The following is a 69,884-nucleotide window of genomic DNA, read 5'->3' as shown; positions in this document are numbered from 1 at the left end:
GTGTGAGTGTGTGTGTGAGTGTGTGTGTGAGTGTGTGTGTGTGAGAGTGTGTGTGAGTGTGTGTGAGAGTGTGTGTGTGTGAGTGTGTGTGTGAGTGTGTGTGTGTGAGAGTGTGAGAGTGTGTGTGTGTGTGTATTCACACACTCATGCCAAGGCACTCTTGTGAAGGTCAGAGGACAGAAGATGGTTCTCTCCTTCCACCCTGGAGGTCCAGGGATCAGGCTCAGGTCACCAGGAAGCAAGATCACCTGCTGAATCATCTCAGTGGCCCCTATCTGCTTGTGTATCTATCATCAGCATAAAAAGTATTAAGTTTCATTATAATATTTCTCAAATAAATGTTTTTGTTGGTTTCTACTCCCTGCCGGTGTCTTCCCCATCCCCTTCTGCGTGCCCTCCCCCTTCCCCTTCCGCGCGTCCTCCTCCCCCTCCCCTTCAGCGTGCCCTCCCCGGTCTGCTCCTTTTCCAGGCTCATGGCGTATGTGTCCTTTTGCTCACGTTCTCCTCAGATCTTCTCGTTCTCCTCTCAGGAGCTCCTGACTGGACTTCCGATCTGTATCTACTCTCACACAGACACTGAAAGTGAGAGTCTGAACATGACCAGAGAACGTGTGATTTTTGTCGTTCTAAGCTTGGATCGCCTCATTTACTACAATACTTTCCAGACCCATCCCTTTCCCTGAATTTTCATAATTTTAGCTTTTCTTACTACTGAGTATAACTCTGCTGTGTGTATACACATCCTCATCTGTTGATGGTCACCGAGACTGGCTTCACTCCCTTGCACTCTGAATATGCAGTTAGAAACATGGATTGGTGGCTGGCTTGCTTATTATTATTATTATTATTATTATTATTATTATTACTGTGATAAGACACCACAACTAAAGCAACTTATAGAAGAGTTTATATGGGGCTTACAGTTCAAAGGGTTAGAGTTCATGGCCATTATGAGGAAGAGCATGGTGGCAGTCAGGTCGGCATGGTGCTGGCAGTAGCTCAGAGCTCAGATATTGAGACAGGACCACAAGACAGAGAGAACGCTAACTCAGAATAGCATGGGTATTTGAAACCTCAAAGCCTGCTGCCAGAGACACACGTTTTCCACCTAGTCCTCCCCAAACATTTTTACCAATTGGAGACCAAGCATTCAAATCTATGAACCTATGGGGGGGGGGGGCGTTCTCAGCCAAACACCACAGTGGCTTCCCCCCAAGGATGATGTGTTTGCCCCATGGGGTTCTTTGGTGACTTTATCTTTGCTTCCCAAATAGTAACTATGTTAGTTACTTTTTTTATTGCGCCCCAGTACCTGAGGAAGGCAACTTAAGGGAGAAAGGGTTTATTCTGGTTCACAGTTCCAAGGTACAGTCTGTCATGGTGGAAAAGCAGGAGCAGGAGCTTGAAGTTTGTCACATTGCACACAGCCAGGAAGCAGACAGTGATGAATACTGATGCTTCACTGACTTGCTCCTCTCTGGACATTGGACATGACCCCAGATTATGGGCTGGTACTGCTCACGTTCAGTGAGTCTGGGCTTTCGAAACGCCAAGTAAGGCATAGACTTTTGAAACTTTATAAAAGAGGCCTTCTCCTACAAAGACACACCTCCTCATCCTTCTAAAACTGTTCCACCAAATGGAGACCAAGCTCTCAAATATTTGAGCCCATAGGAACCTTTCTCATCCAATAAGCAAATATCTCTGCAGTAGGATGTCCTTTTGGCATAGGCTCAGGAGTGGTATTGTAATCATAGGATAGTTCTCTTTTTAATTTTGCTTGGAGAGAACTGTCTATTAACCATTACCATGATGATCATACTAGAATCTACTCCCACCAGCAGAAGGTAAAGTCTCCTTTTCCCCACATCCTTGCTGGCATTTGTTGTCATTTGTTTTTTTAACGGTACTCATTCTCACTGATCTTCATTTGCATTTCCCTGGTGGCTAAGGTTGTTGAGCACTTTTAAAAATTCTTTATTGGCTATGTCTGTTCTTATTTTGAATGAAGCCCATTAATTATTATCTCCTTTCTTGATTGGCAGTTTTGTTTGTCTAGTGTTTAGTTTTCCATTTTTTTACATATCCAACCTCCTATCTGAAGTATAGCTGACAGAGTTTTGTCCATTCTATAGTCTGTTTGTGCTGTTGATAATTTCCTTTGCTGTAGAGAAAGTTTTTCATTTCATGTAATCCCATTTGCTAACTCTTTTTGCCCTTTCAAGTACTTTAATAAAATTTTAATTTATCCTTTGAGAATTACATACATGCACACATATATTTCTATTACATTCACTTCTGGCTTCTGGCTTTCATTTCCAGCTCCTCAAATCCAAACTCCCAACCCCCTTCCCAACTTCATATTCCTTTTTATTTTTTTTTAAAACATGGTTTCTCTGTGTCTCCCTAGCTGTCCTGGAACTTGTTCTATTAACCAGGCTGATCTAGAACTCAGAGATCAACTTACCTCTGCCTCTCAAGAGCTGGGATTGAAGACATGCACCATCACTGCCCCACCCAATCCTTTAAAAAAATAGCATACTAAATCCAGTTAGTTCTGCCCATATTTGCTTGATGTGGGGACATCAACAGGAACATGGGCAGTCCACCAGGGATGACATCCCTAAGAAAACTGATTCTTCTTTCACTAGCAGCCACCACCACTAGTTAATTCTTCAGACTGCTGTGCAATTGGAGTCCCGTTCAGAATATTATTGTCTGTTACTGTAGTTAACATTTTCAGCATTTCAGGTTTCAAAATAATGCCCTTGATCCATTCTGAACTTGCTCTTCTGCAGTATGCAGGATGTGGATCTATTTTTATTCTTTCTGTAGAGGGAGATTCCATTTCACCAGCAATGTTATTGACAAGACTGTTTTCCCTCTCCCCAGAGGGTTTTTGTTTGTTTGAGGCATGGTCTTTCTACGTAGTCTTGGCTGTCTTGGAACTTACTCTGTAAACCAGGCTAGCCTTGAACTCATGGACATCCTTCTGCCTCTGCCTCCAGAGTACTGGGATTTAAAGATGTGTGCCTCCACGATATGTTTTTGATATATTTCTCAAAATCAGATGAGTGTGACGCTGCAGCTTCATTTCTGGATCCTCTGTTCTGTTCCACTGGTCTACAGGTCTGTCTGGTGCCAACACCATGCTGCCTTTGCCACTAGAGCACAGAAGTATAATTGAGGCTAGATCTTGTGAAGTTCCAACACTGTTCTGTTTATGATGCATAATATTTGTGATTATTGGATATTTTCCTAGATCTAAGAATAGATCACAAGAATTCTAGTGTCACTAGAATTTTGATGCAGACTGAATTGAATCTGTAAATTATTTCTGACAGTATATCCATCTTCCAATATTAATTGTATTGAATCCAGAAGTCTGGAAAGTCTTTCCAGGGTCTGGTATTCAATGGCCTATTTTCAGTGTCTTGGCATTTTCATTGTATAGGTTTATCACTTCCTTGTTTAGGTTTATTCATAGATACTTTATGTGGGGTGGAGTATTGTGAATGGAATATTTTTTATAATTCATTTCATATGAAAGTTAATTATTGGTATTTATGGAAGATACTGACTCTTGTATGTTGATTTTAGATCCTACAACTTTACTGAAAAATTTTCACTAGGTCTAAGAATTTTTGGGTAGATTCTGTAGAATCATATCATATATACATTGTTGAGGCCTGACCCTCACCCCCAGCATAATTATAGTCATTTTTCCGTGCCTGCCAGCTCTTTCATATTGCTACTGTAATATGCCTGCCAGTCATTGACACAGAAGAATAACTTGTCTCAGAAAAATAACGTGTGGGGCCATGCACCACAAATCCTGTTATGTTGAATATGTTCTGAGGTTTGTTAATCTAAGAAATTCGACAACCATAAGCTCTATTTAGGACCAGTCAGAAGAAAGGTGAGTTAGAACTGTTTTGTGTAACTAGCCAAACTAGCTTGAACCAGAGCCAACCACCAGGAAGCACTTCCTGCACCTGCACAAAAACTCAGTGTGATTTTTCTTTTATAAAAGAAGAACGTCCAGGGCCAAATTCTGAGCCACGGCCCTGACCAATCAGTCTTAGGGTTTGTGTTCAATAAAACACCCCTGTATGACTGAGATTGGTGAATGTCTTCTTTTTCCTCATTTGGCATAATGTTATCTATAGGTTCAATGGTCTTCATTTTGATGGGGAAGTATGATTGGTTATTCTTGATTTCTCCAAGATTTTTATTAGGAAGTCATGATAAACTTTATCAAATGTCTTTCCTACATGTATGGAGATGATCTTGTGATTTCTTCTCATAAGTTTATTTATTTGTTGAATTATGTTTATTGGCTTGCGTGTGTTGAACCAATGTTGCCTTCTCAGATGATACCCAGAAGATCATGGTATATGATCTTCTTAATGTGTTCATGAATCCGATTTGCCATCATCTTATTGAGAATTTTTTACATCCGCACAGGAAAATTGGTCTGTCGCTTTTGGGCTGTTCAGAATATTATTGCCCATGGTTGTGTTTTTATCTTGGTTTTGGTATCAAGATAATACTGGCTTCATCAACTAAATTCAGTAGTGTTCCTTTCTCTTCTATTTTGAAAAGGGTTTGTATTGTGTTTTCATAAAGTTTGATATAATTCAGAACTGACTCCATCTGATCCTGGGCATTTTTATGGCCAGTTTTAAGAACTGTGTTTATTTTTAATTTAAGTGTATGTGTGAATGCAGTATGCATATATGTGCACCACAAGTCTCTCTGGTGCCAACAACAACAACAACAACAACAAAAAAAAAACCAGAAGAAGGAGTTAAATCCTCTGGAATTATATTTACTGATGATTGTGAGCTGCACGTGGATCTGGGAACCGACTTTGGATCCTCTGCAAGAGCATCTAGTACTTGCGACCATCTCTGAGCCACCTCTGCAGACCCTAGAAGGAGGCTTAATTACTGCTTCACCCTCATTGTTTATTACTGGTCTTTTAAATTGTCTTTATCTTCTAGCTTTTTGTTAGGTACATTATATATATTTAGAACTTTACCATCTTCTCTGATTTTTCCACATATTTGCAATGTAAGTTTTCAAAGTATCCTCTAATGATCTGGCTTTCACTGGAGCTTGTTTGATGAGATGTAGATTTAGAACATGGAAGGAAGCACTGATCTTCATCTTGAGGACACAGATAAGGCTGTGCCACACCCAAGGATGGCATTAAAGATTGATCCTTTCCTGTGCACTGTTTCTCTTTTGTGTCATGAGAAGGGCATGGTGAGGCTTCACTCTGAAAGCACTTTAAGGAAACAGTGCACTAGATGTAAGGAGGAGAATTCTAAGCCCAAGCTTTACAGATATAACCAGTATGCCACATGACAAGTGGCTAACTTCCTAGTGATGGGTGATCTGAAGTTGGAGGTGTGTGTGTGTGTGTGTGTGTGTGTGTGTGTGTGTGTGTGTGTGTGTGATGAAATCACAAGTCTGCACAGAGACATCTCAGGATAGAGACCAGAAAACAGATGCCCTCTTTTGTATCCATTTCCCAATGCACAGAAATCACTGTGTGTTTGTGAAATGAATAAGTGTGTTTTAGCAAGTAAATAGATGCAGACACATAGTCCCCAAAGCATCTTGTATCCTGCAGGGCTCATCACCTGCTGAATCTAGAGGAAGCTTTAGTTCTGTGAGGCTGTGTGAGATGAGAGACCACCGCCCACTTTAAATAAAATCTTTCTAGAATGGGAAGAACTTATATTCACCTTATGCCTAGGGAAAAGAGAACACGTTCTTAGCCCTCTTTTGCTCCTTTGTGCTTGAGTCTCTCGGGTCTCCTTAATGTTTGAATACTGGTTTTCCATCTGCTCTTTACAGACAGGAAGACACAGGCCACCTGTCGTCTCTGGTTCCTCTTTTGTGAATGGTATCTGTTGATTCTCTACAGCTTTCCCCATTCCTGCTGAGATTTGCCTGTTTTTACCCACCATTTGTTTACCCATGGGAGTCCAGCCTCTCCCACTGGGGTGCTGCTGCCCCAGCTGCACCCTGCTTTGGGTATGTGAATAGGCATCTAAGAACCACCTTCCTCTCCCTACTAGGTCTGTGGTTACATATACAATATTTAAGCTGGCATTGCAGAAGTCAGTGACAGTGCCCGGGAGTGTGTGCATCCTTATGCCCTCCCTGTACAATCTTCTTTCCCTTCTGATCCCACAGTATTTGTCTGTCTCTAACTATTGATCCCATGCGGAGCCCTATACAAATCATGATTCTCTGTTGGCCCACAGACAACACATATAGACCAGTAGAGGATAAAACTTGTGGTTGATTCTTTGAGCTCTGTGGAATTACAGTTGGATTCTGGACAACAGAGATGCTCAAAGAGAGCCAAGAGCAGTTCTTATTTATTTTGGATAGAGAAAGGACATATAAGAAGAAACTACTTTGAATATCACATGTCTCTATTGGTGGCAGGTAAGATTCTGACCTAGCAGCAGCCACCGCTAAAAGTCATTGGTACCATAGGACAGCACTGGTATTGGATCCTGTGCTGGGTGTAGTTGAGGTTGGATCATCAGGGCTCATGGGAAGAACTGGATCGAAGTCTGAACTTTTCCCAAAAGTGTACCTTTAACTCCATGTAATCTTTTGTGTTCCCTTCTTCTCACCATCCCTCACCCATAACCCCTGCATTGACATCCCACAAACCCTGGAGCCTGGACTTGTCAGCAACCTGACTTGGGTTTGTGCCCTGGACCTGTAAACATAAGACAACTCCCATCCTAAACCTGGATGTCAGCTGCCCTCATCTTCCTGCATCCCAGACCCAACCTGTCCTCAATGCTGACATTCAGACCTCAGCTCCAAGACCCTGTCACAAATTTCACCTCTGAAGTGAACTTTCCTGGAATAGGTAGGTGTGTCTGTGGAGAAAGGCCATCTAGCCCCAAATTTCCTGTGGGCCTCAAGTTAGACCTATCATTGGTTGGCCACTCCCACAAGGTCTGAGCCACCATTGTCCCAGCACAACTTGCAAGCAGGACAGATTATAAGTTAAAGATTTTGTGGCTGGGTTGGTGTGCCAGTGCCACCACTGGATGCTGCCTTAGGGTTTCATTTCTGTAAAGAGAAGCCATGACTATGGCAACTCTTATAAATGAAAACATTTCATCGGGGCTGGCTTACAGTTTCAGAGACTTTGTCCATTATCTCCATGATGAGAAGCAGTATTCATGAAGACATGGTGCTGAAGTATCTGAGAGTTCTATATATTGATCTGCAGGCCACAGAAGGAGACTGTGTCACTGGACATAGTCAGAACAAAGGAGACATCAATGGCACACTTCCTCCAACAAGGCTATACCTCCAAATAGTGCTACTTCCTATGCCCAATCGTTTAAACACATGAGTCTATGAAGGCCATACCTATTCAAACCACCACAGATGGCTTCCCTGGTGAAGGAAGATGGCTAGTTCAGGTTCTGTATCCAATTACTAGGGTCCTCACTAGAGTCACCCTCAGAGATTTCAAGAGGTCTCCACTGAACTAAGTTTCTACATTGTCCCCCAAATGGACCCCAGTTCCTCTTGTCTCTTCCAGTACTCTCTCCATCTGTCCCTCCCTCCCCAACCTGATTCCTCCTATTCCCATTTTCACCTGTCCCCAGTCCATCCATATAATCTATTCTACTTCCTTTCCCAGGGAGATCCACGTGTCCCCACTTGATCCCTCCTTGTTCTTTAGCCTCTTGGGATATACAGATTGTAGCCTGATTATCATTTACTTAAAAGCTAACATCCACTTATGAGTACATATCATGTTTGTCTTTCTTGGTCTGGGTTACCTCACTCAGAATGAGATTTTTTTAAAAGACATATTTATTATTATATGTAAGTACACGGTAACTGACTTCAGACATACCAGAAGAGGATGTCAGATCTCACTACAGGTGGTTGTAAGTCACAATGTATTTGCTGGGATTTGAACCTAGGACCTTCAGAAGAGCAGTCAGTGCTCTTATCCGCTGAGCCATCTTGCCAGTCCCCAAGATTTTTAGTCCCATCCATTTACCTGCAAATTTCATGATGTCAATTTTTCCTCAAACCTAACTGTAACCAGCTTTATTAAAGATACTTTTCATAAACAACCATGGTATTTCAGGCAGGACATGGGCAGACAATCAACACTATACAAGAACTTCCAAATTCCCTTCTTGTATAGACTACCCAAATCAGAAAGCCACTATAAAACCCAATGAAATCTTCATTCAATGCTTCAAAAACGGAAAGTAGCTTAGAGTGAGGGTTGACATTTCACATTAAGGATGTTGTTTAACAACTTTTCACAAGCTGACCCTGACTGTCAGGAAATGAACATGGCAGAATTATCAATCTGAAGCTCCACAATCTTTTATAAGAAGAACCAGTGTTCTTCTGAGAACACTTGAAAGTTCTGCAAAGTCCACATCACCCAACAGACTGGAAAACCAATTTGGGGGATCAGGTTCCAACAAGTCTCGGGTTTTAAGGGAATTAAGTCTATGTCGATGGTACAGGGGGAAGAGGATATAAAAATGAATTTAGAGTTTTCCCAGACCACAAGGCATTTTGTGCCTTGATGGCCACCTATGTCAAGACCAGGATGTCTCTCCTGGAAGCCAACAGGAATCTTCCAAAATTATCAGGGAAAGATGTTTTCATCATCAATCCAGCTTGGAACATATTTTGTTAGTGACACATGATCTCCCCCCAGCCCCACCCCAACAATGAAGTGTTCTGTGTGCAAAAATATAGCTTTAAAAAAAAGGTAAAACAAAATTCTGCATTTTAATAAAACTTGATAAAAATGGTATTTCAAACTATATAGTCACCAGAAGTACACAGCTATCAAAAATGCACACGTCACTTGGCAAAATTGCACACCTTCAGCTTTCTATGCCTGGTCTGTTTTGAAGTCTCCATTTTCTGCAGGATTATTCGCATCCTTACTAGCATCGGCTTTCCCCTTGGGTACCTTCTCTCCCTTCTTTGCGGGGACCGTTTTAGGCTTGGGCTCTGGCTTTAGAGAAGTAGGTTTAGCAGAGAGCCTTGCAGATCTTCTCTGTGGCTCCTTCTTCACCTTGGCTTTGTCTCCTTTAGCATCCCCTTCAGCCTCTTTTAGGCATGGCAGTGGCAGGGGACATCAGCACTGAAAACAGGTACACAGCGGCTTGGTTGGTCAAGGGGTCATCTGTGCTGCTTCTTCACACTGCTCCATGATGTCAATTTTTTAATTTCTGAGTAATACTCCATTGAATAAATGTACCACATTTTCTTTATTCATTCTTCTGTTGAGGGACACCTAGGTCATTTCCATATTCTAGCTATTATGGATAAAGCGGCTATGAACATAGTTGACCAAGTGTCTTTGTGGTAGATGGAGTATCTTTTGAGTATATACCCAAGAGTGGTATAGCTGGGTCCTGAGGTGGATCAATTCCCAATTTCCTGAAAAATCATCATATTGATTTCCATAGTGGCTGAACAAGTTTGCACTCCCACTAGCAATAGAGGAGTGTTCCTCTTGATCCACATCCTTGCCAAGATGAGCTGTCACTTAGCCATTATGACAGGTATAAGGATTTCAAAGTAGTTTTGATTTGCATTTCCCTGGTGGATAAAGATGCTTAACATTTCTTTACATGTTTCTCAGCCATTTAAGATTCCACTTGAGAATGTAAGCTCCTAGTAGCCACGCCTCTTCTCTGAGGACCTCCAACTACCAGGTTCCACTCAGAATACTCTCCCCTAAGATCTGGACCCAGTTCTCTCTCTGCAGAATAACAATAATAATAAACAACCCAAACTCAAGGTTTGAAAGCCCACCAGTCCCTAAGCTCACCCCAAGCTCTGGACTTAAAATTCCACTAATCCTTACCATGAAAATCTCTAGTCTGGAAAGCTTTGCCCCCCAGGAATGCTATATGAGCCCTGTCTTCTGTTCAGTTCTCTGTTGCTGGAGCAGAGACAGCTACCCTCCTAGATTTTGCTTTCCCCCCAAAAATCTCCTGTGTGGGGTTTGTTGTGAGGTGTGACTTTGTGGTATTCCCTGGCTCCCAACAGACAGGATTTCTTTCCCTTCTGAGCTGCAACACTTGTAGCGGGGGAGAAACCTTCCCCAACCCTAGAGCAGAGCTATAACATTTCTAGTGGAGAAGCCTTTTCCCTCAGAGCTGTAATATGTACAGAGGATTCTCTGTTTTGATCTATATCCCATTGAAAAAGTGGATTATTTGCTTTGTTGGTATCTAGTTTCTTGACTTCTTTAAATATGTTGGATATTAGCCCTCTATGTTGAGTTCAGGTTGGTGAAAATCATTTCCCATTCTGTAGGCTGCCATTTTATTCTATTGACAGCATCCTTTGCCTGCTTTTGGTTTCATGAGGTCCCACTTATTAACTGTTGATCTTAGTGCCTGTGCCATTGGTGTTCTGTTTAGGAACTTGACTCTTTGCCAGTGTGCTCAAAGCTGTGATTCCACTTCCTCTCCTATTGGCTTCAGTATATCTGGTTTTATGTTGATGCCTTTGATCTGCTTGGACTTAGGGTTTGTGCAGGATAATAAACATGGATCTATTTTCATTCTTCTACACAGAGACATTATTAGATAAGCACCATTTATTGAAGATGCCTCTCCCTCAATTGTGTGTTTCTGGCTACTTTATAAAGAAAAAAAATCAGGTGTCCAGAGGTGTATGGATTTATGTCTGGGTCTTTGATTCAATTCCATTGATCAGCGTGTCTGTTTATATGCCAATACAATCCTGCCTTTATTACTATAGCTCTGTAGTACAGCTTGGAATCAGGGATGTTGATACCTCCAAAGTCCTCTTATTGTATACAGGATTGTTTTAGGTAACTGGGTTTCTGTTTTCCCATTTGAAACTGAATATTCTCCTTTCAAAGTCTGTAAAAAAAAAAAATCGTGTTGGAATTTTGATGGGGGTTGCATTGAGTCTGTAGAATGTTTCTGATAGGATGGCCATTTTAACTATGTTAATCCTACTGATCCATGAGCATGGGAGATTGTTGTCTTCTGATACCTTGTTCAATTTCTTTCTTCAAAGACTTGAAGTTCTTCTCATATAGGACTTTTTGGTTTGAGTTACCCCAAGATATTTTATAATTTTCTGTGGCTATTGTGAAGAGTGTTGTTATTTCTGTGTTTTCTCTCCCTCCCTCTCTCCCTCCCTCCCTCCCTCTCTTCTTTCCTTCCTTCCTTTCTTTCTTTTTTTCTGTTTATTTTTTTGTTTTTTGTTTTTTACATAGAGTTTCTCTGTGTAACCTTGGCTGTCCTGGATCCCCCTTCATAGACCAGGCTTGGCTAGAACTCAGAGATCCACCTGCCTCTGCCTCCCAAGTGCTAGGACTAAAGGTGTGTGCCACCACCATCACACCTGTGATTTCTTTCTCAGCCCATTTACTGTTTGTATAAAGGAAAGCTGCTGAATATTTTCAGTCTTTCTTGAATCTAGCCAGCTTGCTGAAGGTATTTACCTGCTGTAGGGGTTCGCTGGTAACATTTTTGGGATGGCTTATGTGTACTACTGTGCTTTGTGCAAAGGATGATACTTTGACTTCTTCCTTTCCAATTTGTACCCCTTTGATTTCCTTTAGTTGTCTTACTGCTCTAGCTAAAATTTCAATTACTATATTGAGTACACATGGAGAAAGTGGACAGCTTTAGTTTCTCCTCATTTAATTTGGCATTGGCTATTGGCTTGATGTAATTTGTCTTTATTATGTTTAGGTAAGTCTCTTGTATTCAAGACATTTATAATAAAGGAGTGTTGGATTTTTTTCAGAGGCTTTTTTTCTGCATCCAATGAGATGATCACATGGTTTTCTTTCTTTCATTTTATTTAAATGATGAATTACATTGACATATTTTCATATGTTGAACCATTCCTGCATCTCTAGGGTCAACCCTACTTGATCATGGTGGACGATCTTCTTGATATGTTCTTGGATTCAGTTTGAAATTACTTTATTGAGTATTTTTTAAACTATGTTCATAAAGGAAATTGGTTTTTAATTCTCTTTCTTCTTTGAGGCTTTTTATGTCATCTTTAGATACATAGTAATTTCAATATCAGAATTGGAAATGAGATAATTTCTTTAAAAATATAAACAAATGGGCTGGAGAGATGACTCAGCGGTTAAGAGCACTAGCTGCTTGCTCTTCCAGAGGTCCAGAGTCCAATTCCCAGCAACCACATGGTGGCTCACAACCATCTGTAATGGGATCTGATACCCTCTTACAGGGTTTCTCTGTGTAGCCCTTGCTTTCTAAAAAATAAAAAATAAACAAATAAAAATAATTTCAGTGTTTTTTTTTTAAAGCAACCACTTAATACAGGAACAGCACCACTTAAAAACAGTTCAGGGACATAGATAGATATTTGCCCAAGATACACATATGGGCAATTACATACATGTCAAAGAGCTCCAAGTTAGTGGTAATTAGAAATACAAGCCAGAGGGATAAAGAGATGGTGCAACAATTAAGAGTATGTATGCCCTGCCATCAAACCCCAGCACCCATATCTGCCAGCTCACAACCTCCTATAGTTCCAGCTCCAGGGGATCTGAAACCTCCCTCTACACTTTGCAGGCACCTGAACATATATGACCTACACATAGGTAACATACACACACACACACACACACACACACACACAAGCACAAAGTAGGTAAGTAAATATATTTAACATATATCAAGTCAGAAAATATAAAATGGAAGCTGAGAATATGGCTCAGTTGGCAGAGTGCTGGCCTACCATGAACAGAACCCTGAATTCTATCTCCAGACTCACATATAACATATGTGGTGGCACACACTTGTAATCTTAGCACTTGGTAAGTGAAGACAGACAAATCAGGAGTTTGGGATCAACCTTGGCTATATAGAGCATTCAAGGCCAACCTGGGGTATGTGAAACCTTGTCCAAAACAAACAAACAAACAAACAAACAAACAAACAAACAGTAGTCCATGAGATGGCTCATGGAGTAAAAGCCTTTCCCATGCAAGTGTGAAGACATGAGCTTAAGCTAAATTCCTCAGTTATGGTGGAAGGAGAAAACCAACTCGACTTGGCCTCTGACTTCAACATGCTTCATGGAACATGCACATTCACACACACAGATAAAACTTTTTGAAAATTAAAAGTTAAGTCATAATAAAAAATATTATCTTCATTGTAATGCAAACAATAAAAGCATGGTGGATTTTTGGAGGGGAGGGAGCATCATCCTGTTAGGTGAAATAAGCCAGACTGAGAACTACAGGTCTTGAAAAACATTGTCTGTTTTGTGCACAATCTAGAAAAAGCACAATGTTATGGAAGTAGAAGAGAGAGCAGTAGAGATGTTGAGGGGAGAGAAAGAAGAGAGAGCAATCGAGGGCCAAATGAGATCAAATCAAATCACTCACACATGACAACATGTCAATAAGAACTTAAAACCGAAATGAGACGTCGGTTCACACTCACTTAAAGCATAATTGTTAAAAGTAGGAAGTGGCAAGTTCTGAAGTGAGCAGAGGAACTGAAACTCCAGGGTATCACTGCTGAGAATGTGATACGGCACAGCTGCTGCAGAGAGCTTGATGGTAAAAACTCCAACAGACACAAACCCAGTGACTCTATGACTCTAGGTTCATAAGATAACTTGCATGATCCATGGATAGGAGACCTAAGCATGAGGGTTTCTTCTTGTGTGCACCTCGCCAGTGTTTAGAGATCAGTGTATGTTTGATTAATGGATGATTGAATCAATGTAGGCTTCAGTTACCCAACAACCCTCCTCCTGCCAAGACACTCACCACAACTCTGTAGCATCCTGCATCCTTCAGTACCCACCACCTGTTGAGTGGAGAGTGGGGTTGGGCCACTGTGAAGCCAGGCATGAGGCCCCCAGCTAGAGCACAGAAATTGAGTGTTGGCAGGGAAATGTTGTCTTCAGAACATTTTGTAGTCACCGCAAATAAGATCTCACAGCAGCTATGGTTGCCTGTATGAGGGGGGCCTGCCCATAGTCAATCACAGACTGGAAAGGAACATATGGGGGTCCTATACCTCTCTGTGTTGGTTAGTTTTTTGTCAACTTGACACAAACTAGAGTCACCTGAGTAAGGGAACCTCAACTGAGGAATTTCTTTCTTTCATTTTAAAAAATATTTATTTATTTATTTATTTATTTAATATATGTGAGTACATTGTTGCTGTCTACAGGCATACCGGAAGAGGGCATCAAATGCTACTACAAATGGTTGTGAGCCACCATGTGGTTGCTGGGAATTGAACTCATGACCTTTGGAAGAGCAGTCAGGACTCTTAACCACTGAACCATCTCTCCTGCCTAGGGATGTTTTCTTGTTTGCTGACTGATGGGAGAAGGCCCAGTCCACAGTGGGAGGTATCATCTCTGGCCAGGTGTTCTGACCTGACCAAGGAAGAGAAGACCAGGAAGCAGCATTTTTTCATGGCCTCTGTTTTAGTTCCTGCCTCCAGGTTCCTATCTTGAGTTCTTGTCTTAACAGAGTATGACCTGAAAGTTATAAGATGTAATAAACTCTTTCCTCCCCAACTTGCTGTTAGTCACAGTGTAGCAAACAATTGTAGAACTCTTTTCTCTGATGGATTTTGAGGGAGGACATATGTCTTCAATGTAGTACCCAAGGATGATCCCAGGTCCCAATGGATAGCTCCAAGCCTGTAGACATACAGACAGTCCTGGTTAAAAGTCATGGATCACAAACAAACCAATAAGACATTGATGTAGGGAAACGATTTGTAGGGTGAGGGACGACACAGATGAGAGGGAGATGAGAGGACAAAAGTGAGAGATATATGATGCATTCTATACATGTAAGCCAAGGTACAGCTTAAAACAGAAGGAAACAATGGGACTACAGGTGCAGCAATAGAGATGGAAAGCTAGTTCAAGGCCAGCCTGATCTGCATAAGGATGCCAAGTACAAGCATCGCCAAGGGCCAGTGATGAGTTCACTGACATAGTGTTTATGAAAGGCCCAGTGTTGGATCCACAGCACTGCAAGAAATTAAAAATGGTGACTCAGAGTAGGAGGACCTGATATGTCCCCTGTGTCTGAACAAACTCAGTAATAGGATCTCCTCTCTCCCTCCCTCCACTTCTCTCTCCTCCCTCTCTCTCCTTTAGGTGGCTCTCAAACATCTTTTAAGGGCCTTGGCCTCAGGGTTTTCATCTGCTCCATGCAGAGCTCCAGTCCTCTGTGGTTGCTCTTCTGTGAACTGAAGTTTCTGGCTTCTTTCCAGCTCTGGTGGGTTCTGCAACACTTTCTCTTGCACCTTACCTCCCATCTCCACTCACTCATCGAAGCTCAGGAATCCTTCTCAATACAGCTGTGTTTGCTTACTGCTCGTGGTGTGGGTAGGAGACTGGAAACTCAGAGCCAAGCCTCCTATTGCCACAGAGTGCAAGGATATTAATAAATATAAGCTGGAAGTGTTGGAGTTGGTGACGGTACAGGAGGGTCTCTGTCCTTGTACCATGCACGTTCACCTGTCCCTTCAGGTTTGTAGCTACTCCTTCCACACAGGTGCTAATGCAAGTTTCCAGTGTCTCCAGTGGCCACAAACAAGGCAGAATAGCAAATGCTGAAAGACTCCCAGGGCCAATTCCATCTAATTAGAGACAGGCAGAATAACAGCTGCTCTCTTGATATCTGAGATACACAAAGAGGTGACAATGGTTCCTACTTCTTCCTGGGAGAGAAAGGAAGCTCACAATGGAGTTATTATGAGAAGTGAATGTCTGTGCATGTCACAGATAAGTTGTGGGCTCTAGCTATTCCAGAAGATCACAGGTGCCACAGGTTTGGGATGGGACCCCATTCTGGAAGTGGCTGGGGCTGGAGCATCAGGACTCTGAGAAGAGAGTTACATCAGAACCAGAGCTTTCCTCACAGTTGCACCTCACCCACTTTCTGATCTTACATGGCTCCCCTTTCCTCACCACGTCCCATGTAGACACCCCCACCCCCTCCTGCTGGAGGCCCTGGAGCTTGGCTGTCCCAGAAGCCTGCTCTGTGCCCTGCACCCATGAGAGCAGGGCATCCCTATCTTCTCCTGGATGTCACCTGTCCTCACCTCCCTGGGTCCCAGGATCACCATATCCTCAATGCTGACACTCATGCCCAGGCCCCAGGACCATGACACCCACCTCACCTGCCGGGTGACCTAAATACACCGTAGAGAAGGCCACCCAGCTCAATGTAACCCGTGAGTAAAGGCGGAACATTCTGTCCATGTGGGTATAGAAACAGGAAGGTGGGCTGGACAACGAATGTGGGTGAATCCTGAAGACCCACTGAACTAGAGACACAGAAGGGCACAAACTGTATCCTTCTAGGCTGACTCCTGGTATGGTATCAGAGATTTCTGCCTTACTTCATGCTCACCCCAAGTGAGGAGTGAATCCCACGCTTCAGGCACGTGCTACAGAGAACTCCTAACCCATGCCTCTCAAGATGGGGCCTTGCTGGGGTCTCAGCTAAACCAGCTTTGCTCAGACTTAGTGTAGAAGGTTCAGTATGAATCACTCACCACGCCTCCTCCTCAGTGATCTCTGGTACTTGCAGGAATACTCCTGAAAGACCAGCAACTTCTACCCCATCCCTCTATGCAGATATTTTACCTCCAGTCAGTGGACCTCCTGGAGAAATTCTAAAATTGGTCTTTAGTTTTCAGATTGGCTTACGTTCCGTAGTAGAATTGAGTGGTGAATACCAGGATTTCCTACATACCTGCTGCCCTCACGTGTATTATAGCCTCCTGTGTTACCATAAGATGCTCCATTGTCACAAAGGATGGACATACAGACACTTCACTCTCACCTAGAGACCACAGGTCTCATCAGGGTCCTCTATTGGTTTCACATGACCTTGGGCTTGATATGTGTATGATGGGCTCCTCCACTGTGGAGTCAAACAGAAAGCTACCTCAGCCCTAAAAGTCTCTCGGGGATGCTTTCTTATCATCATTATTGTTACTGTTGTTTTTATTTGTTGCTAGTCCTCATGCTCTTAACCCTGACCTCTGCACAATCATTACCACTCCGTACCCTACTCTAGTCACACTGACGGATGGTCTTAACTGGACAGAGAGCCTATCAGAGCAGGGAGTTTCCCTCAGCAGAACAGATAAGAGATGCTGACATAGGTAGGTAGCTGATTCTGGGTAGTAGGATCCCGGGAGGCACTGCCGCACAGTACCCTAAGGGCTCTCTGGGTCTGATTCAAAGTTCCAACAACCACCCTCCTAACGACTCTCTTCTAGCCTCTTCTGTGGGCACAAATGTCCACGATGATCCTGAGGGATGGGCAGAGGAGACCAGGAGAGGGACTCAACATCTTTGGGAAGAAGAAAAGGGAGAGTCTGTCTATAGCTGAATGCTTTGGAGAGCAGGATTCTGGTCCTGCTGTTGCCAGCACATAGTTGGGGTGATCTTTTTGATCCGCTGAGATAGAAACTATAGTTGGTCAATAAGCTTGTAAACATCTTCATGATTTCCTGATCCCTGATCCCTGGGTGTTTGGCAGCAGTGAGTGTCAACAGCTGGAGCAGAGACAGGTAGAAACCCTGGTGTTCCAGTTCTCCTGCAAGCCACCAGTGTCAAAACCATTGGCCCTATAAGAATTACTATTCTTTTCTAGGCTTAGGATGTTGGAATCTGTCTGCCTTGAAAGCTCTCTGGAGATCTTCTGGGGTCTTGGGTTGTATTGTCTTCTGATTCCTTACAGATTCTTAACTTTCTTCTCAGCTTATTTTCAGCTCTCTACCCTCTCTTGCCATCTCACCCTCTGATGGCCTCTTCTTCCCCCTTTGTGTCCAATTCTCAGAAGGCTGGCTGTCTTGTCCCTTCCACATTGAACGCTGACTGGCCAATAGTTCTTCCACTTTCAGCTGCATATACCCTTTCTAGGCTTTCTTCTGATTCTTTATTCTTGGTACCAGCTCAGCTTATGCAACAGAAAGAAGACCAGAAAGAAAATTCAAGAGAAGCTTTTAATTGAACCTAAGACTATGACACTTATGTTTCCCAGCCACTCTGAAGGAAGCTAGGGCAGCCTCTGTCTATAACATAAGAAGATGTTTGGTCCAATTATAGCCTCACTTCTTCACATGGGTCCCTTTCTTTTTTTGGCCACTGGGGAATATGCTCCCACTCTGGTTCCAGTAAAAAATGGTTTGGAGTTCTTTGGAAATTGTAAAAGCAAAATGTCTCCTACAAACTATTCCAAACACGCCCCTCCTCCAGGAACTAAAACAACCATATGTGAGTCTGGGAAGTGCTGCAGTTGTCTGGTGCTTGCTTAAACATAGACTAGCTAGTTGGCTGCTTAACTGACAGTCCTTTTGCTCAAATGAGCCAGAAGAGCAAGGGACAGTCTAACAGCTACTAATTAGGAAGTCAGATTGGCCCATATCCTAACATCCTTGCTTGCTTACAAGAAAAAAAAAAAAAAAAAAAAAAAACAACTTCAGAAGGAAGTCTTATAACAAGAACATAAAGAATGAAACATTAACCCTCATGGAGACTTTCAGATTCCAACAATGCATCACCAGCGCTCAGCATCTGTCCAGTGCTCTAGGGGAGAATGTCCCTCCCCATTATTTGTCTGTGTTTGACATGAGATTCTGAGTGGAGAGAAATATGGGTCCTGGGAAAGATGGAGTTTAGTGGACAGGAATATGGTCTGAACAAGAGGGCTCAGTTTGGCTCTGTGCTTTAACTGAAATTCTAGATAAAGCTGGGATCCTAAGGTGGAAATAGACTTAGTATCTGGGCCCCATTTCAGAGATGAAGACTGTGGTCTTCAATGATCTGAGCTCATTGAGATCAGAGCTCATTCAAGCTTTTTTATTTTTCCTTCAGCAAGGAACTTAGGAACAAAGGCAGCTTTAGGAGTGGTTCTGTGAGCCACCAGGGGCACCAGTGTCTCAAGCCTGCTCACTATTAGCATCTGCCTCATTTTCTTCATGTGAGCCTGAGCTTTGAGTGAGGGACAGGTGAGTGGAGAAGTGAAGATGAAGGGCCTTAGAGGACCATGAGAAACTGTGGCCAGACCACAGGCTGTGGGGTGTTGAGAATCTAGGTGGCAGCCACCAGCAAGCACAGGTCTGGTCCTTATCTAGAAGTCTAGGAAGTAAGAGTAGTCCTTGTCACAATCATGTCATGAGGAACCCTGGACAAGTGCTCTTGAGACCTGTCATCATATATTCTAAAATCATGACTGTGACCTCCAGTTTGAGGAAGCCAGGCTGTCTTTTGTTTCCCACCAGAGTGAAGGACCACAGAAAGAAAGCAGCCAGGACTGCAGTGGGCATGAGCCACATGCACCCTGCAGTTAGGTTACTTTCCCAGGTAAGTGCTACAGGAATCCTAGTCTCCTGTCAGCCCTTTGGACACTTCCTTATCAGGGGTTGGGGGAGCACATGGTATCATCCCATTGAGGATGCACAGATGTGAGCTTATTGCTTCCTCCTTGCTGTGTCATATATGTATAACCTTTAGGCAAAGAGAGGCCTGACAATTACTAGATCTTTGCTGTGGGAGTAGTGGGGAGAGCATTGAAATCCCTTTCTAGGAAGGATGGCCTTGCTGGGACATGTAAGGTTACATGAGGCAAATGTCAGGTCTGTTCATCAGCAGCATCATTATAGAGAAAAAGATACATCAAGAAAAGCATGCTCAGGCGTGTGCTGACTGTGTCTGTGAGGGAACAACGTAGACAGAAGCATTGACTGTGGAGTTCATGGGAAAGAATGAGTGGAACAGGGTGAGCAGACTTGGCAGGTTAGATTAGCCACTCTGAATATCAAGGCTATTTATTCACCTGGTAAATGAACATGGAATTGTGGGGTAAAAGGACAGAGATTCATTGTGTCAGAGCTCCCTAAAGGATGTGGTTGGGTTAGTATGCATGGGAAAGGTGGACATGCAGCCAAGTCTTTCATTGTCCATAGAAACTCTCTTCCCTAGAGAAGCAGCACCTCTAGGGTCAAGATCCCAGATCAGAATATCACGGACACAGTCATCACATGCCTGAATATGCTTTTCTGATGCATCTTTATCTCTTGTGTTCTTGTGTACTTGTGTTCCCTACCCAATCGGGATCCAGTCCCTGTGACTCCCATATCCTACCAATTCCTTCTCTGCACTACGTCACAAATAACATCAGTGATATATTTGAATATAGCTTGTAGTGCCAATACCTGCAGAGTGAGGTCAGGAATGACAAGTTCCAGGCCTGCCTGGGATACATGAGGAGATTCTGTTTTTAAGAACAAAATAAAACTATAATAAAGGTGTTGACACAGCCCAGGTCCAAATGATGGATCTGGGTGAGATTGCTTCTATATATAGCTGAGGGAAGACTCAATAGGTAAATGAATGTCTTTGTCATTTACCAAAACAGCTTGCTTTCTCCATCTCATATGTGTCATAGCTGTCAGATGACTCATGGGCATTTCTAGATGTCATGGATGACCATAGAGGTCACACATTGCAATTCTGTGGTTGCCACAAGTAATTTAAAGAATTGGGCTGCCAATGACTCACACAGCCAGCCCTGCAGATGGAGAAAACTATGAGAAGCACTCTAGTTCCTACAAGGATGAGGAGCGAACCTCTGATATATAAGATGGAGATGGACAGTAGACATCAGAGCCTGGAGTCAGGGGAAGGGTCCAAATGAAATGGAGTTTGGGGACTCTCCATATCAAGGTTTAATGTGGTTGAAACCACAAATACAAGGAAAGCCCATAGAAAATACACAAAACTCTCCATCATTCAGAGTCAGAGGCATGAAGAAGAAGAAGCAAGACTGCTGTGAGAAGAAGCTACTGAGCAGAACCACCTATCAGGAGAGTCTAGAGATGTGTCGTGTGGTCACAGAAGATGATGAGGTGTCAAGATGGGGACTGAGAGTCAGCCTCAGATGCTGACAGATGCAGGAGACTGGTGTGAGAATAACACTGATATTTAACTGAGAAGATCAAGGTGATCTTGCTGTTCAAAGGTCTAGGAGCTGGGTTAGAAGAACCCCTCTTATTGTCAATAACTGAAAAGAGAAAGGGAGGTATGGAGGTGGGCACTGTGGGGGCTAAGGATGCTTTGAGAAAACTTGCAGTTAAGCGGCTGTGCTCAGTAATCAGCCATTTCTGCCAGTGCCCAGGGCTATGTCTCTGAGATGGGCCCTCCTCCGTTAATCACTAATTGAGAAAATACCTTACAGACAGATCTTATGGAGGCATTTTTCTCAACTGGGGCTCCTTCCTCTCTGATGACTCTAGCTTGTGTCAAGTTGACACATGAAATCAGCTAATACAATATCCTAGAGATCTGACTTACATCTCGTCTCCAGCCAGTAGATTATACAGGGAGAAGGACAGGCTGATAGTGGGAGGAAAAAGGCAGTCAATCATTCAAAACATGAGCCTGTGAGGAACACTTCACATTCAAACCCTTAATATCCCTATTCCAACATGACTAGTGTCCTTGCAATAGATTAGGTCACACAAACACACATACACACACAGGCAAAACCATGTGTCTTAGTTAGGGTTTTACTGATATGAACACACACCTGATCAAGGCAACTCTTATAAGGACAACATTTAATTGGGGCTGGCTTACAGGTTTAGAGGTTCAGTCCATTATCATCAAAGCAGGAACATGGCACTGTCTAGGCAGGCATGATACAGGAGGAGCTGAGAGTTCTACATCTTTATCTGAAGGCTGCTAGAAGATTGGCATCCTCAGACAGCAATGTGGAAGCTCTCTCAGAGCCTACTCCAACAGTGATACTTCTTTCAACAAGGCCACAACTACTCCAATAAGGCCACACCTCCTAATAGTGCCACTCCCTGGGTCAAGCATATTTAAACTACCATACCATGTGAAAACACAGGAGAAGAGTGCTATCTACATGCCAAGAAAAGGCACCCTCAGAGGAAACCAACTCTTGCCACCAACCTCCTTAATCTCAGATGTCCAACTCCAAGGACTGTAAGGAAGTAAATGTTTATGGTCCCAGCCACATGGTCTATAGTTTGTTCATCTCTCTGTATTCATGAGATAGTGGCCCTAGGACCACATAGGAATGTTCAAGTCTCATATAGAATGGGTAGTGATCTAAGGCTGTGATGTAGCTCAGTTGGTAGTTCTTGCCTAACTGGCACAAAGCCCTGTGTTCAATCCACACTTACTCATAGATTGGCTGTGGTAATGCCTACCTGTCATTTCAGAACTTCAGAGGTAGAAGCAGGAGACAAGTTTGTGATCATTCTCAGATATGTATTGAATTTAGGGCTTAGATCTCTAAACAAAGACCCTCCTCTAAGTCTCAAGTATAGCTGCCATTGGCTACTTTGTGTGTTCATCTTTCTTCTACCCTATTCAACCCCTAACACTAGATAAAATAGAAAAATGATAGAGAGGAAAGAAAAGAGATTCCCAAATAAAGTCAGGGATCAGAAAGGAGGTGACATTAATGTTAGACTACTTCCTGTTGATTGGGGGCATCAAGTTCCTTGGGGCATGTTTGATCCATTAGGATATCTAATTTCTTCTTGTTGTTTTTCATTTGTTCATGACTACTTAACAAACCACAACCAACAACAACCAACAAATACCAACAATAACCAACCACCAACAACAACCAACCAACAACCCATACTACCTCTCAATCCCTAGCATTTATAGACCGTCTAAAACGTCCCCAACATCCCAAACATCACACAATCACAGAAACTATCTTCAGCTGGCAAAATCATTCCCCTGCTAGAGCATGAGGCAAATCATAGTCACCTGTGTGGAAAATCTAAAGCAGCCCCACATCCCCACACCTGGGATTAAAACAAAAACACATTCCCATAATATTTCTGTGATTTTCAAAGAAACCAAAACTCCAGAATTTTCACTACACTGAAGGAACATTATGGAAAAAAGTTTAAGAACCCAAACAGTAGAGAAGAGATGCAAAGTACTGTCTTCTGCGTGTGACTCGACCATGATACCTAGGGATTCCCAACAGCTGAGGCTACTTGCACTGGGCTAACTTAACAGTCATGTATGGAAGAGAGACTCATGGAACCCTGCCCCTCCCTGGTGAAGTGTTGGCCATTGTGTCTGTGAGACCTGGTTTCTAAGGACCTGAAAGAATTGGAGGACTTACAGTTTAAAAACAAAATTTCTTCGGTATACTTTTATACACCAATGGAACAGAGAAAGTAACAGTCCAAGGAAGGTTGAGTTCAGAGAAACAGGTAAAGAAATGTCAGGAAGCAAAAAGAAATGTTTACAAAGTAGCCCTTTCCCAGAACTTTCTCAAGACAAACCAATGTAAACACAACTGCCTGGCATGTACTATAGATTGTATTTCATAAAGCACACACACATGTCAGAAGTGTTTGCTCGGATCATGAAAATACCAAAGAGACCACCAGGAACCACAACTCTAATGCAAGCACAAGAGAGTCTTTATTCAAGTTCAAGCTTGGGTCACAAACCTCCCTGATACAGCAGTATATGAGAGTGGCCCAGAGGTCTAGGGAAAGGGGATTTATAAAGGAAAAAGAAACTGCAAGCAGGGGTTTCCAAGACTTGGCGTCACAGGGAGGGTAAAGGAATGCTGATCTTTAAGCTAATTGGTTTACAGCCCCTGGTTTAACCACAAGGAGGGAGCATACATGAAAAAGCAGCACCTTGACCTGGGAACAACTTATGTTTTCTTAGGCCACTCTGCTGTTATCAGCTAGCTGCAGCTGCTGTGTCTATTTTGCAACTGCCAGGGACATTTCATGATTTTTCTCAGACCTCAAGGGTGGGAGCCATGCCTCTCTAAAGGCAAGTTAACTTAAAATGGAGTCTTAAAAACAAAATGGAATTTATTCTGCTATTCTAATCCCTACAAGGCCATATCCAGATTCAGGGTACATTGACCAGATTGGGTTCTATAGCTGTGTTCTGACATCCAACAAAAATAAACATGTCTTATAGATTGAATGTAAATGTTTGCCATGTTTGCCAAATGTTGCTTTCTTTCTCTCTGATCTGCTTTCGCTGGAGATCTCCAGACCTCTCTCTCTGTCTCTCTGTCTCTGTTCCTCCCTCCTCCCCTCTCCCCTCCCTCCCTCCCTCATTTTGCTAAGACACACTACCAACTCCCAGACTTGCATTGTCTCTAATTATCATGGAGTCATAAATTTTAACAGGAAGGACAATCCTCGGAGGAACATAAAATATATACATTATTATACAAGCAACCCCTACACCCACAGCAGCCATTAACACTTGTGGACACCCATGCCCAATGGCCCTGTCCCAGGAGCCAGAACCATGTCCTCTGTCCCCACCAAGGCCATGCAGGATGGCAGCCGTTTCTCTATAACCTCTCTCACATGGGCAAGCTGCTGACAGATTCTGGGAAGGAGGGAGTCACTGCCTTCAGTTGTGTACTTACTGGTAAGCCACCAGACTCCAATGGAAGTTCCAAACTCATGGTCACACAGATGGCCCTGGTTAAAGTCAGTGGGTCACAAAACAAAACAAAAAGACATGAATGTGTGAAAGGGATCTTCAGGTAGGAGGGAGGTTGGCAGGGATGGAATGGATATACAGAGGATGGAGGAGAGAATAATCAAATTTATCATATGCATTTGTGAAATTATCAAAGAATAAGTTTAATGAATAAAAATTGGTAATTCTATATATCTTAGTTTCTATATGTTGCTGTGAAAAAAAAAAAAACTGACCAAAACAGCTTGGGGGAGAAAAGGGTTTGTTTGGCTTGCACTTCATGTCACAGTCCATCACTTAGGGAAGCCAAGGCAGGAACATGGAGGGAACTGACGCTGAGACTACATAGGAATGCTGCTTGCTGGCCTCTTCCCTCTGGCTTGTTCAGCTTGTTTTCTTATATAGCCCAGGACCACCAACTCAGAAATAGTACTGCCCACCATGGCCTGGGCCCTCCTACATTAATCAGCACTTAAGAAAATGCTGCATAGATATGCCCACAGGTCAATTCAATGGAGAGAATTCCTCAGATTTTCCCAGGAGTGTCAAGTACAACTGAAGCTAACAATGACACTGTGGATGGGGGGTGTGCATGCCTATAATTCCAGCACTCAGGAGGCTGAAGCAGAAGAATCCTGAGTTTAAGACCAATCTGACCTAAATAGTAAGTTCCCAGCTGGTGAAGGCTACATACATAGCAACACCAGATAGATAGATAGATAGATAGATAGATAGATAGATAGATAGATAGATAGATGATAGATGGGTGGATAGATGATAATAGCAGGCAAATAGTAGAAAAAAGATTTAGTGCTGGCAACCAGTCTCTGTTTATCCTCTCATGTACTTAAAGTAATTTCTGAATTATATATGATCCTTGATACAGCGCAAGCTCTGTACATGTTTTAGTATTTGAGGAGTATTGGTCAGGACAAAATCTGCATACTCAGGATAGACACATTATTTATACTGTTAGTCCATAATTGGTTATATCTCTGGAGGAAAAACCCAAAGACCACTGTGTTTTCCTACTACACTTTTGCAGGCTAGTCTAGCAGACATGAGAATGAAACATATTGCAAAGATCAAGCCAGCAAAAATTCTAGCCCAACAAGGACTAAGGAAGATCCTATGGCTCTATCCCTAGTAGAGGAGCCCTTGGAAGCTGATGGCTCCAAAGGGAGAGTCACTAACTTTTGGAAATGCAACAACCACCCAGTAAGTTGTCTCTGCTCCAAGAAATGGCCACATGTACACATGGGCAGCACTAACTGAATTCAATGTCTGTGTCTTAAAATAACCACATGAATTTGAGAAATGTAGCATGACACTATTCATATGACATCACACACACACACACACACACACACACACACACACACACACACATTCTTACCTCTTCTAGGGAACCAATGAGAGAATCTAGATACCCAAGAGGAAAAAATTGACTTGAAGACAGCTCCATCACCAAAGCCCAGCCTAGCATGAGTGACAACTCACCAAAGTGAAACCTAGAGTGAACTTCAACAACTCAACAGGTTGAGCAGCTCAACAGGTTGGAAAGTGTCTGTTCCAAGCAGTTCAGCTGCTTTCTGTTTCTTCTGGGTGGCTCAGCTAATCTGAGCCTCTTCTAGGCTGCACAGTTTATCTGAGAGCATCTCTCATACGTCCTTACTGCTTATATATGCTTGGAGAAGAAGAGATCTAATGAATCTACTCAGTTTCAGAGACTTCCTGAAGCCTTTCAGAAGTTTAATTCCTGAACATGCTTCTTTACAGAATGGAATATTTCCTCTCTCTTTAGAACACTATCTCTAATGAGCTCCTCTAGGAGGTGGAGGATTTTATCTGCTATGTAATGTGGGAGAAGGATGGGGAACACTAGAGGGTATTTGGAGGTAAATAGTAGTGGATAGATATGATCAGTGTACATTGTATAAATATATGATTTTTTCAAATAATCAAAAATTATTTTTTTCAAATAGTTAAAGATTATTTTTACAGGGATACAGGCAGGAACATCTGATGGTCACTTCCTCCATGACATCTATTGTGACTTCCTTCTACCCGGAATAAATGACCACTCCTTCCATAAGGTCTGTCCATGAATGCTTACCCTTGCGCCCCCAGATTATGAGGTTTTGAATTTTACAAGTTCTTCATTTCTCAAGCCAGAGAGCCCTGAGGTCATACACCTTGTGGAATTCACCATTGTACTTCTTTCCCATAAAGCATTGTGCCTGGTCCCCATGGATGCATAGAGGCAGATAATGAGCACAAGTCTTGGCATGACTCAGAGAATCATTTTAGGACTGACAAGTAAAGGAAGCTAGAGAGATGGCTCAGAGGTTAAAAGCTCATAGTGTTCTAGAATTTAGTTCCCAGAACCCATGTCAGGCACCTCGCAACTGCCTGTAACTACAGCTCCAGAGGATCCAACACATCTGGCTTCCAAGGGCAGCTACACTTACACACACACACACACACACACACACACACACACACACATGAAAAGTAAAACAAAGAGCAGGTAAGAGGGCAGCATCTTGGAGAAGATGTTGCTGTGAGCAGATCTCTAACAGCAGGACCTGAAGGCAGAAGCATTTAGACTCACAGGTCAGAGAGTACAGTCCACTACGATAAGAAAAGCATGGTATGGGGACCAACTGGCTCCTTTCTATGTTGAGAGCATGAGGCAGCTGGCCATAACTCAAGGGGTGGGAAGGAGTCAGGGCAGAGTGTTAGCCCTCAGAGGTCTCCCCACACACACAGTGACCCACCTCTGTTAACTTTCACTCCCAAACCAAAGGTTCTGTGAACTTGTAAAGCACCACAGTGAGTCAAGCTTCAAACACAGGAGCCTGTGGGAAACTCTTCAAGTTTACTACACACACAGACACACAGAGAGACACACACAGACACACATATATAGACACACACGGACACACACGGACACACACAGACACACACAGACACACACACAGACAGACAGACACACAGACACACACAGACACATACACATAGACACACACAGACACATACACACATACACACACAAACACGGACACACACACACAGATACAAAGACACATACACACATACACACACAGACACACATACACAGACACACACAGACACATACACACAGACACACACAGACACAGACACACACACACGAACACACACACAGACACACACAAACACACAGACACACACACAGACACACACACAGACACACACACACACAGACACACACACATACACGGACACATACACACACAGACACAAACACACAGACACACACACACAGACACACACACACACAGGCACACACAGACACACACACACACAGACACAGACACACACACACACAGACACAGACACACACAGACACACACACACACAGACACATACACACAGACACATACACACACACACGGACACACACACAGACACACACAGACACACAGAGACACATAGACACACACTGACACACACACACAGACACATACACACAGACACACATAGACACATAGACACACACAGACACACACAGACACATACACACAGACACACACACACTGACACACACACACTGACACACACACACAGACACACACACACAGACACACACACACAGACACATACACACAGACACACACACACAGACACACACAGAGACACAGACACACAGACATATACACACACACACGGAGACACACACACAGACACACACAGACACACACAGACACACACACACAGACACACACACACTGACACACACACAGACACAGACACACATAGACACATAGACACACACAGACACACACACACAGACACATACACACAGACACATACACACAGACACACATTCACAGACACACACAGACACATACACACAGACACACACTCACAGACACACAGACACATACACACAGACACATACTCACAGACACACACAGACACACACACAGACACATACACACAGACACACACTCACAGACACATACACACAGACACACACACAGACACACACACATACACACACACACGGACACACACACAGACACACACAGACACACAGAGACACATAGACACACACTGACACACACACACAGACACATACACACAGACACACACACAGGCACACACAGACACACACACACACACAGACACACACACAGACACACACACAGACACACACTCACAGACACACACAGACACATACACACAGACACATACTCACAGACACACACAGACACACACACAGACACATACACACAGACACACACACAGACACACACAGACACACAGAGACACATAGACACACACTGACACACACACACAGACACATACACACAGACACACACACACACAGACACACACACAGACACACACTCACAGACACACACACACAGACACACACACAGACACACACTCACAGACACACACAGACACATACACACAGACACATACTCACAGACACACACAGACACACACACAGACACATACACACAGACACACACTCACAGACACATACAGACACACACACAGACACACACACAGACACACACACACAGACACACACACACAGACACACACTCACAGACACACACACACAGACACACACTCACAGACACACACAGACACACACACACACACACACACTCACAGACACACACAGACACACAGACACATACACACAGACACACACTCACAGACACACACAGACACATACACACAGACACACACAGACACACACAGACACACACTCACAGACACACACAGACACACACAGACACACACACACAGACACACACAGACACACACTCACAGACACACACTCACAGACACACACAGACACACACACACACAGACACACACTCACAGACACACACAGACACATACACACAGACACACACTCACAGACACACACAGACACATACACACAGACACATACACACAGACACAGACACACTCACAGACACACACAGACACACACACAGACACACACACACAGAGACACACACACACAGACACACACACACAGACACACACACAGACACACACACACAGAGACACACACACACAGACACACACACACAGACACACACACACACAGACACACAAACACATACACACAGACACACAGAGACACACACACACAGACACATACACACACAGACACATACACACACAGACACATACACACAGACCCTTTAGGTTGCTTGGTCCCTAGTAACATCGTCAGCCCCAGATATGGGAAACCTCATCAGTGCATAAATTACAAGTGGGAAATTCAGTTCTCTGACTGAAGAGGAAGGAGAAGCAGGGAACTGTGTTGAATTGTATTGAAGCCTGTGGGTACTTTTAGAGTTCAAAGTGTCAGTAGCTCACAAGGGAGGATGAAGGGGTAGAACTAAGACCGTCTATATTTTTCTGATTTAGCATGAAGCAAAGCAAAAAAAATAAAAAAATAAAATAAAAAAGCATAGTGAGAAATATCCAGTTACATTTGAACATCATACAAACCAAGCTTTTTTCTTCTTTTCCTCCTCCTTTTCTTTTCCACCCTCTTCTTCCTCCTCTTCTTCTAAGTGTAAATAGGACTCATAAAGTACTTGAGACATTTTCATACCAAGAAATGATAGTGACTACCTATTTGTTTTTAAATTTGAACATCAGTTTAGCCAGGAGGTCTCGCTCTCCTGCACTCACCAGGACTCCCTTCAAGAAGCACCACCCAAAACTCTTACTTCTGCTTTCTTACTGACCTAGCGCCTAAAGAAAAGCCCCAACCTATATTCACCCACAGCAAGGTCCCCAGGCCAGACATAGCTCTGTTCCCTCCCTCCCAGCCACTAGAGAGGGCTGGAAAGGATCAGTTCCGAATGTTCAAGGGCCAAATGCTCCATAAAACATGGAGTAGGCAGGTGGATATGGGGGAGAAGGGAATGGAGAGAAAGGGAGATGCAATGGGCTCAGAACTTGCAGTTCGTCTTGCACTGGTACCCAGGGCTCAGCTTCCGCCTACATTTCCCCTTCTCTCTCACTCCAATCAAACACAGACTAGCTGAGAAGGAGGCCAATTTGTGCAAGTCCAAGATCCTCGTAAGGCCACGATGTCACTGCTGCTGTTCCTGCTGTCCTTGCTCAATGGTGAGTGGGCACAAGGCCAGAGTGGCCCAAATTGGGGCTGGGGCTGGGGCTGGGGCTAAAGCTTATGCCTCTGTCTCTGACAGGGTCTCAAGGTCAGATGGAGAGCTACTTCCTACAGGTGCAGAGAATTGCGAAGGCGCAGGAGGGTCTGTGTATCTTCGTGCCCTGCTCCTTCTCCTCCCCTGAGGGAAGATGGCTTAACCTTTCCCCAGTTTATGGCTACTGGTTCAAAAGCATCAGAAAATCATCACTTATATTTCCAGTGGCCACAAATAACAAAGATAAAGCATTAGAATGGGAAGCCCGAGGGCGATTCCAGCTCTTGGGGGATATCTCTAAAAGGAATTGTTCCTTGCTAATCAAAGATGTTCAGTGGGGAGACTCAACAAGCTATTTCTTCCGGATGGAGAAAGGATTTGAGAAATTCAGTTTCAAGGAGGAGTTCACGCTGCAAGTGGAAGGTAAGAGTTGTAGACATAGCAGGGGACCTTTGTCTCTCACTGGGGGAGGGACAGTGGCAGATAAACTGTGATGCAAACAAGACGACTTCTGGGAGGAGCAGCTGGAGTCACAGGATTGGTATCCTCTCCCTTAGCCCTGACTCAGAAGCCAGATATCTTCATTCCTGAGATCCTGGAGCCTGGGGAGCCAGTGACCGTTGTCTGCTTGTTTTCCTGGACCTTCAACCAATGCCCAGCTCCTTCTTTCTCCTGGATGGGGGATGCTGTCTCCTTCCAAGAAAGCAGACCGCACACATCCAATTACTCAGTGCTGAGCTTTATCCCAGGACTTCAGCACCATGATACTGAGCTCACATGTCAGCTGGACTTCTCTAGAAGGAGCACACAAAGGACTGTCCGACTAAGTGTGGCCTGTGAGTAGGGTATGGTGCTTTGGGCTGTCCTGGTGGTGGGAGGTAGAGAATCCCCCAACTCCATGCTCAGGAGGGTTCACGGAGGTGTGGTGGGGATGTCACTTAGTTGGTAGAGCGCTTGCCCAGCATGCACGAGGCCCTGGGTTCCATCCTCAGCAGCACATATACGGGAGGTGGTGGTTGCACATCTATATTCCAACCCTTAGGAGGGAGAGGCAAGACGATCAGGAGTTCGAGGTTACCCTTGGCTATGTGGCATATGTACATGATAGAACCCATAATCTTGTATAAATGGAGCAAAGGTTGCTGGGAGATGAGTAGGCTGATAAAGAGTTCGACACACAGCCGGGTGTGGTGGCGCACACCTTTAGTCCCAGCGCTTGGGAGGCAGAGGCAGGCGGATTTCTGAGTTCGAGGCCAGCCTGGTCTACAGAGTGAGTTCCAGGACAGCCAGGGCTACACAGAGAAACCCTGTCTCAAAAAAAAAAAAAGTTTGACACACGAGTGTGGAGAATGGGATTTGAACCCTCGGAGCATGCATAAAAGCGAGTCAGGCATGGTAGCCCCACTGGTAACCTCATCGCTTTGGGAGACAGAGACAAGTGATCCCCGAGGCAAGTGAGCTAGCTAGACTGGCTACCCAATTAGCAAGCTCTGAGTTCAATGAAAGACCCTGCCTCCTTAAACAATGTAGACAGTGATTCAGGAAGGTACCTGGCTCCCCCGCACACTTATGTGCACATGTGTGCATCCATACACATATGGCATGTCCATACCCTGAGAGGTGATGGTTGCTTCATTTCTGGTTGGTCACGTGCCTTCTCTGGGATAGTGGTGCTTTTCTTTCCCTGAGGGACTTTTCATGAGGAACAAAGCATTCCCCTCTGAAGTTGGCTCACAAATCTTCTCCCAGATGCCCCCAGATCTCTTGCTATCAGCATTTTCCATGACAATGTATCAGGTACGTTGGTCTCCTGGGGTCCTATAAGGCTGGTCCATTCCTCTTTGGAAAATGAAAAGTCTGGGGAGTGGGGAAGGGGCAGGTCAGAACTCTTTTTACTGCCTCTCCCTACCCTCCATCTTGCTCCCTCTCCCTTTCCTTATGTCTGTCTCTCTGCCCCTCTTTATCTATCTTTATGTCTCTGTCTGTCTCTGTGTGTATTTGTCTGTCTATCTGTCTCTGTCTTTGTGTCCATCTCTATGTCCATCTCTATCTTTCTCTATCCCCATTCTTCCTCTGTTTCTGTATCTCTGTCTCATTTTTGTCTGTTTCTCTCTTCATTCTCTCTTCATTCATTCACTGTCTATCTCATCCTCTCTCCGTGGTGTGTGTCTCTTTAGTCCCAGACTTGCATGAGAATCCTTCACATCTGGAAGTTCAGCAAGGCCAGTCTCTTCGCCTCCTCTGTACTGCTGACAGCCAGCCCCCTGCTACACTGAGCTGGGTCCTAGAGGACCGAGTCCTTTCTTGGTCCATCCCTGGGGGGTCTAGAACCCTGGCACTGGAGCTGCCCTGGGTGAAAGCTGGTGACTCTGGACACTACACTTGCCAAGCAGAGAATAGGCTGGGTTCCCAGCAACATACCCTGGACCTCTCTGTGCTGTGTGAGTATGATCTACCAAAGGTTTCTGATTCCAACAAGGGCAAAGGAGTAACATCAGGCTATAAACAGTCAGATTACTGTGCAGCTTCTGTTGGGGACCCAATGAGCGATGCACCCACCCACAGTTTCCAGCTCTGGGAGGGATGTTTTGCCCAGAGAGAAGGCCCTGGCCTGTCTGGAGCCAGTTCCCTGTCTTCATTGCAGATCCCCCACAGGACCTGAGAGTGACTGTTTCCCAATCAAACAGGACAGGTAGAAATGGTGGTCAGAGGAAGCTGGGCATCTGGGTGGAGGATGGGAGGCATCCCAGTTGATGGGCCACCTGGCAACTCTGCCTTCTGTTCTTCCCCAGTGTTGGAAATCCTCAGGAATGCCATCTCCCTCCCAGTCCTGGAGGGCCAAAGCCTGTGCCTAGTCTGTGTCACCTATAGCAATCCCCCAGCCAATGTGAGTTGGGCTTGGGTGACACAGACCCTGATCCCAATCCAGTCTTCAGAGCCTGGGGTACTGGAGCTGCCTCTGGTCCAGAGAGAACATGAAGGAGAATTCACCTGTGCTGCACAGAACCCACTGGGTGCCCAGCGCATCTCTCTGAGCCTCTCTGTGCACTGTGAGTAGGTAAAGGGACACTGGGGATCAGTGATGAGGGCCCAGCTGCTGACCATTCTCCTCCTCCTCCACAGACCCGCCCCAGATGTCCAGCCCCTCCTGCTCCTGGGAGGCCAAGGGTCTGCACTGCAACTGCTCGTCCAGAGCCTGGCCTGCCCCCTCCCTGCGCTGGCGGCTGGGGGAGGGGCTGCTGGAGGGGAACATCAGCAATGCCTCCTTCACAGTCACTTCCAGCTCACTTGGACCCTGGGTCAACAGCTCCCTGAGCCTCCTTCAGGAGCTGGGACCCAGCCTCTGGCTCAGCTGTGAGTCCTGGAACACCCATGGGGTCCAGACCACCTCTGTCCTGCTGCTACCTGGTAAAGGACTCCTTTTGGGACTAAGATTCGCTATGGAGGGGCTTGGTAGGGTAGGAGGTAGGGCTCTGTGGTTGGAGCAAAGTCTGGGAAGGTAAGGGCCATGGCCTAGGTCGGTGTGAAGAGGAGCAGAAGGGAAGGCAGGATTCCCAGCCCAGAATGCAGTCATGTTTTCTAGAGGGAAACGGCGCAGTGTGCAGTAGAAAATAAGACTGTATACACATAGGATATGTCCATTCCTTTTCAGATAAAGACAGTGCCACAGCATTCTCCAAGGGAGCAGTTTTGGGCTTTGGCATCACAGCCCTCCTTGCCCTGTGCCTCATCGTGTTCATGTGAGTTGGAAGAAGCTAATAAGGGGGCTGGGATATGCACCTCCTGGGAGAGGGCAGGTGGAACAGTATTAGCAAGGTGGAGATTATTCCCTCAGCGTGAAGACCCTCCAGAAGAAAGGAACCCAGGAGGAACCCTCCAGGCCCAAGCTCTCACGGGGCAGCACAATCCTGGACTACATCAATGTGGTCCCCAAGACCAGGTCCCTGGTGAGTTGCTAACTGTACTTCCAAACTAACATTGCCCTGCTAATTCTGCACATATCCCTTCCCTAGCCCTCTGACACCCATGCTTTAGAGATACGAAGGTGAAAAAAAAAAAAAAAGCATCCTAGATTAAGTCCAAATCCTGGCTCCCTCTGAGTCTTCACATCTTCTGTTTCCAAGTTGGAGGAACTCTCTCCAGCACTCAGCTTACTTCACTTCCTTTATTGTCACTACCAAGGCCATGACTACCTATGTGTAACTACTTGATCTGTAGTTACTGTGCTGGCAATAGAACCCAGAGCCATGTACATTCCTGATACACCCATCCCCTCACTGTGGGATTCTAGGTGGGTACTCTACCACTGAGCCACATTCCCAGCACCTCTTTGGTGGATGCTAGACAAGTGCTGTACCACAGAACATCCTCAGCCCTAAAGAATAATTATTAACATCCTTGTGAAATGGTGCTTCCTTCAGATTAAATTCAGGTCTCAAAGTCCGCTGGCTGGGCTCATATGCCTATCCCTCCCCTTTCTGTTCATTATCACATGCTTTCAAGAAGTCATTGAACTCCTCTGTGCCTCAACTCTAATAATGGGCTAATAGTGATGCCTGCCTCCTGGGATTATATATATTAATATAGTAGCTACATGTTAATATACTAATCTAATGTATAACATATTATTTTATTATATAATAATATAATTTAATATTATTTAATAATTATATAATAATTAAATATAATATATTATGTATTTTTATATATTGCATCTGTAAAATATTCAGAGGAGTCTGTGGCCCTAATTGAGAGCTTAGTAAACACTAGGTACAACCATGAGATCACATCTTTCTGGTGATGACTCAAACGAACATCTGTGTCTCCCAGCTTCCTCCCTGCACTCCAGACCCTTATCCAACCCTCCAGGGAATATCTACACTCAGACCAGACATCAGTGGACATTTCTTTTTTTTTTTTTTTTTTTTTTTTTTGGTTTTTCGAGACAGGGTTTCTCTGTGTAGCCCTGGCTGTCCTGGAACTCACTTTGTAGACCAGGCTGGCCTCGAACTCAGAAATCCACCTGCCTCTGCCTCCCGAGTGCTGGGACTAAAGGCGTGCGCCACCACGCCCGGCTCATCAGTGGACATTTCTTACCCAAGCCTGTGCAGAAGCATCTGACCAGCGTGGCCCTTCATGCTCCCCATCTGTTTCTCTCTCTCTCTCTCTCTCTCTCTCTCTCTCTCTCTCTCTCTCTCTCTCTCTCTCTCTCTCTCTCGCCCTCGCCCTCTCCCTCTCTCTCTCAGCAGATAGTAACAGTCTTCCCCAAGCAAGCTAAAGCCTTAGCATAATCTTTCGGCCCTGTTTCCCACAACTGATCCTTCACCAGATTCTCTTCAAAATACACCCAAACTGCTTCACCCCAGTCTTCCCTCAACTCTGCAGTTCATGTTTCATCTCGCAGCTGAACACCACAGCTGCTTTCTTCATTACCTCCTCTGATTCTGCTCTTGTCTCTTCCACTGCCGCAGACCCTCTGGGTCCCGTTGTCTGTGTGGAATGAGTCTCTGGTGCAGGTGGGCAAGGAGTTGGCGGGAAATGACAGACAGACTAGACACAAGGGAGTGTGGATCTGAATGTAATTTGTCAAATCGAGCATCAAAGTTTTTATACAGAAGAAAATAGGGAAGTTGGGTGACACCCCGGCAAGGTACAAAGAGGTTACTGGATTCTTACACAAAACAGAGGAATGCAAGCATGGAAGAACTGGCAGGAACCAACTGGGGTAAAACTCAGTTTACCTGGGATCCTGGAGCTGGGATCAAAACCAGCTCCACCTAACGTCCACTTAATCTTAGAAGCTAGGGGAAAGGGCTTCGTGCCCTTGCCATAGTTCCTACTCTAGTCTATTGAATAGTCCACCTTCCCCCTAGGCCATTGTAAATACTTGTGTATGGGTGTAACTCAGCTATCTATAGTTCTAAGTATCTACTCTGGTTACTCTTTAGGTCACAAACTTCCTTCTTCCTAGATAATGGTAAATTTCTGTGTAGGGCAGTGACTTAGCTATCCATGCCCAAGGTCAGATCAAGGACTGCCTAGAATCTAACTTAGCTATATGTCAAAATATCAATCTTTAGGAGCACTTGTAATAAAGCAATATTAAGGGAAAGCACACAGATCTGTTTACCAACTAAAGCAAGGACATTGGAGCATTCTTTATACAGGATACCACGGTTCCAGGAGACTAAGTTTCCATGAACTTTTTAACTCGGGACAGCGCCCAGGTTTTCGGGGCCTGTCGCACTTGTCACTACTGGAGTGGATGTAGCATTCCACTCCGTTTCTCTGCATGTGACATTCTGTAGAAACCACACAAGCACACGTTTCCTCTGGAATGGTACAGCCAGCAAAAGGAACAAAGTCTTGATGCATAGGACGATTTACTTGAGTCTGAGGGAGACACAGATGTAAAGTGAATGGTCTGTACTACATGAGTCCATTTATACCCCACTGACCAAGTTACAAAATTACAGAGACAAGGCTGAAAATGTCGCTCAGTCGGTAGAGCTCTTTTCTGCCATGCACAAATCCTCAGTCCAGAACGAGGGTGAGCAGAGTGGTGTGTGGCAAGCACTCGGGAAGTGGAGGCAGGAGCATTAGAAGGATAAGGTTGTCTTGGGCTGTACATAAAATTAAAGGCCAACCTGGACTACATGAGACGGATGACAAGTGAGTAAATGTTTTAGGGAAAGGAGAGTGGTAAGTGAGACTCTGAAGGACAGCAAGGGGGTTGGGTGACCCTGGGCCCTGAATCTTGTTTGTAGCCATCACATGTGCTTAACTGTGCTAGTTAATGAGAACAGCAACAAAGGACCCCAGGCCGGGCCTATACTTATTCACTTAGGGAGCAACCTTGAGGTCACACAGATCCTTGCACACGCCCAACTCAGGAGCAGAACCCTGAGCACGCCCAGCTAAGGCACACACTCCTGGGTATGTCTCACTACAGAGCATGCCTCTGCTCAGCTTAAGGTCATAGGTAAAGAAGAAAACATGACAGAAGTGCCTTTGGGCATGCTCAGACTGGCCTATAAAAAAATGGATAGGAACACTTTGAAGGTGAGTTAAACAGGAGTCTCCCCATAGAAGGCAGGTAACAAAGTTCATTGTTCAGATATCAGCAACGTGTGAATATTGTGTCGCAATTAAGGTGTGAACAGTGGAAAACCGGAGTAAGGGCACAGGGATCTTGCACAGAGTACAGAACGTGGCACTACTTCTGTGACATTTTGTTTTTCAAAGAGATTCTTATGTAGCCCAGGCTGGCCTCAAATTCCCTTCATAGCTAAGGATTTTCCTGTATAGCCAAGGACAACCGTGAACTTTTTATCCTCTTGTTCCCACCCCCCGAGTGCTGACATAAGAAGTGTGTGCCATCATGCTTGATTTATGTGGCACTGAGCATGGAACCTAAGGCTTTGTGCATGCTAGGCAAACACTCTGCCCTGAGCGACACCCTTGGCCCTACTTTTGACATTTTTACACCTCAATTCCCTATTAACCTCCTCTCCCCTTCCCCAGCCCTGCCCCACCCCGTGATCGCTTCTTTGGATTTCCAGTGCCATTTTGGGGACCTCTTAGTAGACACTTCCACTTGTCTTACTAGACTAACTGTGTAGTGAGATAGAGCACCCTGTACTTTTAGTTTCAAACTTTAATCTTTATTTAGTATTATTTATCAGTAGTATTATTGGGAGCTGTGCATTCATGCCAAGTGAACATTCAGAGGTCTGAGGACAACATCTCAGGAGTCAGATCTCTCTCAATTTTAGATGCCAGGGATGGAACTCAAGTCTGCAAGCTTGTACTATAAGCACCTTTACCCACCAAGCCATTCTTCTGGGCCCTACCTTGTTCATTCATTCATTCATTCATTCATTCATTCATTCATTTTACTTATTCACTTATTCACTTTACATCCCACTCACTGCCCCCCTCCTCGTCACCCTCTCCCACAATCCTCCTTCCCCCATGCCCAATCCCCTTCTCCTCTGAGCAGGTGGGGGTATCTTTCTCAAGCACACAGCTCCAGACTCTGTTAGAATAGTTAAATGTGTTGTTTCCTTCCTTCCTTGGGAGAGTTTTTCCCTGAAACTGCATGGCTCCTGGCTCCTGGCTCCCTTTAATGCTCTTTGCTTGATTATCACCCCACCATAAATGCCCAGAATGACCTGTCATTTATTGTCCACTTTAGCATTTATATGTAATAATTATGCCTATTGATAGGTACAGTGTGCCACTCTACTCACACACACAGCACATTGATCAAATTGGGGTAATTAACATAAGCTCTCTATCTCAGAATTAAGTATTTCTTTGTGGTAAGACTATCTAGTCTATAGCTATAACTCTACTTTTTATTTTGTTTAAGTTTTGTTGAGATAAACTTAAACAAACTTAAACTTAATTCTGGCTAGACTGGAACTCAATATGTAAAACAGGCTGCCCTCAAACTTATAGAGAAACACCCGGCCCTGTCTCCTGAGTGCTGACATTAAAGGCATGCACCATGCTCAGCTTTATACTTTATTTGTACTCTTAATTATGTGTGCATGTGAGTGCATGTGTATGTGTGTGTGTGTGTATGTGTGTGTGTGTGTGTGTGTGTGTGTGTATACACATTATGGGTGCAGTTCTTGAAGTGGCCAGAAAAGGGCTTGGATTCCCTGAAGTTAGGTGGTTAGGATCTGCTGGGAGAGGCTGCTGTAAGTCTGAGTTTGGGTCCTCTGGAAGTGCAGCAAGCACTCTGAACTGCTGAGCCATCTCTCTAGCCTGGACTTCTGCTTTGATTTCTTCACAGTGTTCATCACTTGCCTTCATTAGATTTTTGTTCATGTGCTGTTTGTTCCTTGATTCCTGTGACTCTAAAGCTAGAGCCCCAGTTCCCAAGTCAGAGGCTGGCACATGCTAGGTGCACAGCTGCTTGCTGCGTGAATAATGATGCATACTTGCTCTCCCCTCAGGCTCGAAATTGGAAAGCTGAACCAGATGCCCCTTCTAGGAGCTCACCCCTGGACACTCACTTCCCTAAACCAAAGAAGAAGCAGAAGGACCCACATTTTACATACCCTGGTTGCCCAGATCCCAAATCGTCCTCTCAGGCCCCAGTCTCTGAGAATAACCCCGAAGAACTCCACTATGCTGCTCTCAACTTCTCCCGCCTGAGACTGCAGGAGACCCAGGATCCCCAAGACACCTATTCGGATTACACAGAGGTCAGAGTCCACTGAGGGTGTCCTGGGCCTTAGGACTGAGACCTAAATGGTAAAGTAGTTTAGGGATCCTCCAAAAGAAAGCAGATGCTCACCTTAAAAATAATCCTGGGGGTAGGGGGTGTTAAATATGCTTGCCACCAAGCTTGATGAACTCTTAAGATTGATCCCAAGGATCTGCATCGTGGAAGGGACCTCCCACAAACTGACCTTTGACTCCCCACATGTGCACTGTGGCTCACGCCTATGCACGCACACACATGTAAGTTAATAAATAGATGTACAAAACAATTTTCTAAAGATGATGGCTCCTGTTTGGGTATGCTCTAAGTGTGTCTCTCAAAGGCTTATGTGGGGGAAGTGTGGCCCTCTCGGTGGCAGGGAAGAGGTGATGTGTGCTTTTTCAGGAGTGGGACATGGTAGAAGGTGTTAGGTCTTAGGTCATTGCACACCCCTTGTAAGGAGTCAGTGCTGGTTTCACAGAGTGGACCAGTGTAATCTCGAGCAAGGAGATTACAAGTTTGGTAGCCAAGCTTTCTTGATCTTCCCATGTTTTATCGATCTCTCATACACTCCTACCAAGATGCCGTCTGTCATGTTGTGGTGTAGGCACACGGCCTTCATCAAGGCCTATGGAAGATTTCAAAATATCAGTCAATAGTTGCTTTTAGTGAGAAAAAGCCTACCCAATCCTGTCTTCAAGGAAGAAGAAGCAAGAAGTCATCCAGCTTAAATACTGAAGCAAAAAGCACACCGATCTTCTTAGAGCCTCTTCCTTCTTTTTTTTTTTCCTCTCTTTTTTTTCTTTTTTTTTTAATTAGGTATTTTCCTCATTTACATTTCCAATTCTATCCCAAAAGTCCCCCATACCCTCCCCCCCACTCCCCTACCCACCCATTCCCACTTTTTGGCCCTGGCGTTCCCCTGTATTGGGGCATATAAAGTTTGCAAGTCCAATGGGCCTCTCTTTCCAGTGATGGCCGACTAGGCCATCTTTTGATACATATGCAGCTAGAGTCAAGAGCTCCGGGGTACTGGTTAGTTCATCATGTTGTTCCACCTATAGGAGCCTCTTCCTTCTTATCTTGGTGTCTTAGTTAGGGTTTCTATTGCTGCAAGAAAACACCAGGACCAAAAATCATGTTGTAGAGGAAAGGGTTTATTTGTCTTACACTTCCATCTCTCTTTTCATCACCAAAGGAAATCAGGACAGGAACTCAAACAGCACAGGAACCTGGAGGCAGGAACTGATGCAGAGGCTGTGAAAGGGTGCTCCTTACTGGCTTGCTTCCCATGGTTTGCTCAGTCTGGCTTCTTATAGAATCCAGGACCACCTGCCTATGGCTGACCCTCTCTCATCAATAACTAATTAAGAAAATGCTATATAGCTAAATCCAATGGATGCATTTTCCCAATTAAGGTTCTATCCATTCAGATAACTCTAGTTTGTATGTCAAATTGACATAAGTCTAGCAAGGATACTCAGTTAGTTTTTTATTACTGTAACAAAACACCATGACCAAGACAACTTATGAAAGAAAACATTTAATCTGAAGGCTCATAGTTCCAGAGAGTTATGAGCCCATGATCATAATAGTAGGAATAGTGGCAGGCAGGCAGGCATGCTGCTAAAAACAACAACAAAACAACAAACAACAACAAAAACACAAAACAAAACAAAACAAAACAAAAAAAACAAAAAAACCCGAAAAACAATTGAGAGCTATATCCTGATCTACAAGCACAAGGCAGAGAACGAGAGCTAACTGGGAATGCTGTGGGCTTTTGAAATCTCAAGCTCACACTCAGTGATATACTTCCTCCAAGGCCACATTCAGTGAGCTCTGGCTTTGACTGAGTCTTAGTTGATTGACTCACCCTATGTCCTAGTTATGTTTCTATTGCCGTGAAACATGAAGAAGAGAGCTAAGTCAGAATGGTGTGGACTTTGAGACTTCAAGCCTATCACCAGTGACACACCTCTTCCAACAACACCTTCTGCAACAAGACCACATTGCTTAATTCTTCCCAAATAGTTCCACCAACCTGGGACCTATGTATTCAAATATATGAGTGTATAATAGGGGCCATTTTCATTCAAGCCACCACACTCTGACTCGCTGAATAAGAAGAGTGTTGGAGATTATTCCTGACATAACCTCTCCCCCCACCCCCCCACCCCACCCCCCTTTCTCTCTCTCTCTCTCTCTCTCACACACACAGACACACACACACACAAACATACCCATAAAATGGGACAAATTGTAGGGTGGACACTGGCTGGAAGGGTCCTCAAAAAGCAGGGTCATCAGGAACATAAGGATGGGAGATCTTATTATAGTCTGCTTCAACTAGGAAACTACCCTCGAATGTCTCTTTGGCCTTGGAGTTTATAAGTCTGTGTTACTAAAGCAAGAGACTTGGGCAGAGGTCAGTTATTTCAAAATACATGAGTTAAAGTCATGACTTCTGCAATAACGGCTGAGGACTTGAGGGAGAGGTGCTATTACCCAGAACTCTCAGGGACTAGCCGTGTTCTGTTGATGGGTGGGGGTGGAGAAGAACACCAGGCTGGGAGTCAGGAGACCCAGCTTGAATTTGAGGGATGGCCACAATCCCTCTTCAACCAGCCTATCAGGGACCAATACACACATGTAAGCACAAGACAGCTTTATTCTGCTAATGGCTGATCCAGGTTTGTTCTGTTAAAATTCTCTCCTGGGCCAACATAATGGCTTAGCAGGTTAGAATACTTCCCACCACACCCAGAGGCCTGAGTTCAATCCTCAAGACCCACCTGTTGGAAGGACAGAGGTGACTCCCCCAAGTTGTCCTCTGACCTTCAGACACAAAATATAATTTTTAAAAAGACTCCGTTTTATTGTGTTTTTGAACTCTTTTACTCACTAGTGATTTGTTTAGTTTTAGTTTCTTTTTGCTTGCTTATTTGCTTTTTTAGACAGAACCTCCCTCTCTGTGTAGCCCTCACTGGTTTGCAACCCACTGGGTCAACCAAGGTGGCCCTGAACTCATGGAGATCTTCCTTACTCTGCTTCCTCAATGCTGGAATTAATAGAGTGTGCCAACATGCCTGGCTAGCTTTTGGGTGTGTGTGTGTGTGTGTGTGTGTGTGTGTGTGTGTGTGTGTGTATGTGTGTGTTTACATGTATGTATAGTCTGGCCTCAAGCTACATATGTACCAAAATATATCTGATAAATTATTTCTCTGCCAGAGAAATGAGCCAATTCAAGACAGATGATGAGATGAGATGAGATGAGATGAGATGAGATGAGATGAGATGAGATGCAGGTTTATTGGGAAGCTGTTCTCAGGTGAGTTCACTGGCACCAAGGACAGAGGCCAGGGAAGTCACCACAGGGAGGGGAGCAGGAAGAGGAAAAAGAAGGAGAGAAAGGAAAAGAAGAGAAAAGGAGAGTGAGTAGACCAAACTGTCTGGATTATATAGGGAAGACCCTCTGGAGAAAGGGCAGCCTAGCCCCCTGGCTGGAAAGTTGATGGTTGGGGGTTGGATATGCCAGGTAGGGACTGAAGGATGCTGGGAAAACTCAGAGGCCAGGTCTGCTTTGGCATGTAAGCCATGCACCTCAGTCCCTTGTCCCGTGGCCTAAAACCAAACATAACCCAGAACCTCTGGTCCTCTGGTTCTATCTCTCAAATGGTGGTTCACAGCATGTGCCACCACACCTGGATTATGAAGTGCTGGAGAGCGAACCTGGGGCTTTGTGCACATTAAGCAAGCACTTTACTAGCTGAGTCACATCCAAAACCCAGTCAGCCAGTTCTGATTTTTTAGACAGCCCAGACCTGGTGAGGATTTAGCAGGCAAAGGTATCTGCTGCCAAGCTGATGGATAACTTGAGTTCTACCCCTGGGACCCAAAGGATGGGAGGGGAGAATTAACATATACAATGAATAACAAAAGCAATAAAGCTTAACCCACCAGCCCTAAATCAAAAGTTTAAGCACAACTCGAATTCCGGTTTCTCTCCCCCATCCAACACTGGTTTACTGTGACCCCTGACCCTAGAAGGAGCAGTCCCACTTCTTAGCCTTGTTCAGCAAAGTCTTGGGGCTACAATGACCACTAATGGGATAAGTGATTCTTGATCAAAATGGCTACAACTGTAGCCTCTCTTGGCTGAAGCTGGGCTTTTGACCCTCTGCATGGTGAGTATCCAGAAATGGGCTTTCCTTGGAGCAAAGCTAGGAAGACACGGTTGGCTACAGCTCAATTTTTTTCAATTTTTCAGTCTTGGGCAAGGCTATAAATAAACATTTATTCACTTATTTTATGGAGATGAGTGTTATGCCTGCACATCTTTAAGTTTGCTATGTCTGGTGCCTGGGATAGTCAGAAGAGAGCATCAGATCCCAGAAACTGGAGTTACAGGTGGTTGTGAGCTGCCATGTGGATACTGGGAACTGAACCCAGGCTTTCAGAAGAGCAGCCAGTGCCCTTAACTGCTGATCCATCTTACCAGCCCCTCAATAGAGATATTTCCATTTAGGCTTAATTAAAAGACTCAGAGGGAAAGATAAAATACCTGAGGACATGGGTGTAGGCTTCTCTAAGAGAGAGTTGTGGGTTCTTTTGTCTCTTGATAAGAGAATAGGGTCCTCTTGCTAGGCATCGTGGTGCACACCTTTAATGCAGCACTTGGGAGCCAGAGGCAGGTGGCCTTCTGTGGGTTTGAGGCCAACCTGATCTACATAGTGAATTCCAGGGACCCAGCCTCAAAATAACAACAGGAACAACAGAATAGAACTCCACAACTTGTCCAGTTTCACCACTGTGTGATAGCACATAGCCTATTGATGTGTGGGGGGAACATGGATTAGTTAATGCTTGCCTAGCATGTGTGGGACCCTAGGTCTAATTACCAGTGTCACAGAAGGGGGCCATGACAGCACACTCTTGTAAGGAGGATCAGGAGTTTAAGATCAGCTTTTGCTACATAACAAGTTTGAGGCCAGCATGAAAAACATGAGACTCTCTTAAATGTTGCACAATAAGTAGTGGCATATGCCACTAACCCGAGGGCATATACCTTTGAGCATGAGCCCCGACTGTTTTATAGAGAGTTCCCAGCCCATTAGGGCTCTCATAGTGAGGCCCTGTCTTAAAACAAAACAAAACAAAACAAAACAACAATTGTCAATCTACAAAATAAATGAATGAATGAATGCACCTTAGTCTAGTCTTACATCTTGACTTCAAATTCAGTCCAAACCCTGTAACCTCCTTCCCCACCTAACATAGGTTCACACTGGTACCTTGCCAGGTGTTGAACATTCCAGCACTTTGCAAAACAGCGGGGAATAACTTTCTATCATTTATAAGTTACACAGTTTGTGACACTCTCTTTTGGGTGTGAAAACAGCTTCCGAAGCAGGAGGAGGTGACAGTGGCCCCATTCCCATCCCATTCTGAAGACAACTGAAGAGAAAAATGAGGACTTGGGCCCCAGTGAAAACTCCCACACCTGCACCAGTGGCCTCCGCCTCTAGAGGGCAGCACAGCATATGCAGCCATGCCTTAGCATAGCAGTCAGCAGCACTCTCCTAAGGGCAACCCCCAGAGGATACTTTCTCCTACACTGCTCACCTAGTCTATCATACCCCTCCCCCATGTCCCCCAGATGTCCTGACACGAAATCTTAGTGGCAACTTTGACTTGTCTTTATCATTTCCTTTATCAAGAGCTCCTGAACATTTTCCATCCTGAATGTGATAGTGCAAGCTGTTTCCTCCACTGTCCCAGCTAGTGCTGAGCTGACAATGTTGTCTGAGTTGTGTGTGTGCCTCTCTCCCCTCCCCCTCCCCCTGCTCTGTGTGTGTGTGTGTGTGTGTGTGTGTGTGTGTGTGTACACGCGAGAGAAATAGATACCAGGCTGAGAAGACAACTCTGTTGGTATCCTGAGTTTGATCTGCAGAACCCAAATTCAAGGATAAACAAATAAACGACCTTCAAGACAAACCTGGTGATCTGATTTCCATCCCCAGAACCCACATGATGGAAGAAGAATGCCAATTACCATAAGCTGGCCTCTGATGTTCACTCTCCATTACAAACGCATGTGGTTACATGCGTGCCCGCATGCACACAAACGCGCACACAGGCACGGCACTATTCCCTTATAATCCCAGTGCCAGGGACACTGGGGCAGACAGATTCCTAAAGGTTGATGGCAATCTGCCCACTTCACTAGTGAGAAACCTGTCTCAAAAAAAAGTGAGTGGAGAATGATAACCCAAGACTATCCTTTTACCTCCACTCGTAAGTGTATGCATATGCATGGACAGAGATGGAAAATATAAACACCTGTGTCTCTGGACAAGCAGCAAGCAGCATGCTGAGCCCTCTGTACTACTTTGCAACAAAGCAAGATCTTAAAAGCTGGAGGAGAACTAATTTGGCTCAGGGGTCACACAGCTTTGCCTAGTCAAGAGGAGAGTCTTCACTTCAGTAAGCAGGCTGGAGGTCACACCCACAACAGCAAGTCCCCACGGCCTCTTTCTCTACTGATTTCTAAGCCCCTGGGACCCTCTTAATGACTTTTAGATGAACTTGCTAAACCCTTCTGACCAATTACATTCTCTTTCAGGGACAGAACAAAAAGTCACTGGAGTTTGCAGCAAACCCCAGAGCTGAATTACTGGCTTTCTTACCCAGAGTCACTTGCTTGCTCAGATTAGGAGCTGGGAACAGTTTACTTCCTGGGTACAAAGAGGTATGGCCTCCACCTACCAGAACCAAGGGAAGGAAGCTGCCTTTAAAGGGCCAGGTACATAGCCAGCCAGTTTGGAGAGTTCCTCTTGTTCCAAGTGGAGCTGAACCTGGAGGGAGGGAGGGAGGGAGGGAGGGAGAGAGAGAGAGAGAGAGAGAGAGAGAGAGAGAGAGAGAGAGAGAGAGATCCCTCCAGTCTGGGAATGGGCATACAGGGACTCTGAGAGCCTATGTGTCTGCTCAAGGTCACACAGTAGGTAAGTAACAGATCAGGGAACAGAAGAGGAGCTGGAGCTTCGCTCAGAGGGACAGTGACTACCTAACATGTGCGAACCCCTAACACCGAGAAGACAAACAAGAAAGTTGTGTCATCTTCATTTGGGGGTACTCACTCCAGCAGTCCGATGGGATGGCCTGCTTCCCAAACACTTCTCAACTTGGCCTTCAGCTCCCAGGTTCACTACACATCAAAAACCATTCTCTGTGTGGCCCAGGCAGACCTGGAACTTGCCTAGGTTGATCCCAACCTCTTGTCTCTGTCTGCTTCACCAGTGGTAGGATTAAAGCTGTATACCTACAGCCCAAGCCCTTCCATTCTCTTACAGTGAAATTGGGCTGAGGCATACAGGTCAGTGGTAGAAGACTTGCTGGGGATGCCAGAGGCCTATATTCCATCCCAATAGTAAAGAAAGAAAGAAAGAAAGAAAGAAAGAAAGAAAGAAAGAAAGAAAGAAAGAAAGAAAGAAAGGAAGAAAGAAAGAAAGAAAGAGGAGGAGAGGGGGAGAGGGGGAGAGGGAGAAAGGGAGACGGAGGGAGGGAGGGAGGGAGGGAGGGAGGGAGGGAGGGAGGGAGGGAGGGAGGGACTATTTACTGCAATGCCAGCACTGGAAAGGCAAGAGTCAGAAGGATCAGGAGTTCAAGATCACCATCGGCTACATAGCAAATTTGAGGACAGCCTGAGCTACATGAGATTCAGGAAAGAGAGGGGAAGGGAGGAAGGAGATAGGAAAGGAGAGGGACATGGGGGAAAGGAGGCAACAGAATGGAGGCGGTGGGTAGTGGAAGAACAGAAGAGCATTGGATGAGCACTTGCTGAGACTGTGAGGTTTGGAACTAGAGAAACATCTCAGTGATTAAGAGAACTTGCTGTTCTTGCAGAGGACCAGGGTTCAAGTCCCAGTACCCACATGGCAGCTCACAATCATCTGCAATACGAGTTCCAGGGGATCTGATGCCATCCTCTGGCTTTCTCAGGTACTGCATGCATGTGGTGCACAAATAATGCAGGCAAAATACCATACCTGGAAAGTAATTTTTAAAAAGAAGCCTTAGTTTTGTTTCCAGCATCACAAAATCTTAGGCTGGGCATGTAGCTAGTAGGTAGAGAGCATCCCTAGCATGTACAACATCCTTGGTTCAATCCCCTACACTGCATACAACATGAGCAGGGGCACACATCTCCAATTCTAACACTTGGGAGGTGGAAGCATGTAGACCAAACTTCATCTTCAGCTACATAGTGATTGTGGGACCTACCTTATCTTCACGAACCTTTGCCCCTCCAAAACAAAAAAGAAAAAACAAAAAACAAAAAACAAAACAACAAAACCTAAATTAATTAATTAAATTGAAAAAATAAAAATTCCAGCCTTTTCCTTCCTTATTCCTATGCGTGCTGTGACCAGAGACCTACTCTGTTTTGTCCACTAGAGCAGTGGTTGGTTGAGTTTTCTTTTGTTTTTGAAATGGAGACTTGTGTAGCCCAAGTTGGCCTGGAATTCCCTGTGTAGCTGAGGATGACCTTGAACTCTTGATCCTGCTACCATGATGGTAGTAGCATCACGGCCAACTTTCAATAAATATTCCTTAGGTAAACAGAGAGAAGGGCAAAGGCTTCTTCAACCAACTGCAGTGGCAGTAAGGAGACCGCAGTGTCTCTGGATAAGGGGCTGGAGGAATGACTTAATGGTTAAGGACGCTTGCTGCTCTTACAGATGACCTGAGTTCAGGTTCCCCTGCAACTTCAGCTCCAGGAAGCCCAACCCCCTCTTCAGGCCTCTGCAGTTACTGTGCTTACATAGACATACATGCACAGGGGCAGACACATAACTGAAAATAAGAATAAACTTCTAATGGCAGTATGCTGGCTAACATGAAGTCGATAGCTCACTTTATGTTTAAACGTTTAAAAATGATTGTGTTTTTGCTTTGCAGAGAGCTGTAAAGGAAAAATTCGGTATCCAAGGTTAAGGGGTGTTAAAGGTTACTCCTCTAATTGCCTGGTCTTGTACAGGTTTTTTAAAAAAACTGATGCTTATGCAAGATAATAGGTTGTAAGATCCACTGCTGCTTTTCTGTCTGTAAGCAAAAGCTTTTTTGCTCCAGATAACCACTTTCTTCTTGTAGGTAAACAGAATGTGATTTTACGTTCCTTGACTTTACAAACCCCCGAAGGATGTAGCTGGACTGTATTTGGGGATCTCAAGTCCTGGGTGTAGCTAAACAAAAGTAGCTAAACAAAAGCCTCTTCTTTGTTTACAATTTTTTTTTTTTTTTTTTTTTGGTTTTTCGAGACAGGGTTTCTCTGTGTAGCCCTGGCTGTCCTGGCACTCACTTTGTAGACCAGGCTGGCCTCGAACTCAGAAATCCGCCTGCCTCTGCCTCCCGAGTGCTGGGATTAAAGGCGTGCGCCACCACGCCCGGCTGTTTACAATTTATTAACGGTCAGACTCCGAATGACCCTAGACCCATAATAGCAGCAAGCACAGTGCTTATATATACCATAAAGAGTCTCACCAGAACCAAAGACATTGGCCCCATTTCTAAAATGAGGAAACTGAAGCAAAGAGACTGGGCAAATTTAAGGTCACAAAACAAGTTAGAGGTCATTTGTGATAGAGGCCTAAGTTTACCAGGATGCCTAGGTTTACCATGACCTACGGTCCACAGTCTAAAAGTCACAGCAATTCTTAAGATCATCCTGCGAGCAACAGAAACGCAGAGGGAGAAACAAGTGCCTAGGCCTAGATCCCTGGGTCTGTGGGAGGAGGCTGGGTCTGAATCCCGGGATCTAAGTGAGGAAGATGAAGATCTGAGGGAGGAAGGCTAGAGCCTGGACTCCTGGGTCTCTGAATAAAATAGACTGGGACTGGCCCCCTGAGTCTGAGATAGGAAGTCTTTGGTCTAGAACCATAGGTCTAAGAGACAAGAGCTGGGGTGGGAGAGCTGCTGAGTCCTGGCGTTCTCTGTCCTCCATCTAGGTGGGAAGATATTCTGGGCCGCCCAAAGGCAACGCCTTGCATCCCGTTAGCCACGCCCCCAGAACCGCCCCCTTTACTTTCAGGCCCAGCCCTTCCTTTTGCCCCTCCCTTTCCTGTTAAAGTTCCAGAAAGATCTGGAAAAGGCTTCAGACAGGACTGAGGAGATGGACGAGCTAGAAGACGGGGCTTTGAGTAATAGGTGAGTAAGATAAAGACCTTCCAGGAAAGAGAGCCTTGCTAAGAAAAGAGGGCAGAGAATATTAGAGCGAGCAGTGTCTTCAACTGAACATATCGTTTAAAAACCAAGTAGACAGATTGAGGTATTATGACCTAGGAATTCTCTCAAGGATTTTGGTGGCTGACTGTTGAGCAAGATACTTCCAGATATGGGGGCAGAAGGAACAGAAGTTCGAGGTCAACCGCAGCTACAGAGCCTGGCTACAATGAGACCTCCTCTCAAATAAATAAAATAATTAATTACTAAGTTAAGTCTTAGACACAGCAGCTGGGAATTGGAGCTGAAGTGTTGGGCCCTGGGATTAATCAGAAAAGGGAATAAGACAGTGGGTGGAGGAAGTCACAGGTACTGTGTCTCCTGGAGGCTGTTCAAAGGTACCAGGCAGTTGGTGATGTACTGACCACCCTGTTATCTTCCTAGGGACAACCTTTCTTTGCCGTCATCTGGGACTGAGTCATGGCCTACCTCAGCCACCCCCGGCCTGCCACCCTCGCTCCTGAGCACCCTAAACCCAACCCACCTGGGGCTCCCAGAGCAACTGGCCTCTGTCACTGTCCCCATCCGCCTAGACACCCTGTCCTACCTCCTACACAGTGCCCTCCTGGGGACTTACAACCTCCAGCAGTCTTTACCCCCATGCTCCTGCTCTGCCCAGCCAAGCCACATCTGGCCAGACACAGTCAGGAGGCCACCCAGGAGATCGGGCCAGGCCCGTGGAGGCTGGGAAGTTCGACGCAGGCCTTCCCGGGGCTGGGGTAGGGGCAGGGTCCGGGCACAGTCACAAAGGGGCTCTGGAAGAGCTGAAGAGCGGGAGAGGAACATGGCAGGGGAGCCTGGGGCTGGCCCCAGTACCCCAACAGTGACACCACCATCCCAGGATGGGCAGAAGGAAGCTGGAGGACTATCTGAAGACTGGGAGGCAGACTACTAGGACCCTGAAGAGCATCCAGTACCTGGTCACCCAGGGATGTTCCCAGAGCCCAGTGTTCTTAAAACTTCAGAGGTACCCTGAGAAATATCATTCCTACAGTCTCCCCAGCCCCCAGACTACAATCTCTGAAGGCCTCCTGCAGCCCTAGAAATAAGAAAACTCCGTGCCCAGCCTTACAACATCCCAAACCCAGCTACTTACTATTCCACTTTGTTCTCAGTGCTCTCAAGGCTGCTCCAACCCCATTTCCAGACCAAACCACCCCCCCGCAAAGCCCTTCCTCTCTCCATTCCACAGTCAGCCCATCTTCACCAACTCCCCACTCACCTTTTGGCCTTCAGTCCAAACCCACTCTCCTCCCTAATTTGCCGGTTTGTTTTTTTGTTTGTTTGTTTTGTTTGTTTGTTTTAGTGCTATCCTCCCGGGTGCCAGTCAAACTTGGGAGTAAGTTGTAACTCTAAAGTAAATTGCAATCCTCTTTTATTTTTATCTTGAGAAAGAGTCTCAGCAAGTATCCAAGCTGGCCTTGAACTTGCGATCCTCTTGTCTCAGCTTCAGAGTATCTGGGATTAAAGGTCTGGTCCACAAGGCCTCCAATCATTCCCAGCTTTGCTTTGTTTTAAAACTGGTTATACCAGTCTTGCTCTCTCAGTCAGAGTTAAGATTGGTGTGGACTACTAGCCTGGGCTCACTCCCCACATCCTGGTCCTCTTCTGCAGTTATCATATCTCATGTTCACCTTCACTTAACAACAGTGCTCTGCTCAACTCCAGCTCCAGCCCCAGCATCTGCTGTGTCCTAGCCCTGCCCTGACAAGCCCTTGATCCTACCCTACAAAGAACCCCTTGGCCTGACGTGTCTAGACACCTGTATCCACCCGTGCCATTGCTGCTTCCTGTCCCTCGAGCTGGGAAGCCCAGGTTGGACAATAAAACGGTGTTCTATATACTCTTATCTCTTTGTGTGAGTTTTGTTTTCTGTAAGGGTCAGGATACCCAGGGTGGGGACTGGGAATAAAGCCTGGGAAATGGGGAGGGTCACAGACAAGAGGTTGATGGGGCCCCTTTGTCCCCTGCTTCAGCAAATTCCATTGGGGCCTCTGCTGCCACTGTGTTTCTGCCTGCTGGAAACTGCTAGGCCATGCAGTCATTGTGTGGGGAGGCTTAAGGGATTTGAGGGAACCACGAGGCAGAGATGCCAACAACCTGGCTCGGCTCAGTATCCACAGAGGGGCTGTGGCAGAAGGAGGGCTCAGAACAGACTCTGCCACTCAGGTAAGCATCAGCATGAGACCCACAGCCCCCTACCCAAGAAGTCTGGACTCCCAGGCCCTTCTCTCCTGGGAACTTGAATCCTAGCTCCAGCCCTTCCTCGCCAAGAGCCAATAGAGGCTCATGGACATCTTCCTGTCTAGAATGAAAAATACAGACTTCCCGTCCTCTTCCCTTAAACCCAGGGGTCCTGGCACCTGCCCTCCCTCAAACCCAGGGGTCCAGGCATCTGCCTTTCTCCATCAGACCCAGGGATCTAGGCACCTGCCCTCCTCCATCAGACCCAGGGATCTAGGCACCTACCATCCTCCATCAGACCCAAGAGTCCAGTCTCTAGCCCTACTCTCTTCCTTTAGACCCATAAGTCTATTCCCCAACCTTCCTTTCACTCAAGGGTCCAGATTCCAACCCTCCTGTCAGGCCCAGGATAGCCATTTTAAACCTCAGCTCTCCCTTTTTCACAGATCACCATGTACAGCTTCATGGGTGGTGGCCTCTTCTGTGCCTGGGTGGGGACCATCCTGTTGGTGGTAGCCACAGCAACTGACCACTGGATGCAGTACCGGCTGTCGGGGTCCTTCGCACACCAGGGCCTGTGGCGTTACTGCCTGGGCAACAAGTGCTTCCTGCAGACGGAGAGCATCGGTGAGCCATGAGACCAGGGTCTGAGTGGTACTAAGGTCTAGCCCTCCCCCAGAGCACTGGGAAAGCATGATAGCTCAGAGAGGCTCAGGTCCTGGCACTAAGATACTCAACAAGGGGTGGAACAGGCTTTGCATCTCTGGAATGTTTTCTAGTTGCAGGGACAGGGTGTAAAGTTTTGTGGTTGGGTTAATGGGGTGGCAGATGCAGTGGTAAGGATAGGACACCTTACTTTTTAAAAAACATTTTTTTTATAAGCTGTGAGCTGGGTATGGTAGCATATGCCTGTCATCTCAGCACTTTGGGCGTGGAGGCACAAGGATTGTGAGTTTGAGGCTTCATAGCCCCTGTTTCAAAATACAAATAATTAAATAATAAATCAATACTATGAGCTAATAAATAGTGTTAGAGACAGGGACCACAGAGGCTGTTAGTGGGCTGCATGCCAGGTGAAGGACTCTTTCCTATCTACTGTGTGCCAGACCATGTAATTATAGATAAATGGGTCCATGGATGGATGAATAGAGTTGACTGATTGATTAATTGTTGATTGATTGATTGACTGACTGATATAGATAGGATAGAAAGATAGGGTAGATGGGTGAGTGATAGATACATAGATAGACACATAGATACATAGACACAAAGATAGATATAGAGAGATACATAGATAAGAAATACAAGATGGAGTGAATAGGTGGATGGTTAAGATAGAAATGTGATGGATAAGATTGATAGCTAGAAAGATAGACTATATAATGGGCAGGATGAATCAATGTATAAATAATATAGAAAGATGATGGATTGGATAGGATTGATGGATGAATGGATAGATGAGAGAGAGAGATGAAAGGGTGGCACAAGCTAGATGATAGATAAGATAGCATGAAAAGATAAATGGATGGATGGGTAGATAGCTGGGGAGCATCTTACTCTTCTATAGCTATGACAAAATATCACGACCAAGGCAACTTAGGAAGAAAGAGTTTCTTGAGGATTGCTTACAGTTTCAAAGTGATAGGGTCCATGACCATCATGATGGAACGCGTGGCAGCAGGCAGGCAGGAGAGGCGCTGCAGCAGTCGCTGAGCAATCACATCTTAATCCACAAGTAGGAGGCAGAGAGACACTGGGTCTTTTGAAGCTTCAAAGTCCACCCCTAGTGGCACACCTTCTCCCTAGAAGTCCACACCTTCTAATCCTCCCCAAACAGTTCCACCAACTGGAGAACAAGCATTCAAATATATGAGCCTATGGGGTCTATTCTCATTTAAACCATCAGAGGTAGGTAGGTAAACAGATAGGCAGACAAGCAGGCAGGGAGGCAGGCTGGCAGGCTGGCAGGCAGGCTAGCCAGTTGACCAGAACCAGGAGCTGAAGCAAGAGGAGTGCCTGTCACCCAAACAAACAAATAAATAAAAGGTACATAATTTCTAACCCTGAAGCATCAGAGAGAGAAATAGATCCTTGGGTTCACTGGCCAGCCAGCTTAGTCTACTTGGTGAGCTCCAGGCCAGTGAAAGACTGTGCTTCAAAGAACAAGGTGGAGAGGTCCTGAGAAACAAGACTGACATTGGGCCTCAACATGCACATACACACATGAACCCACATAAACAGGCACAGGCACACATGATGGAAGAGGGTGACATGGAGAAATATATTACAGAGTATATATTAGGTATGAACATATAATATTAATGAATAATATGCTCTACTCTATATAATATATTCTCCATAACATGGAAACTTAGTAATAGCTAATATGTTTTGTTTAATGCACCCTGTAATACATCATATGATAAGGTAATATATCATAATACATCATGTTACACTGCACAGTTTTTCTACAATATATCAATTAATAATTATTGAGTTCTATTTTTGAAAACAACAGTAATAGGCTTAACAGACTGGCTAAGTGCTTACCCAGCTCAGCACTTTCTATGGGTCACACCCCTTCCATCTCCCAGGAATGCTGGCAGGCAGTTCTGCTGTGTGTAAGGACTGGACAGAGGCAGACGTGGTGGTGCATACTCGTAATTCCAGCGCTTAGGAGAAGCAGGAGGACCCCGACTTTCAGGAAAACCTGGGCTATGTAGTGAGAGCCTGTCCTACAAACACAGGAAAGTGTGGTATCTTAAGCCTGTAATTCCAGCACTTGGAAGGTGGAGGCAGGAGGGTCAGGAGTTCAAGGTTAATCATAGCTACATCATGAGTTCAAGGACAACCTGGGCTACAAGAGACTCAGTCTCAAAATTGTTACAAAATATCAATCGTGCCAGACAGCCATCAGGGGCTGGGGATGCAACAGAGAGTGAGGTATTCTACCCTGGCCTTTTCAGACACACAAATAGAGTTAAAACAAAAGGTCAGGACTTTTCAGACACAGGAAAGTACAATGAATGGAACAGAAAGGACCTGTAAGACAGAGATCATTGTGAAGGTCATGTGGGGAAATATTTCACGAGGCCTATGGAACCCAGAGCAGAGGGTGAGGACAGTGGTGACAGTCAGAACGATGCGTCCCGGGAGAGGTTTGGAAGATGAGTATGAGTGTGCCCAGTCAAAAGAGGGCAGAGGTGAATTAAATCCATGGAAAAGGCAAGGCACGGTGGGCCCAGAGGTACCAGCCCAGGAGTGACTGTGTTGTGTCCCCACAGCGTATTGGAATGCCACCCGGGCTTTCATGATCCTGTCTTCCCTGTGTGCTACCTCGGGCATCATCATGGGTGTCCTAGCCTTTGCGCAGCAGTCCACCTTCACCCGCTTCTCCAGGCCCTTCTCTGCCGGCATCATGTTTTTTGCCTCCAGTGAGTGACTCCACCCTTCATTCCCCACCCAAGCTCTCCAGCTCTATCCCACTCTAGCATCCGCTTCTCCTCACTCTCCACTCCATTCCCTCTCTCATCCCTAGACCCAGCACCACTGACTTTTCTTTCTTCTTTGATTTTTAACCTACTTTTTCACTAGAGGCAATCGCCTCTTTGTCTCCCTTCTTTCCTGTCTCTCTTTTGTCCTGGTGATGAGAATAAAATCTCAGGAATTTACATACACTAGAAAGACAGTCTACCACTGAGTAACACCCCAACCCCTCACTGGGGGATTCTAGGCAGGGGTTCTTATTAGAGCTAACACCCCATAGACCTTACGAAAGATCTACACTTACAGTAACAGTCACTTTATAGACATTCAACTCAGGACCAACAAATGAAGAGACATATGAGGTAAGTCCCATCAGAATTTCATTACACAGACGATAAATAGTACATTCCTGGCATTTCTCATTGCTGTGACCAAATACTTAACAGGAGACAACTTAAGGAAGGTGGGGCATGTTTGATTTACAGTTTGAGGGCACAGACCATCATGACAAAGAAGTCATGACGGCAGAAGCAAGGGGCAGCTGGTGACATTGCATCCACAGGCAGGAAGCAGAGAGATGAAAGCTGACACTCAGCTCACTTCTTTTTTCTGTACACGACCCCAGACCATGAGATAGTGTGGTCTACACATTCAGGGTGGATATTGTACCTTAGTTAAAATGCTCTGGAGGGGCTGGTGAGATGGCTCAGTGGCTAAAGACACTTGTTAAGCCTGTCCAACTGAGTTTATGTCCCCAGAACCCAGGTAGTAGAAAGAGAAAACAAACTCCTACAGATTTGTTCTATGATCTCCTCACACGCACACACACACACACACACACACATCAAATAATAATAAGTAAATCCCTGGAAACACACACAGAGACAGAAGCAGAGACAGAAGGGGTTCTCTTAGGTGATTTTAAGTCTTGTGGAGCTGACAGAAAAGACCAACCATCACAAATGAACTCACTGCCCATGGACCGTGTCTAACCCCCAGCGTCTTCTGTCCCAGAAGCAGCCCTACTATCTCAGGCTCAAGATCGTAATAATCTGTCATAGTCATTGTTGTGAAGAGACACCATGACCACAACAACTCTTATGAAAGAAAGCATGTCATTGGGGCTGGCCTATGGGTTCAGAGACTTAGTCCGTTCTCTTCATGACGTGGAGAATGATGGCCCTGAGGAAGTAGCTGGGGGCTACATACCACACTGGCCAAGAGAGAGACACTCTGAGCATGGTGTGTTGATTCAAACATCCCCCGATGGATGTTTCTGATGGGTACCCTGAGCCACAAACTCTAGTGAGATCCAAGAAGCTCTTTAGAGTAATTAAGATGCACTATGACTCAGAACACTGCAAGAATGTTGCCCCACCCCCACTCCCAGAATCCAGAGAAAATAATATCACTTTATTGTGCTTCCCAGCCTAGTCCTCACCCAGATCCATCCCCACTGAACCCCATATCACCTTCACTCTCATGACTGTCCCCACCCCCTCTTTCTTATCTCTAACTCTCCTGCCCAACTCCATCCCACCCCATTCTCTTTCCTCAGCCCTTTTTGTCCTGTTGGCCTTGGCTATTTACACTGGAGTCACCGTCAGTTTCCTCGGCCGCCGCTTTGGAGACTGGCGCTTTTCATGGTCTTACATCCTGGGCTGGGTGGCCCTGCTCATGACCTTCTTTGCAGGTACTGAGGCAGAGGGGTGGGAAGGTTGAAACGTGGGGCATGGCAGGCTCCCTCAGAGGGTGAGTTGACAAGGTATCCTACGCAGCTCTGAAGGCAGACTCTAAGGAGTCTGGTGACCTTGAGGGAGGGAGGAAATAAGGAGTCTTTTGGGCTGGAAAGGCAGGCCAAGAGGATTTGGAGGATCAATGGAGATGTCTGTCCACACAGGAATTTTCTACATGTGTGCCTACCGGATGCATGAGTGCCGGCGCCTAGCCACCCCACGCTGAGCCCTGGGGTAAAACTTGCAGCTGGAAGTTACAGTGAGGGCACTGAAGAGGAAGGGGAGGACCTAGAGTCCGGAAGTCCTGGCTCCTGAGGGAATGAGGGGGCTCAGTCCTGGATTCTAGATAGGGAGCCCCTGATCCCTCTGTCCTGTGTGGGGAGGAAAAGTAGGGTCAAGTGGGAGGGAGTTGAGAAGACATAAGCCCCCACCTGCCCTGAGGGGCGGTAGAAAATGGAAGCTCCTTTAGAGAGACATTTGGTGATCTAATAAAACTGATGTGAAACTATCAAAGTGTGCTTCTTCAAAGGGCTGGTTTGGTGAGAAGCAGACTGGGGCAGGGCGGGGCAGGACGGTTTGATATGGTAGCCTCATTCTTCCATTATTAGGGATGAGAGCAAGACAAATGGCTCCTTACCTAGGAGATAGCCAATGGTTTAATGTCTAGAAATGGATGTTAGGATAGTAGGTTGAACAAAGCTTACCTGCTCCTCACCCACCTATGCTCCAGACAATTCTTTATCCCCCCTCCAGTCCCTGGATTGGCCCCTTCACCCAAGACAGCACACACAGCTCTACTCCTCTCTCTGTTTTATTTTAATTTTTGGAAGGACAGGGTCTCGTGGAGCCCAAGCTAGCCTTAAACTCATGATCCCTCAGCCTCAGATCTCTTGAGTGTTGGGGAGGCAGACCTATGTCATTGCATCAAGAGATGGCGGAAACATTTTTGTGCTTGTCTGTAGAGGAGCTGTTGCCCACGACTAGAGGACCTGAGGCAGAGGACCCAGAAGTATCACTTTGTCTTCCACTTCCCCAGACACCCTCATCTTGGTGCTAAGACGCCTATGCTGGAGGGTCCAACCCAGGTGTGATGACTTCTCCCTCTATCTGCCAGATGAGGATGTGGGAAGGTCTTCTCCTCTTCAAGCTTTTTGGAATCCTGTCTGTCCTGGACAGAAGCTCTGACTAGGAATGTGGAATCTCTGCTCCCACCTACTCAAGTCCTTCTTCCTATGGGACTGATGTTTTGACCCCACTGCCCCTTTACTGTTGGAAACTCTAATGCTAGAGTCTCAGAGTGTAAAAACCACAGGAAAGTGTGACACAACTGTTGCCTCAGCCACATCTCCCCTTTCAGTTAATTCACACCCTAGTATGATTAGCCCACCTCCCACCTCTGGGCACCCCCTCAAGTCCCACCCCACCCCCAAGGTCTTCCAGGAAACCAGTTGTCTCCAACTGTGGAGAACCTGTGCAGAACCTGTGACAACAGTCTAAACCACTACCTAGAACACGAGGGTAGATACCCCCAGAGCAGCAAGCAAGTAAAGGCTTCTGCAGGGCCCACCCCTACCACATAGGAGGAGAGGAGCCAATCGAAGAGGGGAGGGCAAACCACTCAGGAAGGGAGGGGGTAGGGAAGGTGTGAGAAGAATCAGACCAGACAGAGGACTCCTGGTCAAAGCCGCTGCTTGCTAGCTGCTTCTCTGGCTCAGAAGACGAGGAATTCAGGTGTTTGGGCTCTTTCTTTTTCTAAGAGCCAACAGCCTGGGTCATCTGTGTCTTTGTCCCCTAAGAAGTGGAAACCCAGAGCTGTGTCCATGGAGCCCTGCCGGTCCCTGGCCCTGTTTGCTGGCTCTCTGGGCCTGACTTCTTCTCTGATTGCTCTGACCACTGACTTCTGGATAGTGGCCACAGGTCCTCACTTCTCTGCCCACTCTGGCCTCTGGCCAACGAGCCAAGAGACTCAAGTAGCAGGTAAAGGGGCAATGGGCTCTTTGGTGGTGGTAATGTCCAGTGGGGAACAGACACTCAGAAACATCATCTTCCTTAGGTTATATCCATGTGACACAGAGCTTCTGTATCCTGGCTGTCCTGTGGGGCCTGGTGTCTGTGAGCTTCCTGGTTCTGTCTTGCATCCCAGCTTTGTCTGCTCCTGGCCGTGGCCCTCTGGTCTCAACTGTCATGGCTTTTTCTGCAGGTATTAATGGGATCTGGGCTGCTGGGACACCTAGGTTGGTGAATCCTGCAGGGGCCAAGCTGACTCAGCTGTCTCTTGTTCTTGTCCCCAGCTCTCTCCATATTAGTGGCTATGGCAGTGTACACCAGTATGAGATGGAGCCAGACTCCATTTCCTCAAGTCCAGACATTCTTCTCCTGGTCCTTCTACCTAGGCTGGGTCTCCTTCATCCTCTTCCTCTTTGCAGGTGACTACTCAGCCCACCTCCCTGGGGGGAGGACCACAATGGGGGCTGGCACAGGGCAATGCAGGGCACTCAAGTACTTAATCTCTGCTCCCTGTCCCCCACCCCTGCTTTGTCTCCACACCAGGCTGCCTGAGCCTGGGTGCTCACTGTAGAACCCGTCGGGCTGAGTATGAAACCTTGTGAACAAGAACAGCAGGGTCATCAGGATGTTTGGAGCCTTGTCCTCTCAGGAGCTACAAAAGGAATGCAGAATTCTGTCTCTGTCCCTCCCACCTTGCCTTATCCTTCATTGGTTTCTTCACACACTCAATAAAGAAGTATGCTGAGATCTTATTGTTCCAAGATCAGTTTAGCCAAGACATAAACCGAGCCAGGCTTCTCATCTCAGTTACTCAGGTTGCTGGAGCAAGGAACATCACAACTTCAAAGTCTGCCTGGGCAACATAGAGAGTTCAAGGCCAGCTAAGGCAACATAGTGAGACCCTGCCTCAAGGCACAAAGCTAAACAAGAGGGCTGGGGTGATGGCTCAGTTATAGAGACTTGCTGAGCATGCATGAGGTCCAAGTTGCATCCCCAGCACCTAAGTCATGCATACATAAGCCTATGGTGGGTGGCACAGGATCTCTCAGGGAGAGTGAGCGCTATGCAGGTAGACCTGCCTACCTGTAGCATATTCTGCCCTGTGTGGCCATAAGCTCCTTGTGTCTCTCTCGTGTCTTTAGTGTTGTTCTTTCTCTCGATTTCTATCTTTCTCTTTTCTTCACCAAGTGACCTCTCTTCCTGGATCTCTCTCTCTCTCTCTCTCTCTCTCTCTCTCTCTCTCTCTCTCTCTCTCTCTCTCCTCTTCTCTTTCTGTGGTCCACTCTGGGGACATTGATATGCATCACGCCCAAGCTCTAACCACCAGCCTTTGACACAGGCAGATGACAGCCACAGCCTGAGGATGTGGGAGAAAAACTAAGCCCAGGCATGTCATTTTTTTTTAACCAGATATGACACTTAGCAACTATTATTTTGGTTAAACATAGAAGACGGAATGCAGAGCCTCCTGCCAGCTAAGGCAAGCCCTTGACCACCTAGCTACATCCTCAAACTCTCTTACACTTTTTGAGGCAAGGTTTCACTAACTGCCCAGGCAGTCCTTGAATTCATAGCAGTCCTACTATGGCAGCCTCTCAAGTAGTAGGATTATAAACATTCATTAGCACAGGAATGAGACTATCCAGGCAGAGGTGCCTAAAGACAGAGCCATGGAACACTATGGAAGGGGGTGATTTGTGTCTAGAATGTGGAATGTGGGGGTGGGGTGGTGGGAATTTATAACAGAGAAACAGATAGGAACTAGGATCTCTATTGCCACAACTAACTTTCTCCTAAGGATGGTGGCAAATTGGGCGATAACTGTGAGCAGGGAGAAGTGTCCCCAATGTGAGACAGGTCTCTCTCCAGTGACCTGGAGGTGAAATTGGAAGGCTGGAGAGCAGCTAGGAAGGGACAAGGCTTGGGGTCAGAGGCACAAAGCAAGCAAGGAAAGCACCTGAGACTCTGGTCTGACAGAGAGACGGCAGCGCCATCACAGGTTTGATGGAAGCCCATGATCTTGGAGGCCATGTGGTTGAGTGGCCATGGAGGAGAGCCAAAAGCAGGTGAGGTTCCTATCTGGGTACCAGATGAGGAACCTGGGGCCAAAGTGGCATTTTGGTTGCTTTCTCAGATGGCAGAGTCTCTGTCCTTCAGGAGAGGAAGGCTCTCCTGGAGAGAAGCAAGTAATAGCCCCCAGAGGAGATCAGCATTTACCATGGGAGTAGAGGAGAAGGCTGAGCCCCGCCTTCATGGGAGAAGAAAGGTCACAGAGAGAGAGAGAGAGAACTGGGAACCAGGAGACCATGATGGTTAAGGGAAGAGAAACTTCTAGAACAACTTAGCCATGCAGTAGTTGCAGCTTTGGCGCTCCCCTTCCTTCTCTTGCTCCTTAGCTGTCCTGAAACTCACCTGCAGATCAAGCTGGCTCAAAACTGCAGGCTGCATCCTCCTAGGAGCTAGGACTGTAGACAGACTAAGCAAACAACTAAGCAAGCTCCCAGGCTTGCTTTCTGAGCTGTCATTCTGTTAAGAGAGCCTCAGGAGCTAGGCTCAGATGGTAAGAGCTCATTTCCCAGCACCTACATCAGGGTGGCTCAAAGCCAAAGGAATGTCAGTTCCAAGGGATCCAATACCTTTGGACTCCATTCTGCACATTTACACACACACACACACACACACACACACACTACACAATTAAAAATAATGTAAATAAATTCTAAAGATAAAATTCAATTTACCTTAAAAATAAAAAGCTTTAAATAAAGATTTTAAAAGAGAAGCTGGGCTTGATGCTGCACTCCCTGCACTTGAGAACCTGAGGCTGGAGGATTGCTGCAAGTCTGACGTTGGCCTGGGCTACATGGTGAGTTCTAGGCCAGCTGAGGGCTACACAGTAAGACTCTGACTGAAAGCCAAACAGAGCAGAACACAACAAAAGTTAGGAATGGCGGTGTGAGCCTATAATCCAGGACCAGGAGAGAGAGGCAGAAGAATCCGAAGTTCAAGGGCAGACCTGGGCAGCCTCAGATGGTTTGAATGCACCATGAGCGTTAAATAACCCTGTTTCAAAACAGCAATCCTGATGAGTGCAGTGACTCCTGCCTGTCTTTGATCCCAGCACTTGGAAGGCAGAGGCAAGCAGATCTTTGTGAGGTTGAGGACAGAATGGTCTACAGAGTGCGTTCCAGGACAGCCACAGCTACATAGTGAGACTTTGCCTCAGAAACAAACGAACTCTAGAACTAGAACAAAGAATAGAGCAAACATACTTCTGGGGGAGGGTATCCATTTAGAAGGCTGCCAGGGGGGAAGATTCTGGAATCTCTGCTGCCTCACAGAGAACCATCCTCCCTTCCCCCAACCCTGCGGGCTCTTTGTCCCAGGGGACCAGGCTGTAAGTCATTTTCTGGGGTGTGTATGTGTAGGGGTAGGGCTGGGGGGGCACACTGGGGCCAATAGGGCCACCTTCCTCACTGAGGAAGAAAATGCCTGAAAGTTAGTCACTAGGCCTGAGGTGGAAATGGGGATGGAGACACTTGGAGAACTGAGTCTCTTAGAGGGGATCATAAGTTCTTAGGCAAGGTAGCTGAGGAAGAAGCCAGTAGCATGGGGTGAGGGGATATTGGGAAATTTTTTGTTTTGTTTGAGAGAGTCTTACATAACCCAGACTGGTTTTGAATTCACTATGTAAGTGAAAAATGACCTTGAACTTCTAATCCTTCTGCCCCTATCTCCCAAGTGCTGGGATGACAGGTGTGCCCCTCCATGACTGCTTTATATTATACTAAGGAATGCGCCCAGGGCCTTGTGCATGCTGGGCAATCACTCTATTACTAAGCTACCTTCCTAGCTCCTCTTTTATTTTGTATTGTTTTGCTTGTTTTAATTGAGATATAGGCTCTCACACTGTAGACTGCCTGGCCCAGAACTCATTACATGGTCCGGGCCTGCCCCTGGGCTTGTGATGTCTTGCCTCAGCCTCACACTGGTTAGGATCCCAGGCAAGTGGCTGGTGTTGGGGATCTTGAGGTTGCCAGGCAAGAGTGCTTGGGGGAGGGAGGCCTTCTGTCGTGGAAGAGCTTCCTCCTAAGGAGAGGTGTGAGCCAGTCGTACCTGTGATGTCCTTGGCAGCTGCCTCCTTGGCATGGGGGTGAAGAAAAGCCTTCAGACTGGAGGGAATTTACTTAATCTCTTGAGCAGCATCCTCACAGTACTGTCTACTACCACCAACTACTGGATCCGACAACAAGGAGGGCACAGTGGCCTATGGCAGGAGTGTACCCATGGCAAATGCTCCAACATCCCCTGCCAGAGTGAGATCTTTACCTGTCTCTATATCAGACCACACTCCAGAACCCACTCCTACCCCTAGCTCTAGATGGGCCTTCCATACCAGGCCCAGATCCAGATGTCCTTTACCCAAAGGCTCTTTCTCCCCAGACCTGCCTTGCTGTCCTCTCCCTACCAAGTCTTCCGTTCCCATAGGAACACCTGCTTCCAAAATGGAGACAGATGAGCTCTAGATGCTCATGGGGTGTGTGTGTGTGTGTGTGTGTGTGTGTGTGTGTGTGTGTGGAGGGGTGAGGGTGGCCAGAAGAGCCCAGGGATGATGTTCTTTCATGGCATCAAGGTGTCTAGCTGATGCTACCCTGTCTCTCCAGACACCTTGGCAGTGTCCGCAGCGTGCATGGTGTTGGCAACAACCTTCAGTATTGTAGCTTTGGGGATCGGGATAAGGATTCAGTGTCAAGAGGCAGAGTCACGACGTAGCCAGAATACCATTGTCTTACTTTTCCTCAGCGGTGAGAAGGCAGTCACCCCTATGTAGGAGGGGTGGTGGTGGTGGTGGTGGTGGTGATGGCAATTCTAAAGGAGTTGAGCCGAGAGAGTTTGACTGGCATGATTAGAAATGGGAGGGGCCGGGGGCAGCTGACAGATGCCTAAAGGAGGGAGTGGGGATGTTTCTGACTCTTTCTCCTGCTCTTGGGACTCTTCGCCTCCTGTCGGGTTCTCTTGCCCACCCTCAGTGGGCTTTTGCCTTGTCTCCTTGTATCTCTTTTTGTCCTGTTTGACTGTCCTCTCTTGGAGAACTACTCTTCTCTGAAGAGGAGGAAGTGTGGAAGGGGAGATGAGGGAAGCTGGGAGACGTTGAGGGAGAGGAAACTGTGGTCGGGATAGATTGTATAAAGGAAGAATCTATTTTTAATAAAAAAGAAAAGAGAAGGGGCAAGAAGTCCACGAAGGTGAAGCCAGAGGGAAGCTGGGCGTGGTTTGATAAGTCAGAGACAAGGGCGGTTCTGAGGGGTGGGCTTGGGTGCAGCTCCTACCTGGTCACACTCACCTGACGGGTGGGCGTGGCCTAGGGTTGCTGCTGCTGATTGCCTTGGCCGTGTACACTTCAAAGAATGCCTGGAAGCCAGAAGTCTTCTTCTCCTGGTCCTACTTTTTCGGATGGTTGGCTTTACCCTTCTTGTTTATTGCGGGTAACCAGCACGAGGGGAAGAGGGTGGAGACTACCCCTCTAGAGGACTCCCCTCCCCAGAAACTTCCCAGTCACCTATTCTCCCAGCAAAGTCCACAATAACTTCCAGTGACTTCCCCGCCCCTGCACTCCAGGACACCCGGTGGAGACGCCCTTGGAACCCCCATCCCTAGCTCCCAGGCAGGCCAGATCATCCGCCCCATGGCCCACCTTCCTCCCCCCCACCCCCCGGCTCTGCACTCCCTTCCTGCCAGGCTTCTGCTTTCTGCTTGCCGACATGATCTTGCAGAGCACCGAAGCCATCAGCGGGTTCCCAGTATGCCTGTGAATGCGGCCTGCCTGGGGCAGAATAAAGGAATGGCTTTTAGCCATTTTTAGTCCCTGCGTGCTTTTCTGCGGAACGTTGAGACAGAAGCTTGGAGACTACAGAACACGGATAAAGTGGCTTGTAGAGAGTTAAGGAGGTCAGAAGGAATGTGGGAGGGTAGGAACGGAGACGTGAACCCTGTAACGAGGTGTGTACCCTGGGGATTTGCAGGAGATGCGGAAGCAGGGAGAGGGTGTGGGGACAAGCTGACATCGGGGTAGTACTAGCGGACGTAGGCGTAAGAAGGAGCGGGGACGAGCGTACCCGGGGAATGCACAGGGAGAGAGTATGGGACTCCGGAGAGTCATAAAGCACGCAGTCGTGGGAGGAGGTGGGGACGAGCGGACACAGGAAAATCACAAGGAAGTAAAGTGTAGACGCAAGGATAAGGAGGGAATCTGCAGAAAGAATGCGGCGGCAAACAAGTGAAGGAGACCTTGGGAGCGTGGGAAAAAAAGGCACAGGGTGTGCGTGGGAACACAGACATGGGGGTTTGGAGTGCTGAGAAAGGAGGAACCTAGATGTGAATTGCAGATTTGGGGACAACAGGAGTTACAAGGAGAGCATTAGGATGAACAAGCCCTCAGCAAGCTTCACTCCTAGGAATGCCCTTTCCCCTACTTCTGTGCAACGCCCACTCCACCCAAGCGGTCCGCCCTGGACCCCGCCTCTCTCCCTGAATTCCGCTTCCTATTGGCTTTTTCTGAGTTGTGCGACGGTTGATTGGTCGGTGGTGCGGCGCGCAGGCGCAGAGACAGATACAGGGCGGAGTGTGTGGCTATCTGGATTAGGAGCAACCTGACCCGGCCAGTGACTGCTGCAGGAAGATGGCGGAGCTGCGCGCGCTCGTGGCTGTCAAGAGGGTCATCGACTTCGCTGTGAAGGTGACTTTCCCCACCCCGACTAGGTCCCAGCACTCTGAGACCGCAGCTATGAACGTCCAAGAGCAGGAGCGTACCCCACATAAGAGAGCCTTTCAAAAGTCAATTTCTATTGCCCTTTGACCCGACGTCAGTCATACTTGGAGCAAAAATCAAGGGCTGTGAGATTTTGACAATCAGATCCTTCTGAGGTCACGACCCTCTTTCCCTCTCTCTCAGTCCCTTCATAACTGTGGGCTGGAGGAGTCATGGTCCCTATTTAACACGTGGAGAAACTGAGGCACCAAGCTGGCACTTAGCAAGAGAGAATCAGAATAGAGAATTCTATGTGGGGCCTGCGGTTTCATCACTCATTACCTTGCAGGCTGCACTGTCTGCTCTAAATGTACAGCCACATGGAGAGCCATCTGGTTCCATGGGACTCAGAAAGCGCCTCACCCATATAGCCATGGGATGCTTGTCGACAGTTTTTTATTTAGGAAGGGAAGGAGACCTGTGCTTGCTGGAGAAGCAAGTTCAAAGGAACCAGCTTAACTAAGACTTTGGAGTGTCCATGAGCAGTCTGAGGGCAGCACCCCTGAGGCCCTGGGTTCTCCTCAGAGAGAAGCTGCTGTAGCCAGCACTGAATCAGACTGGGTTCCCAGGCCAGTCTCTCAATGCTTAGCCTAATCTGTATTGAAAAAACGATGGTGGCACTTCATGTTTGTCTGTCCCCATTGTCCTGAGATTCCCCCTTTGTGTCCTTCAAATTTCCTAGCATAAGGAAGATGCACCCAAAAGAGACCTCTGAGATAGGTAAAAACTGGCTATATCATTTAATACCGCCATCTACAATCGAGGAATGAGATAGGAAGGATACAGGAGACAGACTCAGACTTAATGTCCGTGACCCAGACAGCACACATGGAAGTGGGCACAAAGCACCAGCAGATATAATTCCTGTACAGAGATTGATCCCTTTGTACAGCTTCTGTACTCTCAATCGAACAGGGTGGTTGAGGAAACCCAGGCCAGTGGAGGCCCTGTTACTTGCCAGATGCCTGCCCCCTGCCCCACAGCTGGGTAAACAGCAAGAGTCAGGAGTCTGGGCAAGTCTGACTCTCTGCCTGTTTGCTAGAGAGAAAACAGGTTGGCTTGAGGTGGCTTCTAACAGCTTGTGACAGAGATGGTGCTTCCAGGTTTATTGAGATACATGTGGGTTTGTGGGAAACTCAACCACCATTAATTTGTTTATTATTTATTTATTTGTGTGTGTGTGTGTGTGTGTGTGTGTTGATGGGAATTAAGCCCATGACCTTCCTTCCAAGTGCTAGGCCAAACCAGTACCACTGAGCTATAGCTCCAGTCTTCTTCCATTTTATTTTTAAAATTATTATTATTATTGACAAGGTATTTTTATTATAATTTAAATTTCTAAAATGATTTATTTTTTATTTTTATTTTATGTGCATGGATGTTTTGCTTGCATGCATGCATCCATGAAGGTGTCCAATACCCTGGGGCTAGTGTTTACAGACAGTTGTGAGCTATGATGTCCATAGCATAGGTCCTCTGGAAGTGCTCTTACCCACGAGCCATCTCCAGTCCCCAGTTTTATCCTCTAATTAGGCCTATGTGTGTGGATATGCACATAGAAGAAGTATAGGTGCCCCTGCAAGCTGGAATAGAGCATCAACTCCCCTGAAGCCTTTTATAGGTGATCGTGAGCTGCCTGATGGGTGTGTCAGGAGCTGAACCTGGGTCCTTTAAAAGAGTACCAAGTGTTCTTAACTACTGAGCTATCTCCCCAGCCCCTAGAGACAGTCTTATTTAGTCCAGGTTGGCCTGGAACTCACTAAGAGGTCAAGGATAGCCTTGAACTCCTGATCCTCTACATCCTGAGTGATGGGATTACAGCTGTCTACTATCACTCCTGGGTCTCTACATCTTATTCTGAGGTGTTTAATTGCCCAGGCTGGCCTCAGACTTTACATCCTCAACCTCTCAACTGGCTTTGATGCTGGGCCTGCAACCCCGTACCCAGTACCCTCACCACCTTGAATGAGCTCTAATCCCGGCACCTCCTAGTGCAAAGCCTGGCCCATGGTCATCTAGGCTGTGTTCCAGTATGAACCAAGAGCTTAAAGGTGAACACGGCATGGTGTCCTCTTTTCTTGGGGTCGTGGCACTTCCCTCTCACACTGTGCAAGCTTCCTACTTCACATCCAGTGTCTGATGATACCCTCTTTGAGAAAGGCAGTGAGTCAGACCTTGCTAGCCTGACTCATGATACCATCTTTTGATCATCTGGTTACTTGGGCCAGACTTAGGTACCATCTTTTTCTCTTAACACCCAATGTCAGAACCCACCGACTGTCAGTTCCCAGCCCCAAACCTTATACAGCACTGTTTCCTTTCTGACCCCAGGCCCTATCCCATTAACCCCTGTCTCACTTACAACCTAGCTCCAGCCTCCCCCTGAGATCTTGGGCTTTCCCCTCCAGCACTTTCTCCCCCAGCCTTGGGGACTTCCTACATGCAGGGCTGACCTTGTCTTGACTCCCCATCACTCTCCATACAAAGTCCCACCTCCTCAGGCTGGCTTTGGGACCCTTGGTTATTTGGTGCAGCCATCTATGGCTGGGGACCTTCTAGATCTTGGGACCTTCTCTTCCCATTTCTGATTCCAAACCTCCAGCCTGTACTCTGTCAATTGATTCCTTTGCTTTGGTGCCCTTTCTGCTGTACTCTCTAACATCTTTTTCCTGTCTTGACAATTGTGACCAATTGATTACATCAACATTGAATGAATCTCCTCTCTCCTGAGGCCTCCCCTCCCCCGCATCTTATCCTGTAAGCCCTTTCCAAAGTATATTGTAGTCTTCTTGTTTACCCCAGTGTGCCACCTGCACCCCCATTCCCAGACTGGCACAGACTGAACCAGGTCTTCTCTCACTCACCTCAGCGTTCCCGGTGTCACCCAGTTCCTCATGATGTTTGTTCTCAGGTCACTTTTCTGAGGCCTTGTGATCCTTTGCTGAAGATCCCGGTGCTCAGAGGCCCCACCATTCCACACCCACTCTCCTGCCATGTAACCAGTATCACTTTTTAAATGGGCATTCTGGAATTAGAGATCTTCTGGGGGAAACAGTGTCTGATGTGTTCACCGTGGAAACAGTCTCAGGCTGCGGGCACACCATCAGAATGGTTCATCCCACTGATAAATGGCCCTTAAGATTATTTTTGTTTTATATGTATGAATGTTTGCCTGTAAATATGTTATGTGCAGTATTTGCATGTATTGCCCTTGGAGGCCAGAAGGTGGCCTCCTGATCTCCTGGAACTGAAGTTACAGATGGTTGGGAGCCACCATGGGAATGCTGGGAACTGAACCCTGGTGTGTTGCAAGTGCAGCCAGTGCTCTTAACCTCTGAGCCTCATTCTCTTCCTATTGACAGTAGTGC

General features: G+C 46.1%; 6 protein-coding genes and 2 pseudogenes across 9 annotated transcripts in view; 7 read left to right on the top strand and 1 right to left on the bottom strand.

Moving 5' to 3' along the window:
• Positions 1 to 8,860: 8,860 nt before the first annotated feature.
• LOC147003279 (non-histone chromosomal protein HMG-17 pseudogene) lies at positions 8,861 to 9,176 on the bottom strand (annotated as a pseudogene).
• Positions 9,177 to 15,269: 6,093 nt separating this feature from the next.
• Positions 15,270 to 16,260, top strand: LOC147003278 (myeloid cell surface antigen CD33-like; annotated as a pseudogene).
• Positions 16,261 to 30,722: 14,462 nt separating this feature from the next.
• Siglec10 (sialic acid binding Ig like lectin 10) lies at positions 30,723 to 40,030 on the top strand. Of its 2 annotated transcripts, XM_021168317.2 has the most exons (11): positions 30,723 to 30,759; positions 30,843 to 31,220; positions 31,355 to 31,633; positions 32,547 to 32,594; positions 32,975 to 33,238; positions 33,442 to 33,489; positions 33,590 to 33,847; positions 33,921 to 34,205; positions 34,450 to 34,537; positions 34,633 to 34,744; positions 39,764 to 40,030. In XM_021168317.2, exons 1-11 carry the CDS (start codon positions 30,723 to 30,725, stop codon positions 40,028 to 40,030), a joined length of 2,064 nt encoding a protein of 687 aa, XP_021023976.1. The 2 variants fall into 2 exon arrangements, with proteins under 2 accessions (XP_021023976.1, XP_085697056.1); XM_085840930.1 differs by lacking the exon at positions 33,442 to 33,489.
• Positions 40,031 to 50,185: 10,155 nt separating this feature from the next.
• Positions 50,186 to 51,190, top strand: CUNH19orf84 (chromosome unknown C19orf84 homolog). The gene is made up of 2 exons (XM_021166272.3): positions 50,186 to 50,220; positions 50,680 to 51,190. The coding sequence occupies exons 1-2, from the start codon at positions 50,186 to 50,188 to the stop codon at positions 51,188 to 51,190; spliced, it is 546 nt and encodes a 181-aa protein (XP_021021931.1).
• Positions 51,191 to 52,931: 1,741 nt separating this feature from the next.
• Lim2 (lens intrinsic membrane protein 2) lies at positions 52,932 to 57,927 on the top strand. Its single transcript, XM_021168757.3, has 4 exons — positions 52,932 to 53,106; positions 55,764 to 55,913; positions 57,524 to 57,658; positions 57,866 to 57,927. The coding sequence occupies exons 1-4, from the start codon at positions 52,932 to 52,934 to the stop codon at positions 57,925 to 57,927; spliced, it is 522 nt and encodes a 173-aa protein (XP_021024416.1).
• Positions 57,928 to 59,354: 1,427 nt separating this feature from the next.
• Nkg7 (natural killer cell granule protein 7) lies at positions 59,355 to 60,448 on the top strand. Its single transcript, XM_021169113.2, has 4 exons — positions 59,355 to 59,678; positions 59,755 to 59,901; positions 59,993 to 60,127; positions 60,252 to 60,448. The coding sequence occupies exons 1-4, from the start codon at positions 59,522 to 59,524 to the stop codon at positions 60,308 to 60,310; spliced, it is 498 nt and encodes a 165-aa protein (XP_021024772.1). The 5' UTR covers positions 59,355 to 59,521; the 3' UTR covers positions 60,311 to 60,448.
• Positions 60,449 to 63,027: 2,579 nt separating this feature from the next.
• Positions 63,028 to 65,758, top strand: Cldnd2 (claudin domain containing 2). Of its 3 annotated transcripts, none has more exons than XM_085840929.1 (5): positions 63,029 to 63,105; positions 63,843 to 64,024; positions 64,373 to 64,513; positions 65,075 to 65,165; positions 65,448 to 65,758. In XM_085840929.1, the coding sequence occupies exons 2-5, from the start codon at positions 63,856 to 63,858 to the stop codon at positions 65,569 to 65,571; spliced, it is 525 nt and encodes a 174-aa protein (XP_085697055.1). In that variant the 5' UTR covers positions 63,029 to 63,105; positions 63,843 to 63,855; the 3' UTR covers positions 65,572 to 65,758. The 3 variants fall into 3 exon arrangements, with proteins under 3 accessions (XP_085697054.1, XP_085697055.1, XP_021024389.1); XM_021168730.3 differs by having other exon boundaries at positions 65,075 to 65,194; positions 65,448 to 65,757; XM_085840928.1 differs by lacking the exon at positions 65,448 to 65,758 and having other exon boundaries at positions 63,028 to 63,105; positions 65,075 to 65,409.
• Positions 65,759 to 66,305: 547 nt separating this feature from the next.
• The window catches only part of Etfb (electron transfer flavoprotein subunit beta), a 13,467-nt gene continuing 9,888 nt past the window's right edge, over positions 66,306 to 69,884 (top strand). Inside the window, exon 1 of the mRNA XM_021168609.2 lies at positions 66,306 to 66,444. Coding sequence (XP_021024268.1) covers positions 66,388 to 66,444 — 57 coding nt within the window. The 5' untranslated portion in view covers positions 66,306 to 66,387. The remainder of the gene's footprint in view (positions 66,445 to 69,884) is intronic.

The sequence above is a fragment of the Mus caroli genome, unplaced genomic scaffold (genome assembly GCF_978045245.1).
Source record: "Mus caroli unplaced genomic scaffold, Mus_caroli_1 scaffold_8, whole genome shotgun sequence".
Lineage (NCBI taxonomy): Eukaryota > Metazoa > Chordata > Mammalia > Rodentia > Muridae > Mus > Mus caroli.
The sequence above is the reverse complement of the archived record's forward strand: the minus strand, read 5'-3'. Positions and strand labels throughout refer to the sequence as shown.

Excerpts from the sequence above, each read along its gene's own strand:
- Siglec10 (XM_021168317.2), top strand. The coding sequence starts at position 30,723 with ATGTCACTGCTGCTGTTCCTGCTGTCCTTGCTCAATG. Across the intron at positions 32,595-32,974 it reads TTTCCATGACAATGTATCAG|TCCCAGACTTGCATGAGAAT; the intron begins GTACGTTGGTCT and ends GTGTCTCTTTAG. Across the intron at positions 34,206-34,449 it reads CTCTGTCCTGCTGCTACCTG|ATAAAGACAGTGCCACAGCA; the intron begins GTAAAGGACTCC and ends ATTCCTTTTCAG.
- CUNH19orf84 (XM_021166272.3), top strand. The coding sequence starts at position 50,186 with ATGGACGAGCTAGAAGACGGGGCTTTGAGTAATAG. Across the intron at positions 50,221-50,679 it reads GACGGGGCTTTGAGTAATAG|GGACAACCTTTCTTTGCCGT; the intron begins GTGAGTAAGATA and ends TTATCTTCCTAG.
- Lim2 (XM_021168757.3), top strand. The coding sequence starts at position 52,932 with ATGTACAGCTTCATGGGTGGTGGCCTCTTCTGTGCCTGGGTGGGGACC. Across the intron at positions 53,107-55,763 it reads CCTGCAGACGGAGAGCATCG|CGTATTGGAATGCCACCCGG; the intron begins GTGAGCCATGAG and ends GTGTCCCCACAG. Across the intron at positions 55,914-57,523 it reads CATCATGTTTTTTGCCTCCA|CCCTTTTTGTCCTGTTGGCC; the intron begins GTGAGTGACTCC and ends CTCTTTCCTCAG.
- Nkg7 (XM_021169113.2), top strand. The coding sequence starts at position 59,522 with ATGGAGCCCTGCCGGTCCCTGGCCCTGTTTGCTGGCTCTCTGGGCCTG. Across the intron at positions 59,902-59,992 it reads TGTCATGGCTTTTTCTGCAG|CTCTCTCCATATTAGTGGCT; the intron begins GTATTAATGGGA and ends TCTTGTCCCCAG. Across the intron at positions 60,128-60,251 it reads CATCCTCTTCCTCTTTGCAG|GCTGCCTGAGCCTGGGTGCT; the intron begins GTGACTACTCAG and ends TCTCCACACCAG.
- Cldnd2 (XM_085840928.1), top strand. The coding sequence starts at position 63,856 with ATGGGGGTGAAGAAAAGCCTTCAGACTGGAGGGAATTTACTTAATCTC. Across the intron at positions 64,025-64,372 it reads CTCCAACATCCCCTGCCAGA|ACACCTTGGCAGTGTCCGCA; the intron begins GTGAGATCTTTA and ends CTGTCTCTCCAG. Across the intron at positions 64,514-65,074 it reads TGTCTTACTTTTCCTCAGCG|GGTTGCTGCTGCTGATTGCC; the intron begins GTGAGAAGGCAG and ends GGCGTGGCCTAG.